Source organism: Arachis hypogaea, chromosome 11 (genome assembly GCF_003086295.3).
Source record: "Arachis hypogaea cultivar Tifrunner chromosome 11, arahy.Tifrunner.gnm2.J5K5, whole genome shotgun sequence".
NCBI classification, from domain to species: Eukaryota; Viridiplantae; Streptophyta; class Magnoliopsida; order Fabales; family Fabaceae; genus Arachis; species Arachis hypogaea.
In genome coordinates this window covers 1,171,200-1,243,030 of record NC_092046.1, presented here as the reverse complement: position 1 = coordinate 1,243,030, position 71,831 = coordinate 1,171,200, and the positions used below count along the sequence as shown (strand labels likewise).

At 29.3% G+C, this 71,831-nt stretch overlaps 6 protein-coding genes and 1 long non-coding RNA gene across 13 annotated transcripts; 4 read left to right on the top strand and 3 right to left on the bottom strand.

Moving 5' to 3' along the window:
- Positions 1–783: 783 nt before the first annotated feature.
- LOC112723715 (uncharacterized) lies at positions 784–2,401 on the bottom strand. The gene is made up of 3 exons (XR_003163139.3): positions 2,292–2,401; positions 1,431–1,531; positions 784–1,087 (listed from the first exon to the last, which is right to left on the bottom strand). It is a non-coding gene; the product is annotated as an uncharacterized lncRNA (long non-coding RNA).
- A 10,616-nt stretch (positions 2,402–13,017) lies between these two features.
- Positions 13,018–13,998, top strand: LOC112723714 (probable carboxylesterase 18). Its single transcript, XM_025775165.2, has one exon. It carries the CDS (start codon positions 13,018–13,020, stop codon positions 13,996–13,998), a length of 981 nt encoding a protein of 326 aa, XP_025630950.1.
- A 1,168-nt stretch (positions 13,999–15,166) lies between these two features.
- Positions 15,167–29,158, bottom strand: LOC112719735 (protein PHYLLO, chloroplastic). Of its 7 annotated transcripts, none has more exons than XR_011868012.1 (28): positions 28,727–29,158; positions 27,747–27,955; positions 27,403–27,520; positions 27,144–27,260; positions 26,947–27,048; positions 26,224–26,283; positions 26,022–26,090; positions 25,731–25,835; positions 25,459–25,653; positions 24,849–24,947; positions 23,228–23,788; positions 22,880–23,104; positions 22,414–22,716; positions 22,150–22,217; positions 21,410–21,568; positions 20,848–20,973; positions 20,651–20,773; positions 20,372–20,489; positions 19,976–20,131; positions 18,743–18,982; positions 18,458–18,625; positions 18,192–18,335; positions 17,306–17,767; positions 16,663–16,965; positions 16,424–16,581; positions 16,203–16,310; positions 15,637–15,889; positions 15,167–15,340 (listed from the first exon to the last, which is right to left on the bottom strand). XR_011868012.1 is itself a non-coding variant. In XM_025770402.3 (28 exons), exons 1-27 carry the CDS (start codon positions 29,063–29,065, stop codon positions 15,640–15,642), a joined length of 5,076 nt encoding a protein of 1,691 aa, XP_025626187.1. In that variant the 5' UTR covers positions 29,066–29,158; the 3' UTR covers positions 15,167–15,340; positions 15,637–15,639. The 7 variants fall into 7 exon arrangements, 6 of the variants coding, with proteins under 6 accessions (XP_025626187.1, XP_025626191.1, XP_025626188.1 ...); XM_025770402.3 differs by having other exon boundaries at positions 16,663–16,956; XM_025770406.3 differs by having other exon boundaries at positions 16,663–16,956; positions 26,921–27,048; positions 28,727–29,124.
- Positions 29,159–44,548: 15,390 nt separating this feature from the next.
- LOC112723713 (uncharacterized) lies at positions 44,549–45,343 on the top strand. Its single transcript, XM_025775164.2, has one exon. The coding sequence runs from the start codon at positions 44,665–44,667 to the stop codon at positions 45,247–45,249; it is 585 nt and encodes a 194-aa protein (XP_025630949.1). The 5' UTR covers positions 44,549–44,664; the 3' UTR covers positions 45,250–45,343.
- A 7,110-nt stretch (positions 45,344–52,453) lies between these two features.
- LOC112719732 (ASC1-like protein) lies at positions 52,454–57,473 on the top strand. Its single transcript, XM_025770401.3, has 7 exons — positions 52,454–52,897; positions 54,191–54,420; positions 54,563–54,718; positions 55,188–55,373; positions 55,961–56,145; positions 56,568–56,637; positions 57,003–57,473. The coding sequence occupies exons 1-6, from the start codon at positions 52,751–52,753 to the stop codon at positions 56,597–56,599; spliced, it is 936 nt and encodes a 311-aa protein (XP_025626186.1). The 5' UTR covers positions 52,454–52,750; the 3' UTR covers positions 56,600–56,637; positions 57,003–57,473.
- Positions 57,474–58,217: 744 nt separating this feature from the next.
- On the top strand, positions 58,218–65,590 carry LOC112719730 (inorganic pyrophosphatase TTM2-like). The gene is made up of 12 exons (XM_025770398.3): positions 58,218–58,356; positions 59,381–59,766; positions 59,859–59,973; positions 60,159–60,354; positions 60,443–60,556; positions 60,647–60,820; positions 60,894–61,088; positions 61,856–61,978; positions 62,044–62,150; positions 62,742–62,868; positions 63,450–63,698; positions 64,662–65,590. The coding sequence occupies exons 2-12, from the start codon at positions 59,430–59,432 to the stop codon at positions 64,893–64,895; spliced, it is 1,971 nt and encodes a 656-aa protein (XP_025626183.1). The 5' UTR covers positions 58,218–58,356; positions 59,381–59,429; the 3' UTR covers positions 64,896–65,590.
- Positions 65,086–66,929, bottom strand: LOC112719731 (S-adenosylmethionine decarboxylase proenzyme). Its single transcript, XM_025770399.3, has 2 exons — positions 66,781–66,929; positions 65,086–66,661 (listed from the first exon to the last, which is right to left on the bottom strand). The coding sequence occupies exon 2, from the start codon at positions 66,467–66,469 to the stop codon at positions 65,402–65,404; it is 1,068 nt and encodes a 355-aa protein (XP_025626184.1). The 5' UTR covers positions 66,470–66,661; positions 66,781–66,929; the 3' UTR covers positions 65,086–65,401.
- Positions 66,930–71,831: the final 4,902 nt, after the last annotated feature.

Here is a 71,831-nt window from a genome sequence, read left to right as displayed (position 1 = left end):
ACAGATGAAGAAGAAAGGAATAAGCAAGGCTCCAGGTTCTAGTATTATAAGAGTGGATGGAAAGAGCCATAAATTTTTAGTTGCAGATAGTAAACATTCTCAAAGTGAGGGTATTAGTGGTTAAAACCAATTTTTTAAATGCTAAACTAGTTTTTTTTTTTTTTTTTTTTTTTTCTATATAAACTAATTTAAATTAGTCCACCATATTATAAACCAGTTTAAAACCAATTTACTATACAAAAAAGTCATTTGATGTAGTTTCTAAACTATTTATAGTGATTTGGTGCTTTAGTTTGTGATTATAGCATGATCACTCTTAATCTTAATAATACAAATATTGATTGTAATATTTAGTAGTGAAGTTGGAGAGATTTTGGTATTTTGGAAATGTGGAAAATCAGTATTTGACAGATACACACAACTATTTTCACAAGTACATATTTGCTTTTTATTTTTGGTGTTGGCTTTTCAATGGTGTTTTCAAACATGTGGAGACTTGATGTTATTTTTTTTCATGTGAAGATCAGATTTGTGCTTAAAGGTGCAAATCGGACCTAGGTTTTGTATCCCAAACAAAACTGAGTCTCCGATTTGTTCATCACCTTCACCACGCCATAAATCGGACCCTAGGTTTTATATTGCAGACAAAACTAAGCCTCCGATTTAAAAATTTTAATTTAAAAAAAAAATAATTTATCTCTATATCCATAAAAACAGATTATAGCTCCATAACTGTGCATAACACAACACATACTAGGTCTCCGTTGCTAAAAAAATTAGCCGTAAATATTATTTATTTATTTATTAAAAGATATCAAAGAGCATACAATACTAATGCTGTTAACCAGCTAGTAGATGATCATCATTTAAGAGAACAAGAACAAAAACAAGGCCTAATTTAACTGAGAATTGGGTTTAGTAGTGTCCTGTAGAGGTTGATAATCATCTTCAGTTTTCTGAGAAGGGCATTTCTGACAAATGCATTTTCCATTTATGCAGCAACTGGGAAATCCTTGACACACACTGTCACAATGTATCATCCTTGGACATTCAAAGGGTCCCCTTGCTTCAATTCTTGCTACTTCCACTGTCCAATTACAATAATAACAATCACATAAGACACTTCTTTTTTTTTTTTTTATTATTATTATTATTATTATTATTATTATTATTATTATTATATCAAAAAGTAGAAAATTTATTTAAACATATTTTTCTTGTTATCCACTCTCCAACCATTAATTTTTCTCTTTAATTTCACTCTCTCCCCTCTTCTACTTTAACTTTTATTTTTTTTTCCTTGTCTAAAAATATTAAACATAATAAAGATTTGACAAATAAAGGGAAGGAAATTCATTCTATTATTTAAACTCAAAAAGTAAAATAATAGGAACCATATTTAGGAAGAAGAAAAGATTAGAGAGACTAACCAGATATGCAAACTAACAAGAGGATCCAAAAAGCTAGCTTCATTGAACTCTTTGCCATTGTTGCTAATTTGCTAATTCAATTCAATTCCCTTTGATTCAAACTACGAAATTATACAAACAAATATGCTGTTTATATATAAATATAAGAAAGTAGGTTATGATATTGATTTTCTTGATCATAACGGGATACTAAAAAAAAAACTTGTCACTTTTTATTTTCTCCTTTTAATTAACATGATTTGATCTGGCTTCTAAAACAAACAGAATTGTAAAAACTAAATTGACTCGATCAGTTAGACCGAAAAACCGGTAATCCGACCTCAAAATCGGTTCAGGTTAGTTACAAGACCGGATAAGGCGTAAAACCAGTAAAACCCGGTTTGATTTGGGAGATTTTTTAAAAAAAACCGATGAACTGGCGGGTTTCAAAGAACCAGTTCATTTTTTATTTTTATTTTTTCCAAAAAAAAAAAATACATTATATTTGATATGAAATTAAGACAAAGAGCTTACCGGAAACATAAAATCAGCATCCTAGAAGGAACATCTATGTATGTAAATGGTTGTTGAAATTCCCTTCCAAAAAAAAAAATTTCCAAAGCCATCTTTATATATTTTTTTTTATGGGTGGCATGGCTGCAAATGCTTTGGTGGGTATCTTTAAAACGTGGTAAAGTTTCAAACTTTAAGTAGTGTCTATGATGAGTATTTCATTTCTTCTAAGACTTTTGCACAAAAATTCCAAAAGCTAGACCATGAGAAAATGTTAGAGTTACTGTGGAAGAAGAAGATACAAAGAGAGTGGTGTGGTTGACAAGAATGAAGAAAAAAGAGGAAGAGAGAGTGTTTAGAAAAGCTAACCCAAACTTTGGACTTTATTTCTTTCTCTTTTCCCAAGGTTCCTTGCTTGCCTTCAAAATCGGTGAAAGTTGAAACCCACGGATTTTACTACAAACCAAAAAAATAAAATGAAATTTTGGGGTTAACCCCAAATGTAGCTCGTTTAAGATATAGAGTGGAGAAATCGGTTTTTTTTTTTTTTTTTTTTTAATATGAAAAAATATGTGAATTTTTATTAGAAATACGCTTTTTTTAGTGTATATACAAATGGGTAGACGTTGTAAGTATAATAAATCTAACACATAGGTTATTTGCTGACTCAGCACACATAAAACATAATGGACACGTGTCGTGATTAGGCGCAATATGCATCCAGCGTGTTGGATACGTGGCGAGCATCGAAAACAATACATGTTGTGTGTTGGATACGTATAAACTGCTAATTCGATGTGATACTAGTACGTATCAGACTTATTTTTAAATTGGAAGTAAATTCTTTAATTTTTATTTTTAAAAAAATAAAAAAATTTAAATTAGAGTCTCTAATTTCTATTTTAAAAAAATTAAAATATTTTAAAAATTGAAGTCAAACTTTTGGATTTTTGTGGTTTAAAAAATTTAAAAATTTGAAACTTAAAACTAAACCTTCTAAGTTTTGTTTTTGGCCAAACACAGTCATATTTTAGATAAAATAACAAAAAATAATACATTTAAAAATATTATATTTTAGTTCTATATTAAATCTTTAAATAAAATGATAAATAAATTTCTAAAAATTTATATTTTAGATAAATTATACCCTAGAAAAAAAATACATACATAAACAAATTATGTTTAAATTAGGACTTTTTATCTTAATCATAAAGACTAATCTAAAAATAATATATTCACATTTATTATTATAAAAAATTTTATTGATATTTTTAAAAAATTAATTTATCTGAAATATAAATTTTTTAAAATTTATTTGTTATTTTACTGTAAATTTTTTTCTAGACTTGGTATTTTGGTAAGCAACATATACATTCCTATTAAACTAGGGTATGTACCGTCCAATAATACACGGAAAATGATTAATTTTTTATCTATATCTGAAGTATTTTAATAAAAAAATATGCTGTAATATATTTAACTTTAAATTAAATTAAATTTATTATTTTTTATTCATATAAATATTAAGAAAAAACTATATAGCAAAAAAGGCATAGTATGCAATAAATTAACGTCTTCATTTTTATGAAAAAATATGCGTATACATTTTTTGTAAACAATCAAAATTTTAGTTTATATCTCTAACATCGATCATTGCACATTTATAGATTCTTATATTGAAATATCCTAACTTTAAGTTTCTAAATTTCATGTCCAGATATTGCTTTAAAATTCTTAATAAAATTATATTTGTAAAGAAATTAAGATAAAATAAAAAGACAAAAGAACATAAGTTAAAAATTTAAAAAAATTATATTTAATAATATATTAAATTCAATATTAAAATATAATCTAATAGTCATAATAATTGTTAAACAAATATAAGTCTCAAATAAAAAAATTTACAATCACATAATGCTAAATTAATTTGATTATCTATTTTTAGAATTAATTATTCTAATTATACGTGATTGATTTGTAAAATTAAAAACCTACAATAATTTTTTAGTTAATAATTTTTTATTTTTGTATACGTATATTAATTGTCTAATTAATAATTTTTATATTTTCAAAATATATTTATTTTATTTAATTAATTTTAAATATTTTTTTATTTATATATATGTATATATTAATTGTATGTAAATATATTTAAATGATATATATTAACTATTTTCTTATTATGATGATTTTCTTTTATATATATTAATTAATTAATTAATTAATTAACTAATTAATAGTTTCCATATACGTATATGTTTGTATGTATATGATTAATTTTTAGCCTACAATTATTTAATATTTCTTTTTATTATTAATATTATTGTACGTGTAATTTCTATAAATTATGGTAATCTTCATAAAATTACTAATAAAGACATGAACTTGTATGCTAATTAATTATCTTTAATAAAAAATTAATTAATTAATTAATTATTTTAAAAGTGTATAATTAAAACAAATAATTTTATTTATGCATATTAATGAATAATTTAATTAATATATAATAATTTATTTTTAATAATATATTCATGAAAATAGTGGTATAATAGAAATAACAATAATTATGGACAGTATTATGATTACTTAAAATAATGTTAATTATCATTGTATATTTATTTAATAATAATAATAATAATAATGATAGAATTAAATTGTTTTAAAATAAAAAATACTATTTTAATTAATACTAAATTAATTCGATATATATTGATTATAGTTATCAATTCTAGCTATTAACTTATTTTTTATATATATCTAAATATATATTATTGGACAACTAAAATTTACTTCGACAATCCTATTCATTATAGCTTAATAATTTTTTTAGCGTACGTAAAACAGATTATCTAGATATATTTACTTTGTTTAAATAATTATTAATAATTTTTTATTATATATATGATTATTTTTAAGACTACAATCATTCAATAATATTTTTATTCTTTATTATCAATATTATTGTATGTATAAAATTATAATCTTCATAAATTATGGCAATCTTTATTAATAGCAGTAATTTTCATAAATCACTATTAAAGACATGACTTGTATGCTAATTGATTTTGTCTAATAACAAATTAGATTAATTAATTATTACTTTGTATAATAAAATATATAATTTTAATTATGTATAATTAGTAAATAATTTAATTAATATATGATAATTTTCTTTTAATAATGCATTCATGCAAATAGTAGCATAATAGAAATAATAATTATTATTATGAAAAATATTATAATTATGTAGAATATTGCCAATTATAATTGTGTATTCATTTAATATTAATAATGAATTAATGATAGGATTGATATCTTTAAAATAGAAAAAATAAAATTTTAATTAATGCTAAATTAATTATATATATATTAATTATAGTTTTTAATTGTAGTTATTAACTTAGTTTTTTTATACTTATGATTATGTTCTTATATATCTAAATACATATTATTTGATAACTAAATTTTAATCCAATGATCCTATTAATTATACGTTAATAAAAGGGTTAAGTATGATTTTGGTCCCTAAGGTAGAGGCTAAAAATTTATTTCGTTTTTAGCCTTTTTTTTACTACAAAATGGTTCTAAAGGTTTCAGTTTATTTTAAAATCGTCCTTCAGATGAAAATACCTTTCCCCTCTCTTCCCCCAAATCAACCAAATGCAGGAACAGAAGCAAAATGCAGAAACAGAAGCATACAGAAGTAGAGTACAAAAACATAAAGCAGAAGCAATGAAATAATAACAACTAGAAAAACAACACCAACAACAATAATGAATAATGAAGCAACAACAAAAATAAAACCAGAAGAAGCAAAACAAAAACAAAAACAGAGATAAAAACGGCGAGCAACGACACTAAACACGATTTATCCTTCTCCATCACAGGCGTCAGGCGGTGGCGTGGGGCACAGGACGCAGGGCGCGGAAAGCGGCAGCGCTACCTTCCCTTCCATATTCCCTTTCTTCCTTCCGCCCTTTCTCTTTCTTCCCTCAACCCCCCTTCTCTTTATCCGTGTTCCCTTTCTTTCTTTTATTTTATTTTATTTTATAATTTTTTTAGGAAAGAATCACTTGCTAATAAAAAAAATTTAGTAAAAAAAGACGATTTTAAAATAAACTGAAATCTTTGAGATCATTTTATAACAAAAAATAGATTGAAGACGAAATAAATTTTTGATCTCTACGTTAGAGACCAAAATAATACTTAGTGCATGTTTGGGCACCATTATTTTGTTAAAAAAAGATCTTGTTTCAATGAAAAAAGATCTTTTTTATTTTTTAATGTGTTTGGCAAATTTCTAATAGTAAAAGTAAAAGCACTAGTAAAATAAAAAAAAAGATCTTTTTTGAGAAGTTGTAATTTACATCTATTTTTAAAAGATCCTTTTTCCTTAAAAAAAAAGATGTTTTTCATGTAATAAATAAACAAAAAAAGTACTTTTATATTGTTATACCCAAACATAATTGATAGATAAAAAGACCTTTTTACATGAGATATCTAAATATAAAATTACTTTTACTTCTCTATAAAATCTTTTAAAAAAAGATAACTCAAAAAAAGATATTTTTTTAAAAGTTCACCCAAACAAGCCCTTAATCCTTAATAAAATTTTAACCCAACTAAATATATCACACTGGACAACAAAAATTCTTAACTTTACAGTTGTTAATAAATTTTAACCCTAACTATTAACTATTTTATACAACGTCAATAAAATTCTTTAATACAACTAATAGTATTATATAAGTTTTAGTTTTAGTTTGAATAATAATCTAAAAGTATTATTTTAGCCATTTTTTAACTTAACTATTTTATTTTTTTAGTTATATTGGGTGTCAATAAAAATAAAAATAAATTTATAAACAAAAAAAAAACATTTATATTAAAATTTTTAAAAATAACATAACAAAAAATGATAATCGTATAAATTGAGGTAACAATTCAAATTTTTCTAAAACTAATATAATCAAATGCTAATATTAGAATCAAAGTATTTAAATATTTAAGCTATTTTAGGCTTTAGACAATATAGATTAGAGTTAAACAACCCACTTAAATAATTTCATCAGTTTGAACATTTAGAATCCGTACAAATTCAAACCATCATTTTATTAAATAAGTTTTATCATCCGCTATCCATATAATATGGTAAGGTATAGATTAGTCGCAACAAAAAACTAAATTGACTTTTATTCCCATCAATAACATTGCATTGACGTACAAAATGGTTGGTAGTTTCCGAAAAAAAAGTACAATTTATTATAAAATTATTTTTAATTATGAAAAATTTACAAGAAAAAAATGAACACAATATCAATATTTGAAATTGCATCTCCAAATCTAACATAAATTTTTAAAAATTGAACCTAAATTGAAGAACCTCAATCTCATTATATGCTCCACTTCAAAAATTTTCTACTAGACGTAGAAAGAATTTGAGGAGATAGAATTTGAACTTGGTCTGTGAAACTCCTTAGAAATAATTGCTCGATAAAAAATCGAGCTCCTCTTAAAAAAACTTTTACCCACATTCCATTATGTTAGTAATAATATATGAGTAGATCCAATCATCCTTCAGTAAAATAGAGTTCATTGCATGTTCATTAAACTTTTATATCTATGTAATTAGAACATGAATTAGTGAATACAAGTATACAACTTGAGGTGGTATTTGATTGATGTGGTGCATTGTAAACAATTGCGGCAAAGAAAAATTGCGCCGTAACATTAGATGAAAAGAATACGTTTGAGTAAAAACAATCATCAAATTATTAAAAGAATAATAGAATTGCTACATCAAAAAAATATCATAAAAATTATAACTTGTATATTGAAAAGATCAATTTCGATAAAAAAATAAATAATACATTCTTATTCTATGAAATAATTAAGGAAGAAAAACAAATTAAAAATGGTTAAGTACGATTTTGATCCCTTATGATTAGACCGAAAATTTTATTCATCTCCAATCCTTTTTTGCATTCGAATTCGTCTCTAAGGTATAACTTAATTTTAATATCGTCTTATGGACTAAAATACCATTTTCAAATAACTCTTCTCCAACAACTTTTTTCACCAAAATACTCGATTTCTCTTCTTTTTCTTATTTTTTCATCCAACAAGCAAGGCAACAACTAACAATAAAAATTTTAAAAGCAACAACAACAAAAAATAGCAACAAGACAACAAGAAAAAACAATGTAATAAACAAAAAACAGAAGAAGAAACCAATACCGAAAATCTGTATTTCAGATATCAAAGAATCAACAAAATAAAATAAAAAGCAGACTTCAAACCCCATGGAACAGCAACGAGAACGCGAGGTGTAGCGGCGAGGAGCAACGCAGCAAAGCTCTCTGGGAAACAAAAACGGCGACGCGACTTTAACTCCGTCGTCTCCACCACATCCGCTCATGTAGGGGATGTTCATGGATCGGATCGTATTCACAGATCCGCGGTAAATATCCGCATCCTATCCGCGGATCCGCACAATAATAAATATATATATATATATATATATATATGTTTGGTATTATATTTACTTGTTTATATGTTTTAGTTATTAATTATTATTCATATATTGTATTATTTTATTTTTGTTATTTAGGAAAAGTTTGATTAGAAAAAAATATTTTTATTGAATTTTTTACATAGAAATATAATTAAAAAGAGAAGGTTCAATTATGCGGATATATCTGATATCCGATCCGATACTAAAAAACGCAGATATCATATCCGATCCGATCCGCGTACACCCATACGCTTATGGACGTGCTGGCGCAGGAGCAGAAACGGCGACAGCGCACGACATCTCTTGTTAACATAATTTTTGTTAGAAATAACGACCTCTTAGATGAGTATGGAGAAATTTTACCATTTGAGCTATACCTTGTTGACATTTTAGTACTCTTGTTAAGTATTCTCAATAATAAGATTATTACGTATGAATTATTGATCTTTTTGAATAAAATAAATAAAAAATTGATCATATATAATAATAATAATAATAATAATAATAATAATAATAATAATAATAATAATAATAATATTTTTTTTTAGAGTATTTGAAAAGAGTAGTGAAAGAATATGTTGAGTGACTAAATCTTTAACAAGATGGATATAATATATTTTTATTTCTTTCTCTTATAGAAATATTTCTTCAAATTATTAGTTTGTTCTTATTAAAATTAAAAGATTTAATATAACTTTATATATTAATAAATATATAAATTTATTTAATTTTTATATATTTATATTTATTATAATATTTTTAAAATTATAAAATATTTATTAAATATAATTATTATTAATTGTGTTTATTAAAAATTATTTTTAGTGTAATTTATAAAAAATAAATAATAAAAATTTATTTAAAAATTATTTTTTTAAAAATTAATTTAATAAATTATTTTTCAAACAAAAACTTTATCAAACTAATCTATATATTGCTTTGACTTGTATATATAGTTGCATTGCAACTAAATCGAAGCCATTGAGTTCGATTGAGCGTAAAACCACGTGCATGTAAATCGAATCTATGGAATTTGATTTATAAAAATCATTATGACTTCGATTTACTATGGGCACAATTAGCTGGTATCAAAGCATGTCTATTTCAATTAAATTTACCATGTAATTTGAATCTATTGGATTCGATTTAGTACGTAATAGCCTAAATCAAATTTAGGGTAAAAAACCTTAATAAGCCAAGTCAAGAATCATGTAACGTAATTACGCCAAAGCGAAAATCGTTTCAACAATAAGCCAAATCATATTTTTATATAATTCGAACCATGCTGGTTCGAATTCCATTTCTACGTAATTCGAACCAGCTTGGTTCGAATTATACACAAACACATGCATACACGTAATTCGAACCAGCTTGGTTCGAATTACACACAAACACACGCACACACTAATTCGAACCAGCTTGGTTCGAATTACACACAGTAATTCATTGTATAATTCGAATTATGATGTTAAAAAATTAATAATTTATTTAAAAAAATTTATTAAAAAAATTAATAATTTAAAAATTAAAAAAAAAAATATTTTTATTTCATACGTTAAAAAAAGCTAACAAAATATTTAATTACGAGACTTCTTTAAAATATTAATGAGCTATCAATTCGAATTCCATACAATATTTTTCTGTCCATTTTTAATAGTTTATGAATATTTTTTAATAAATTTTTTTAATAAATTTTTTTAAATTATAGTACAAAAAATATTTTATCCTATGCAAAAAAATTTAAAAAAAATGTTAGGAGTACTATAAAAATTTGTAATGTTATAATAACTTAGGTAAATACATGCATGTACTCAAATTTTAAATAAAATACTCTACATAGTCGATAATAATTTAGAAATGAAAGAAAATATTTTATTCCATACAAAATAATTAAAAAATATATTTTATTCTATACAAAATAATTTTAAAAAATGGCTTAAAAGAAGTTATGAGTACTATAAAAGTTTATAATATTTTAGTGATTTAGGTAAATACATGATAAAAATATTTTTTCTTTAATTTCTAAATTATTAGTGACTATGTGGAGTATTTCTTTAATGTCCTAAGTCATTAGGACATTACAAATTTTTATAGTACTTCTAACATCTTTTAAGCCATTTTTTAAATTATTTTACATAGAATAAAATATTTTTTTGTGGTATAATTTAAATAAATTTATTAAAAAATATTCATGAGCTATCAAGAATGGGCAGAAGAGTATTGTATAGAATTCAAATTGCTCACCATATCATTTGAATCAGAGTAATTCGAACTTCCCTATGCGTAATTCGAATCATGTAATTTCTCACCATATAATTTAAATAATTTTATTAAAAAATTATCATGAATATTTTTTAATAAATTTATTTAAATTATACCACAAAAAAATATTTTATTCTATGCAAAATAATTTAAAAAATGGCTTAAAAGATGTTAGAAGTACTATAAAAATTTGTAATGTCCTAATGACTTAGGACATTAAAGAAATACTCCACATAGTCACTAATAATTTAGAAATTAAAGAAAAAATATTTTTATCATGTATTTACCTAAATCACTAGAATATTATAAACTTTTATAGTACTCATAACTTCTTTTAAGCCATTTTTTAAAATTATTTTGTATAGAATAAAATATATTTTTTAATTATTTTGTATGGAATAAAATATTTTCTTTCATTTCTAAATTATTATCGACTATGTAGAGTATTTTATTTAAAATTTGAGTACATGCATGTATTTACCTAAGTTATTATAACATTACAAATTTTTATAGTACTCCTAACATTTTTTAAGCCATTTTTTTTAAATTGTTTTGCATAGGATAAAATATTTTTTGTACTATAATTTAAAAAAATTTATTAAAAAAATTTATTAAAAAATATTCATGAACTATTAAAAATGGACAGAAAAGTATTGTATGGAATTCGAATTGATAGCTCATTAATATTTTAAAGAAGTCTCGTAATTAAATATTTTGTTAGCTTTTTTTAACGTATGAAATAAAAATATATTTTTTTTAATTTTTAAATTATTAATTTTTTTAATAAATTTTTTTAAATAAATTATTAATTTTTTAACATCATAATTCGAATTATACAATGAATTACTGTGTATAATTCGAACCAAGCTGGTTCGAATTAGTGTGTGCGTGTGTTTGTGTGTAATTCCAACCAAGCTGGTTCGAATTATGTGTGTGCGTATGTTTGTGTGTAATTCGAACCAAGCTGGTTCGAATTACGTGTATGCATGTGTTTCTGTATAATTCGAACCAAGCTGGTTCGAATTACGTAGAAATGGAATTCGAACCAACATGGTTCGAATTATATAAAAATATGATTTGGCTTATTGCTGAAACGATTTTCGCTTTGGCGTATTTACGTTACATGATTCTTGACTTGCTTATTAAGATTTTTTACCCTCAAATTTATTCAATTCAATTTACATAGAAATACGACTTGAGACATTGATGTAGCCTTTTATACTTTGAGGGACACACTTAATTTTCTTTCTTCTGGTTATATAATTAAGTAACTTACCCTAAAACTAAGTTGAATCTTAGGAACAAATTTAAATGTAAAAAAAAAGTTAAAGACAAATAAAATTTTCGACCTAAACTATAGGAAACAAAATTGTACTTAACTTTTAAAAAATTAAACAAAATACTTTAATTTTTAAATTTAAACTCAAAAAAATCACAAAAAAAAAATACTTTATATAATCTTTAGTAGCATAAAATTAATGATAGAAATTAATTATTGATATATCAATGTCAAATTTGATACTAATAAAGTACACACATACGTAATAAAAAATATTAACAAAATTATTAATGTTAATATCATATTTATAGTTAATTATATTTGATTAAAAATTATATTACAGTGACTGATAATTAGAATGATTGAATATTAATATAATTAAATAATTTAAAATATTAATGATTGTAATTGGTATATATAATTATATATTAAATATTAAATTTTATATAAATTATAAAAAATATATTTTTTAAAAAATAAGTTGATCAGAAATATATATACTTACGGACACACCAGAAGATGTTACGTTAATATTTTTTTAATTTTAATACTAAAATACTACTCATTATAAAATAATACGATGAAAATGATTAATGGAGCCTATATATATATATATATGCAACCAGACATATTGCTATCAAAAACTTCAATTATATAATTTAAATTCAGAAGTACTACATAGTTAATAAATATTTAATTAGTAATAATTTATACATATGAGTTAACAAAATTTATATTTATATTATAATTTATATACATAAATTAATAAATTTATTTAATATTTATAATAAAAATTGCTAAAAACGGCTGACTTTAAGATTTTTCTAATATAAAATTTACCCTGACAAATTAACTCCACGTGGCCTTTTTGTTAAATGTCAACCAATTACCAACTTATTAATACAAGTTTCCACTAAAAAAAGAAAGAAAAACAGTAATAACTAATAACTAACCTAACCATAACAGAAACCAAAAGCGTTTGTTACTTTCGGCACTTGTCGTTAACGGACTCACTCATTCATTCTTAGTTTCTTACAACAATGTCGCTTCCATGGAAGATCAAGCTTATGATCTCAGCCTACTCGCGCATCCGCAAAGCCTGCTTCCGCCCTAACTTCACCATCAACCGCCGCCTCCTCCGCCTCTTCGACCCCAAAACACCGCCCACCCCACCCTCCTCAGTCGATGTCACCGTCGACCCCTCCCGCGACCTCTGGTTCCGACAATACACTCCCTCCCACTCTATCGCCGCCGCCACTGCCACTGGTGACACTCTCCCCGTCGTAGTATATTTCCACGGCGGCGGATTTGCAACTAACTCTGCCAACACCGTCTTCATGGACTCGTTTGCCAGGCGCGTGTCCAATCACATCCGCTCCATTGTGATCTCAGTTAATTACCGTCTTGCCCCTGAGCACCGCTGCCCCGCCCAATACGACGACGGGTTTGACGTCGTCAAGTTTCTTGACTCCGTGGACCCCACGCGCCTCCCTCCTGGCGCAGATCTTGGCCGGTGTTTTATCATGGGCGATAGCGCTGGTGGGAATTTGGGACACCACGTAGTGGCACGTGCTGGCGCGTGTAAATTTGAGCGCGTGAGATTGCGTGGGCTGATTGCAGTTCAGCCGTTTTTTGGCGGGGAGGAAAGGACTGAGTCAGAGATCCGAATTGGAAACGGGGCTCCGGGTTTGTCGGTGGACCGGGCTGATTGGTTCTGGAAAGCATTCTTGCCGAAAGGGTCGAACCGGAACCATCCTGCCGCGAACGTGTTCGGACCAAATTCGGCAAGATTTTCGGGCTCGAAATTCCCGAACACGCTCGTGGTGATTGGTGGATCCGACCCGTTGCAAGATTGGCAAAGAAAATATTGCAAGGGTTTAGAGAGTGCAGGAGTAGGAGTGAGGTTGGTGGAGTATCCAAATGCATTTCATGGGTCTTATGTGTTTGAGGATTTGCCTGAATCATCTTTGATGTTAGATGAAATTAGGGACTTCATGTCACAACAATTGAAGGTGACATGATTAACATTGTTACAGGCAGTCTGGCACCTTCACTTCTTAATATAATGGATTTTATATCAGATTATAAAATGATTCTTCACAAATATTAGTTAAAACTGTCAGTCATGAATTTCCATGTATAATAATTCATGATATTTCAACACTTATTAGTAGGATTGTTATAACGACGTGTTATTGAGGCACATTTTTTTATTTGGAAATCATCAGTAGTTCTCTTTCACCAATGTTTCTATTAAAGTATGATCCAGAAAAGAATATGAATGTCTACATGACTACATGAAGAGCATTAGCACATCTCGGATTGAAGATTATTTCGGAACATGAATTTCAATCTCTAGTTTATAATTTTAATTCCAGAGTAAATGACTAAAATAATCCATCAAATTTTACTCGTTAATCAAATAGATCTCTCAAAATTTTATTCGATCACATTAGTCTTTTTTCCCAAGTCATTGTGTGTGAGGAGAACAAATTTAGCTGAAACCACATTGTTTGGCTTTGTTGAAATTAAGCTCAACCATATTTCTTTTTGAGCAACAATACAAAACTCAAAACCATATTCTTCCCATATTATTTCTACTGTCAACCAAACACAAACCTTATTCAAATAAGGATGGCACACACTTGTCTTTTTACTTTTCAGTCCCATTTCCTCTCTTTAATAAGCTCACCTTTTCTCCTTCCACACTTCAATGAGAAGGGAAGATAGAGATCTATAGACTATAGGGGTTTCGAAATTGTGCTAGGTAAAGCATTAAATGTTTTAAGGCAATTTCCCAACTTTCTTTATTTGTACTTAAGTCATCTCTCTCTATCATTGAATTGAGTAGAGTAACACTTATCTTCCATTGAGAATTTTATTTATAGGAAGAATCAGGAATCTTACTGATTATACTTCCTTATCTGTGACTAAATAAAATTTGAAAATAGGTACTTATTTAGAACCAGAGAAAGTATCCTTAAGTTACTTAAATTCCTACTAACAGGACATGAAGCTAGCACCCAGGTTACCTAAGACTGCGCTAGAATTGAGATTGAGGGATTGGGACAGAGTATAACTAAAATTTCAGTTCACATAACATTTGCAGTTGTCCTTCTTGCTTTAATAGCTACTAATGGTAAATTTTATTTTTTAACTTTGCTTTATTTTTTAGAACATATTAGAAAGTTTATATAAAACTAATTATATCAAAATTGTGCATATGATATCTTTTACAGGGTTTGGTATCCCAAGGGTACCAACAAACATGAGTATTAAATGTGAAGTCCAAGATGATTGCAAGATTTTAAAAATCCTTTGTGCACCATGGAGAACTTTGTGTAAATAAGGCAAATGGGGTTGCTGTCCACCAAAGAAAACAAGCAAAAAAATATCATCATAACAAAATCAACTGGGAAAAACAAGGATAAAGTAAATGTGTCATTGAGAATGTAATTGAATTATAAGCCGCAAGCTATTGAAGTATTTAGCTTGTGGTCTATAGTACAAAATTATTAAATTCAGTCAGAGCTAATACTGAATATCAATTATATGAGCTTGCATAAAGCAGTACTATAATTAACATGTTAACATCTTTAACAATATACCATACTATGTTCTAATCATCATCAAACTTGTTGGACATCAACAACACTTACCTTTCAGAGTGTAGTTAGGAATCGTCTCAAGGCGGAAACTACAGGAAGCGGGTTCTCCAAATGGACAGCATGGCCACAGTTGGGAATCTCAACCACCTCATGGATGTCTATATTCACTTTTTCTTGATTGCTCCCCACTCCGGAACGGACTCTGTTCATAATTTCTTGAGCAATTTTCTTAAATTTTGCATCCTTTTCTCCGTGTATGATAAGAAGAGGTGTTCTGCAATTTGGCAGATCTTTCCACAACGATCTGCAATGCATAGAGAGAAACCACAACAGAGACAATAAAGTTCATGAATCTTCATAATGCCAAATTAAATTTTGAATATATCATATATACATGTATACCAAAGGGTATTTTAATACTTTTGCCTATAAATTTATTCATTCCTAATCTATCTTGTCATGTGTTCATTCATCCAATATATCATTCCAATCTTTCTTGATAGTTAGCACTATATTACTTTTTAAGTTTTAATATACCAAAGACGAAGCTACTTGGCACACCCATGAATGACAAAGCCAAGAGGAATGAACAATTAGTTAAACTTGAATTAGCTTACGGCTGCCTTCCTATGCTTAATCCAGACAACATCTTGGCAAGACTCTGCAGGTCTTCATGTTGCAAGCGATTAGCAGTGATTCGTGTGAAGTGAGGATGGCTTCTTAAGCTGTATGATGTAAAAGGGAAAGAAGGAAAATGGAATGAAAAGTATGCCATATAAGTCTAATAAGATCAGCCAAAATCACTGCACATTCTAAAGGTTTAGAACAAACAAGTCACCTTTTCCACAGATCTGCTGCATACCAGGAATTGAGAAAAGATTCTAAACCATGAGAAATGATAGAACTTGCTCTGGAGTCATCTTTAGCTGAGCGGATTTTTTGTGATAATTTATCTTTTAATCCAGGGCTTCCAGATATTAACACAGCTCCTTTTATCTGACATGAATGTTCAAATTGCTGATCCATAGTGAAGAAAAGTTGGAAACAAAGATATTACATTGAATGCCACCGCCATACCTTACTACTGAATCTGAGTGCAAGATACAATGCAATCCTAGCACCCATCGAATACCCAACTAGTGTAACTTTTCCTGGTGTTATATGATGTAATAGTTGATGGAATATATTAGCTATTATTTCCATTGACAACAATGGTTCCTCACAAGCATCATTCACACCATGTATTATTGATTTTCCATGACCAGGAAGATCCACTGAGATGCATCTTGCTGATCCAGAAAAGCTCTTCATGATAGGACTCCAATCTTCACCAGCTCCAAGGAAACCATGAAGAAATACTAGTACATTGTCCTACATTTGCTAAATCAGACATAATCAGATCTGTATGCAGGAATCAGATTTACTTTCTAAACACAAAAAATGAATTATATTTTATGACAATAGATTTCCCCTTCAAAGAAGAAAATGGTCAAGGTGGATTTTAAAACTAGTCATACTAGTCCAATTATTACAGTGTCATAGCATCAGTAAACTAGAATGTGTTGCAATAATTATGAATATTTATGTTAGCATGTTACAATTCAAAATTGTGCATCTAAGGTAATAAGAAAATGTTGGCACAAGTGAAATGTTTAATAAAGATTTCTTTTCTTGTTTTAAAAAAGATAAAATGAATATGTATGGAGGCTTCTGTACTTACATTTGTTTTTTGGCCAGTTTCTTGAACCTCAAAAGAACAAGATAAACTACTAAGCTCTAATTTCAGTTGGTATTTAAGAACTTGCTCCTCATCAATAATATCACATATGACATTTTGGTTGATTTGGAAATTATGTAGCAGCCTACTAGCATTTGGTACAGATGCTTCAACAATACCACTATGTGGATTACGGCCAATTAAAACTGGATTAATTGTTGCATCTTCCTTTAGCCAACGGTAGGTTCCAAGACCATGGGCTACAGAAGGAACTTTCTTACCATGTAACTTGTTCACTGTATCAAAACTTAGCATATCAAGATAACTAGAAAACTGTGCATATGCAGATAGACTTAGACTGCTTTCAAATGCAGCACTGACAACAGCCATCTTCCCCAGCTGGTGTGCCCATCGTCCAATTAATGCAGCATTCTCAAAACCCCCAACAACACTTGGTTTGATAACCTGAAAAATAAAATATAAAATCATAAGACAGAGAATTGGAATTCTAGATAGAAGTCATCAGTTCATCATTAGTAAGTTGGAGTATTGTGCACTTCTTTAAAGGAATCATAAAATAAATTCTGTTTGAATCAATAATACTCTCCAGCTTAGCCAGTATCATATTCAACATCTATACACACCAACTTAAGCTGAATAATAAATTTTTTCTTTTCCAAGTTTGTATTACTGCTGAGCATGAATAACATAGGACCAAAAATGGATTGGTTGAGCTATTAGTTAATTTATTCTAAAGAAATGTAGCATTGCAGCTTGATACTGTAACTTTGTGAATCCTACTAAAAGAGTCCACATAATGCCTCTACCTCATACCGAAAAAAATTAAGAATACCCAGCTCCTAAAGTATCCATTGTAAATTCAACTTACAACAGCAACTATTCCCGGATGAGTAAATTTTACTAGCGTTCCCAGGGGATTTTCTTGAATTTTATCTATGGTCTCATCTAGTGCAACAGGTAAGCCACTTTCTTCACAGAACTTGACTATATCGTCTTCATCCTGAACAGGCTCCTGCAAAGGTGATATTCAAAAAAAAAGTTATTAATACATTGCAAATATGCAACAAGAAATATAGTCAATAGTAAAAATTAAAAATGAGTGCAGAAGTTATGAAGTATGTGAACTTAGTCTACCTCAATAAACTGTAAGTTGCAATCCTTAACCAAAGAGCTGAACTCCATAGCTTCTTCATAAGTCCACTTCCGATTTGCATCAGCTCGTATGATTATCTGGCATCCGACTTTCTTTCGCACCTCTTTTATTACCATGGCATCTTGCGTTGGGTTATACCGACGTGCTACCTGTATAGCATTATAACCTGTTAGCTTTATACTTCTCTAACCATTGATCTACATATAAAATGAAGCAGAGCTGAGAGATTTCCAGAAAGAAGTCAAAACAATAGAAAACTAGCTTACCTTGAGTTTGATTGCAGAAAATCCTTCCTCGACTAATGTGGCAGCAACATTAGCAACATCTGTTGGAGATCCATTTGAATCAAGTAGTGCACAAACCTGAACTGATGATGTTTCACATTCATCTTTTTCACTTATAGGAGGATGAAGTAGGTTCAACAAGTTGGAGCCTTTTGCAGCAGCTATGGCATTGAGGATAGCCATTTCCAAACCACATCTAACACTAGGAAAAATAGAAGATGGCTGCATCATAGAAAATTAGAACATGAAGTATATATCAATTCTGTATGTCATAATTTGATAACCTTGGTAATAAATAAACCATTAGTGTCGTCAACGGTTCACCCAACATATTAAGCTTCTAGGATAATTGAATCTTGATATGGTAGCCAATCTTCTTTGACCAAGGGTGCTATTATTTATGCTGCTGCTTTTTTTTTTTTTTTCTAATTTTAATTTTCCCTTCCCAAAAAGAAAAGTCTCTCTTTTGATAGAGGCAGTACTTTTGAGGTTTGCATAATCTATTTGAATAAGCTTCTTGAGAAAGTTAGCATCAATTCCTATTGCTATTAAAAAATAAACAACAATAAATAAATAAATAAAAATAGAGCTTCTTCTGATTCTATTGATATTTTAGAATGTACTTTTTTGTTTTTTGGAAGCTTACCCAAACACACCAATATATATCTAGTGTTCAGTCCTCACAACTCCCACAATTCTAAATTCATGAACAATAAGTAAGTCTTTTCCTCAGAGGCAAGTGGACCAACAATTCAAGTGCAAAGGACTCTGCTCTAGTGGGATGGGACATAATAGAGATGCAATAAAAACGTTTTATAAGAAAAAAAAATTACATAGTAGCTTAAGCTTTTTGGGAAAGCTGTTTCTTGATGACCTCATTGCCAATGAAGTAGTTGTTCTTAAATTTATATTTGATAACTCATAGGTAATAGGTACATTTTAAGGAGCGGTTTCGATTCATTGGATTTGGATAAGACTAACTCAAACCCAAACTAGCTTAAGGGGTTTTCAAAACACCTATACAACTTATCTCTAGTTGATGCAGAAATCTAATACTATTCATGTCAATACTATTTAAACATACCCTCAAACAAAATCCATTTACAAATAACCTTAATACCATGTCAAGGAAACTGTCACCCAAAAATTCAAGTTGGTTTTTGTTCACATAAAATGCCTAACCCTACGCTAAATAATGTAGGTGAGACAGCTTACCACAATTCCCAACTCATTCCAAATCCAATATGAAAATGTGCCCTTCAATAGAGAGAGGAAGCAACTAATATTAACTTGTCGCATGATATGAACAAGGAACCTAAGTTGATATTCTGCATCTACCAAATTTTCTCTGTGGATCTCAATCGGAGCAACCTGCTTGATGCCAACAACAAAACATCAAGTACATATTAGAGTAGATTTACAGGAGAATGGAAAAGAAATTTTATGTTCCTCTTCTTGTCTACAGTATGCTTCACAACTGGTATGCATAACACCCAAGGGATGGGCTGTAATATGTATCAGCCCCTCACCAATCTATTTCTCTATGTGCTTAAGATTGGAAACATTTTAAACTAGATATGAAAGATGATATAATATCAGAGTGATACCAACCTCACCAAAACCAACACTTCCATCTTCAAGAATTAAAGATATGATAAATCCTTCTCTATAGAATTCATCATGATTATCACCAACAGATGCTGATGTTGGTGGTGCACTTAGTGCAAATCTGCAACCAAATCATTATACAAAATCCAAAGAAAGTAATCAAATGAAGGAAAGGTTAACAGTTCAATAGAAGTCGTCCCCCTCCCCGCAACCAAAAAAAAATAAATAAAAAATAGCAGTGTCATTGGAGACTTGAATTTTTTGCATAATGTGAAAACTTACCTATATCTCAAACACTCCATTGTACGAATTTTGTACAAATAATGCTGATCTTTAATAGCACCGGGATTTGGGATGTACCTCATAGCATCTTTCACAGCACCCAGAGAGTGTTTTCTCAAAATACTGAGTCAAGATACAAATTCATGAGCAATGAAGTGATATCCATTAACTGAATCTTAAATCAGCAGCAGTGTAACCTGTGAAAATTAGCATTGGCATCGATTGAACTATCAATTTCAACCATACAATCCACTTGCTCATGTTGAGCTAAACGTAAAGCATCTTCAAATTCTGCCTTGGTCTTCACGTGCAAATGTTTGATTCTGCACGCATATTGATTTTTTCCCCTCATGAATAGTAGGATTGATTAAGCATGGACTATGTATGTAAAGTCAATGGGAAAATTATCCAATTTCTAACAAAATATATAATTTTATGGTTATTGTCTTGCCATTATATATATCACAGCATTTCTGTTTGATGTTATGCTGACACCGGTTGCATAAACAAAAACAATATTAGTTACCTCCCCAGTTAATTTCAGCACACAGATGATAGTTTAAACCTCATAAAACTACCTCGCGTTGGACTACCATCCAATGATAAATATTTTACAAGATTTCCAGAGACAAATTAGATGACATTTCATTCAAGCAAAGAGTAGAACAAAGAAATGCAAACATATCTCAGACAAAATAGAATGATCAATGGAAAAAAAAAGATCAAATAATTCCTACCAAAGTATATCTAGATTCTTACCCATGTGCCATGCATAGCCCTTGGATAAATATGTTATGAGAGGTATAGAAGTATTGATGAAGGATACTAGGCTCAACTTTATCTGCCAATGGAAGAAGACTGAAAATTGCTCCTCCGTGATTATTTACCACAAAAATGGTCATTGGTTTCCGTAATTTCCTAAATGTAGAGTTATTTTCAGAACATTAGCTACAAGTGATAAGTATAAACGGTAATCTTGTAACAAAGAAATATGAAAGTTTTCCAAGTTTATCGTAGAAATGACTTAGAATATCTACAGAAAATATCTCATATCTTTAGGTAAGGGGTGGCCCTGTGGACAAGTCTCCCACAAGGTGAAGTCTAGGGAGGGTCGATGCAAGCAGCCTTACCCCTTACCCCCGACCCCCTACCACAAGGCTATTCCCAGTATTTACATCCAGATCACCATATCACAAAACATCAACCTTACCTTTACCCCAAAGTTCTCTTAGTCTAGTAATATCCTTATGGTATCCTATAATATTTTGAGATGAGTTATTATGAGCAGTTTTTAGTCAATATAACGGCTCCATCTTCTTGTAACATCTATAGGTCATATACTAAGGGAAGATTCTACTACTTTGTCCAAAAAAGGTTCTACTTTCTCTTCAATGAAGAAACACCCAAATCTTATTTTATCTAGAGTCTGTGTGTCCACTCGTCCAACACAACATCGGGCAAAAGGAGAGACAAAAATGGTCAGAAGGATAAAGAAATACCTTTGATACAAAATTGCCAAACTGTTTGTATCATGCAATAAAGAAATGTCTCCAACTAAACAGAACACCTGATTGAAATTGTGAAATAAAAAGTGAAGAGAAAAAAGATACTAAACCAACTAATGGATGAAAAAAACAGTCATTTAGAATACAAATCAAAGAAAGATGAATTTAATACAACTGCAAAATTATAAAATCGTGCAGTGACACATTTCCACCAGCTAATATAAGTAAATTGATAATTCTGATAACATAAATAGCTACCCTTTTATTGCTTCCCACGGCAAACCCAATGGCCGTGCTAAGTAATCCATCAATACCACTAGCCCCCCTGTTACCAGCCACCCTCATCAAGTTAACTGGTAGGTCTGAGTTTAACATGATAGATGCAACACTTGGGTTGCTTGTAGACCAACCAAGTCCATACATATCTACATCACGAATGGGCATACTGTTACCAAGGAAAAGAGCAGACTCAGAAGAAAGAGCATCTGACATCATATGTGCCACATAAGGTTCAGTCAGGGAGCACTCAGCATTGATTTGAAACAGTATCTCCCATTCAACCTGCAGATCAATAAGTTTTAGAGAATGTTGCTAAAAATTGCCAATAGCTGAATCTAACAAGATTATTACCAAATACAATAACTCCATCAAAGGGGAAAAAAAAGAAGAAAAACGCTAATATCATCATACCAATAAGTTAGTCTTATTTTCTTAGAATCAGTACCATTTTACTCAACAGTTGTAATGAAGTGCTCCATATGCGCTCTGTATGGGGGAATTCAGCCTTAACTAAAAAACCCACAAAATCAACAATGGTAGTTTGTATCCGGTGGGTTACAATATGTGATGGATCATGACGAAGTGGATGCTTGTCAACCACAATATATGGAAAAGGAGCACGCTCCTCTAGAATTTGACAAACTCGTTTGCTAGTTATCCTACTTCCCAACTGCTCCGAATAAACAACCAAAAAGAAACACACACAAGTAAATGGACATTACTAGTACGTTCAAAAATGCATTCAGCAGAAATTATAGAAGGAAGTGGGAAAAGATTCATGAGTATTTGGTACCTGAATAACCACATCAATCTCCAACAAGCCCTTGACAGAATCTGAGAGTAGAGCATGATCAAGATTATCAATAAATAAAAAGTTTCTTTCAATATCAGGAAAAGAAGTTAAGATCTTTTTCAAGCGCAACCCTGACAAAATATCAGCAAAAACAGGCCAACAGAGGTGTTTAGCCAAAAGCAGCGCAGCCCACATCTCATCCTCTGTATGGATTGCACCAAATAATATAAGACCATGTTTGCCTTTTTGCATCAGGCCTATAACTTCCATCATTTCTCCTACAGCATCTATACAAGATGGTCGCATATGAATGTACTTGGTAAATGGTTCAGCATTACTGATCCAGAGGTCCAGCCCGTTTAAACAGCTTAACCTCCATTTACGTGGAGTGCTCTCCAAAGGCTCTCTGAAAGGGCAGTTAATATGCACAGGACCACACGGTGAAGTTATTGCCCGATGTATAGCAGAATCAAGAGTGGTAAGTACCATATTCGTAAGAATTTGGTCTGTTGGTGCAGGAAGATTGAAGAAATATCTCACATAAACACCAAAATGGTTCACCTGATTCCAAAGTTCAATGTGTACCATGAGTAACCAAGAAAAACAAGACACAGACATTCTTGAATTACAGCAATTAATCTTCAGACCAGTGTAACTAGTTACATTCTCGTTAAGAGACCAGAGCATCTAATTTTTGTAGACTTTCCAGATTTAGTTAGTGAAATATATAATCCCCATCACAATAACAAATAAGAATATTTAACAACAATTAGTTGGTTCAAGTTAGTTGACTCCCTTAGATAGGATCACAGGTTTGAGTCTTACGGGTGAAAAAGCTAGTGCTGAGCTCTACTCCCATAGTTGGAGTCCAATGGGTTCTGGATACCAGTATTTAGACCAAGAAATTCGGTGGCTGTGGGGTGAACCAAAGAAGATAGAGCACATCTTGGTGCAATGGTAAGTTGCTACCTTTAACTTGGTGGTGCAGGTTCAAGTCACATAAGCAGTCCCTTTACCTACATACAGGGAAGGGCTTCATGCATTTGACTCTAACCAAACCACAAAATCAGAAGCAACTTCTGCAAAATGCACACGACAATTTCTGGACCAAGGTGAGCAAGGTAAAAACAAAGGAATCAAGATAAAGACTATTATAGAGAAGGTCTACAATAGAAAAAGTTTGACAGACAGCAGGAATCAGATTCTGCATAACAAATTATGAGAATTGGCAAAGATTTCTTGCCATAGAAAATGAGAAGGGGCCAATTAGATAAGATTCGGAGTCACTAGGAAGATTGTGAGAGAGGTCTAACAAATACCCTAAGATTAAGTCTGTATCAGTATATTGTATCATTATCTACCAATTATATGGGGATTTTCATTTTCTGTTTACCTTTGTTGTTCTTTTGGTGCAAACTTATCCACTAGTAGTTTTAGCTTCCTATATAATCCTATTTCTACTCTTTTATCACATAAATAAATAAACAACTATATATTTATCTTTGCCTCCCGGGCAGCCCTCCACACCTTGCCTCTTGATTTGGCATTTTTTGACCGCAAATTAATTAAATAACAAACAATGTATACCATGAGACTTTGAGAAACATCTGAAGTTTTTAACCTGATCAATTGCCTGGTTAGCTCCACAATCTAGCAGCTCTGGAGGTCGATCTGCTGTAAGTAAAAGAAGTGGTACAAAATCTTGACTAGCCTCCACAACCTACATTTTTTTCCAATAAAAGAATTTATTATGATTAAGAGAAGAATACTAGACATAGGAAGATGAGATATCGATAAGGCAAAGTTTTCCAAGATCTCAACATATATCAGAAATCCCCTAGGAAAATCATGACCTTTCCATCAGGGCTAAAGTAAAACTTTACTGATCCAAAACCTTACGTGCATAACAAACTCAGGTTGCAAATCCCTCAGGAAAATGGTAACTACAACTTAAGTTGATGGAGCCTAACGTAACAACTACATGCATGAATACAATTAATTAATAAACAGCAAAGTAATGTCTGGCTGTACCAATCCTAGACCCCTAAACCAAAAAAAAACGGCACACAAACCCCAAAAGCGGTTCAATATATTTCTAGAACTCATGCATTAGTAGAAGCCCAAAGAATGACAACAAATGAATCACTAAGGTTAGGTCATCATTTATGCATTCAGGATACCAAATAAATCCAGGTTAGTTAAGAAGGGAGAAAAATGTTGGTTGATCTCACCGCAGGAAGAAGGTTTGAAACTGCAGTTCCAGATGATGTGATGACTACTGCCGGCACGTGAGACCCTCTTGCATATCCAACAGCATGAAAAGCAAGTGAACGCTCATCAAAGCATGAAATACATGTGATTAACTTGTGACTTGAAGCAGCAACAGCAAGAGGGGAAGACCGAGATCCCGGTGCTACACAAAAATACTAGAAAAAGAAAAAATTCACAAGCTTGAATCTATTAATGGAGAGAAGAATTATAATAATTTATTAGATCACCTCACCGTCAAACCCAGCCTTGAGCATTCTTCAACAATTAATGATGCCCATACAGCATTGATATTGGCGCACTCAATTAGTGAGGATGATAATTTATTGGATTGATCCAACTGATAGTTAGAGACAGTAGACATAACATGAAAAGGCTTCAGCAATTTTTCCAGCATTATAATAAAGTTAGAATCAATAAGATATATCTATGCACATATTATAGTTCTTGTTTTATGTTTTGCAAAGGGATTGGATGAATACTTAATGTATGCTTTTTCTGTATATACAGACAAAACAATGCATACCATGTTATGTGAAACGGCATGGGTTGCTGAAAGCCTGACACAGAATTGACTGGAAGATGGAGACTCTTTCTACAATAGAATCGAGGAAGACATTGAAAAATGATCATATGCAACAGAATGCAGAAGCATAAAAGGATAGAAATACACACAAAATGGTGAACTTAATGCTAGTAAAGGCAGGAACAAGGAAAATACAGGATACCAGTTCCAAGATGTCAACCACGCTTTCTCTTCTTCCAGGTGTGATAGTGTTCATGTAGACCTAGCAGCTCATGCAGAAAAGCATACAACAACAGTCAATGCTCAGAACACACACCAATCAGAGACTTGAAGCAAGCTTTAGATGGCCCAGAAAGCTCGTAACATATATATTTGGAACAAAAGCATTATGCTAATATATACTAATATTAAAAAATACATAGGAAAGCAATAAATAAAGGAAAAACACTGGAATAATATACTTCAACCGCTTTCAACTTATTTCAAAATACATGAAAGAGAGAGGAAAATAAATTTTTTTATACTAAGCATCCCCCGAGATAGTGAATGCAAATGCCTTATGCAAGGAACAAATACTGTCGGAATAAAAAGAATATCCTATGATATCTACTATTATTTCCTTATTTGTTTGGATTAGGGTTTCCCTATGATGATAACTAGAGGTGAGGATTCCTCTCCTGTAAAGCATCACACCATATTCAGTAATATATCCATATATTTCAGTCCCTATTTTCTCCTCTTTTCTAGTTCCCTATCTAAACCTGACATTCTCATGAGATACTATATGTGTACATAAAACAAATAGGAAAAGTATAGGTAAATAATTCCTAACCAGCCAACTTTAAACAACTACAATTAAGGGAGAAACAACTATGTTATTTGCTACAAGTAAGACTTACATATTAGGAAGGAAATGAACTTATACCCTTGCAATAGCTCTATCTTCTACCAAATTCAGTTTTCTGAGGCCAGATCTTACGCTTTTTAGTTTCAATGTGTCACTACCGGACCAGGTATAACACATAATCTGCACAAAACGAAACATGACATCAAGGATAAATACAGAAGGAAGTAGACCAAAAAAAAAGGGTCCCAAAAATACATTTAAGGCATGCTTGGGACCTGGTTTAGAGAAATTTCAAGTGAATGAAGGGCTTCCTCAAAAGTGGAGAGGGAAAAGTCATTCCATGCTAGTGTCACCGTCAAAATGGAAATGCACTCCAACTCATCTAACTCAATCTGTTATGATGGTATTACAGTTTAAGCAATATCACATTAGTGAGACAATAAGAATACATGCTAAACAATTATTCTAAAAAATACAGGAGGAAGAACTGAAGAAGACAGTGAGATTGTTTTCAAATTCCAATAATAACTTTACCTCAGGAATGAAAAAATAAAAAGAACCATCCTCAATATTCATGGAAATCGAGTCACTATCAAAATTAATATCCACAAAACCGTAGGCCACTATATGTGTTGAATCAGAAGAGATGTACCTGCAAACAAATTATAAAAACAACTCAATTCTTTCTCAGATTTAAATCTGCAAGCATCTTTAGTGGCAAGTTAATATAGCCTCTCAAACATGACTGCATCACCCAAGAGCCTGTCCTTTGAAAGGCCAGCTTTTAACCAAAGATTGGATCGGTCCTATATGATGTTTTCATGCAACTAATAAGAATTTTATAGAACCAGAAGGAATGAAGACCAGGTTGAACCAACCTTTTGATCATACTAGGCTTTCCACTGGATGAACGTGAAAAAGAAACAGCAGAGCCAATGCCAAAGAGACCACGGCTTCCATTCACATACAGCGATTTCAAGGTTGGATTATCAACATTCTTTGACAGGTATATAAGAGGATACACTCCGGACAACTCCGGTTGACTGCAAAACCAATTCAATGCCTTAGGACTTGGAGGCACAGCCACCTGGAAAAGAAAATGACATCCACATAGCAATAATTCAGGAGTGCATCGTTTCAGCATTTCACCATAGACAACATTTTCCAAACTTTCAGCTGGTTTAGATGTCCTTACATTAAACTAAGAACTTCAATTTCATAATTAGGCTTTTAGGCTTTTGAAATGCAGGAGTGTAAATTAACATACATGAACAATAATTTGAGACAGGCTTTTAACTAATTCCACAACCTTTGCATGACACTAATTTCATCAAAAACCAAAAATAAAATAAAACTAAGATAAAGATACCAACTCACACTGCCAGTCTGCCAATGCTCATTGTTTTCTGAAAAACAAACAATTTTGCAAAAAAAAAAAAAAAAAAAACAAACAAACAAACATACCTGAATGATCCCTTCAAAACACAAATTATCCTTGCAAAACAACACATATTCCATAAATATATATATCTAAATCTAAAACTGAAACAAAAATAAGAAAACCAATCACTCCACCACTGCTGGTTGTAATTCAGTGTCAGAGCTTCCTTCGAAGCTACATTAGTTAGCACAGCTTCATAGTTAGTTACTGTCATCACGTGCTGTTACTTAGTTAGTAAGTTAGTTTCAGTTACTGTCACGTGATGTTAGTTAGTTAGTTAGATAGTTACAGGTGCAGTTTGTTAGATTCAGTTAGTTTCAATAACCGTTAAATTCTCTGTGACTGTCTCTTTACTCACGCTTTCTCGCATTTTCTCGTATTTTATCGTTCTAACACTGAAACGAACAAATTTGATACCTGAAACCTAAGGAATCCGGTGGAGCTACGAGGCGGCGAAAGCTTCAGCGTCTCAATGGAATCCTTGATTTTCCGAAGGCCTTCCTCCAAAGTCACCGCAGGGGGAAGAGTCCGCGTAACGCAGTGCTCAAAAACGACGTCGTTCTCCTCAATGTCGCCAGATACTGGAACCGGACCGTCGAACCTCGCTCCTCCTCCCATTCTGGCGCCGGCGGCTACTGTTCTCTTCGGCGGCGATGGTCTCCGGCGTGCTCCGACGAAGATGAAGGGAGAAGAGGACGGAGAGAGAATGAAGAATGTAGGTACACTGGAAAATCTCGCGGCGGTTAACGAAATCATTTGGCGGATAAGTGAGAGAGATAATGAAGGAAAGTTGTAATAAGAACTGAGCAGTGAATACTGATAGTGATGATAGAAAATCTCTTATTATGCAATTGGATTTTGCTGACGTGTTAGAAAATATAGTTGATTAAATTATTATTTAATCTTTTTTAATTATTAATTTTATATAAAAATAAATATATGTGATTTTTTACTAAAAATTAAATAGTATGTTAAAATTTTTAATATATTTATGGATTAGATAGGGAATTAAAATAATTAATTTTTAAATTTTACTATTAAAAAATTTAAAATATGTAAATAAAGATAAAAACTAAAAAATAAAAAAGAATAAAATTTTTTATTTAATCTTATATTTGTTTAGAGAATGACATAAAGTAGTATTAATATTATGACGTTTCTATAAAATTACTCTAATAATATTGTAGGTATTATCAATATAGTAAATTCATAGTTTTTATTTCGACTCGAAAGACTAGTCTAGAATCGTAATTTGTAGAATCGTAAGACGATACGTAAATATAATTCATAAATTTAAAATATTTATAAAAAAATTAACAATTATATATGTATGATCAGCAATTCAATTTATCACAAATTAAAAGTAGAAAGAGAGTAAAACACTGAAAACAGTTTCAGCATATATAAATTATGCACATAAACTTAACATTATATACTTTATTAAATCGTAAGTAAAAATAAATATAAATATATCAACAAAATAAAAGTTCATTATAATAGGTTTTTGTAACATAAGAATAGTAACCCAAGAAAAATCCAGAGGCACGTAGTTGAGAAAAGCAAAAATATAAATAGAAGTTCATGTATGAGATTTCATTCAAATGAAGTTCATAAGTTAATATGGGTTTAGATAGAGAGTTTTTAATTTCTCTCTATTAGAGTATAATAGAAAGTATACATGTATATTATTGTTGTAGTGTTGTTCTTCATTCTAATATGTTATTATCTTATTATTGAAAGAAAATTATATTGAGATTATATCGAGTTGTTATTGAAGTGTTTAACTGTTTATGTGAATAAACAATATTAGGACTAATTAATTATGAAGTTTATATTGATAAAGTAAAAAATAATCCAAATAATCTAGTCAGGAGGGTGGATGAAATGAAAGATGAAAAATGAATAAAAGATAGAGGAAGATTTAAGAAGACCATTCATGAGTTGGTCAAATGAAATCTACATATAAATGATTTTTCTATAAACATAATATATGACAGAATTCAATGGCGTCATTTGATTCATGTAACCGATCTCACTTACTAGAACAAAGTTTTATTGTTGTTGTTGTATCATTTTTAGAAAATCTATGTTTGGCATATGCCTTCCTTCCTCTTATTAGGTTAGGCATGTTAATAATGAGTTAAGACTTAACGAACCTGACTATATATTTGGCTGCCAAACACGTTGATAGTGATAATTATTAATTAGAGTACTACCTTTTTTAGATATTAGAGTTTTTTTTTTTTTTTTTTTCATATACAAAACTTTTTAGTTTTGTAATCAATTGCGTGACTTATTTTTAAAAAAAAAAATAAATAAACAATTTTAGTGGTTTTTCTAGAATTTAAATAATTTTTTTTTTAGTAAAATTTCATCTTTTATAGATATAAAATTAATTTTAATTTTTTGTGAAAAGATTTGTCAGCATTCTAAATTTTTGTGATTAAAAATGGTATTTTACTCACTCAAATTAAGCATTAATTCATCACAAATCTAAACTCTATTTAAAATTTATTGTTAATATATAAAGTGGAATACAAACCTCTAATTACTTAAAAAAAATTAATAAACTAATTACTCAGCCAAATCAAGGTAATTTATAAAAATATTAGTAGTTTTTGAAGTTTATACATTTGCCACTAGCATTAAAATCTTTGGGGTGGGAAGGCAGAAATTTAGATTTTTTAAAATAAGAAAGTTGGTAAAATAAAAGATTAATCATTATTAATTTTATAACTTTTATAAAATATGTATTTTATTATCTTAATTTAAAAGTAATTAATTCATTATTTTATTATTTTATTAACTTTTTCATTTTAAAAAATCTTGTTATGGAAAGCAGGTGGAGGAGGCTACATTAATAGTTTGGATAATCAATTTGGGCCGATAACATTCGAATTAAGCCCACAAAATATTTCTGTGGGCTGTTCATTATTGAAGTCTTAGTCATACTTTTTGTTGGTTTTGTGTACTCCTTTTAACAGAAACAATAATGGAAAAGCCTCCAGACCAAAAATAAAATTAACTTGTGTATATTTAAAAAAAAAAAAAAAAAAAAAAAAAGAAAGTTGTGTACACTATGTCACTATCAGCGGTTAGCGCTATGAAATTGTGAAAGTCATACTCAAAAGTCTTTTTGTTTTTATGGGATAGTATCATTTCTTTTTTTTAATAATAAAATACATATATATTTATCGATATAGACACATTTAAAAAAAATTAAAATTAACTCTATTACTTATTTCATATAATGTATCTCATTTGGGTTATGCTACGTGTACACTAAAATCAGTCACTAAAGTCAGTCACCAGTATAAAATACATGCTAGAATATAAATACACATTAAAAATAAATTAAATCATACATATATTTATACACAAATACATTGGTGGCTGATTTTAGTGACTGATTTTAGCGTACAAATAGTATTTCTCATCTCCATTTGTACCGTTAATGATACAAGTAACAAAATTTTAAGTATATATCTAGTTTGCTCACGAGATAAATAAAAAAACTTTTTTTAAAATGTATCTCGACAGCAGTGTAAATATTATTATTTTTTAAAACAGTAATTTTTTTTAGCTATATAGAAGTTTTTATTTTGTCATATATATATATATCTTTGATTTTTTTTTATCTCTTTCTATTTTTTTGCATCTAAATTGGAAGCTTTTTAAGATTAGTGACTACACAATATATACATCACACAAAAAGTTGTTCACCAAAAGAAATACACATCACAAAAAGATTAAATGCAAAACATTTATGGTAAGATTGCAAGGAAGCCTCATAATGTGAATCTACTTTGTGCATGGATTTTGGAAAAGAGAATAAAGTAGGGTTTGTCCCATTTGTAAATAAGAAACTTTTTATACACTACAAATTAATAATAGTTATTTTTTCTTTGATTAACATAAATTAAAGATTTTTATAAAGAGAAAATATAATTGAAAAAAATTATATATACTCCATGGAAAAAAAAAGAGAGAGAGAGAGTTTCTCTTCCTAAATAATGGGAATAATATAATGAAGAAAATTAATATGACTCAGGTGTTTTCATTCAGTCAAAAAGCACATTCATTGCCTCTCAAGACTTTTCAAATAATCTCTTTGGTGCTCATGAATGATGAGTGGCTTTCTTTGCTCTATAAATATTAAATAATGAAAAGCACTTTTAACTTAATTTCTTTTGGATGATATTTTCTCTGAGATCATGTTAGACTCAAGAGAGACTATTTTTTAATTTGAGCCACACATCCATATTTAGAAAATAATTAGAAAATAATTTGATTTGTTGCGATTCTGTCAGCGATTTTTTAAAACTATCGCAAAATTAAATATCTGTCTAAAAAAACCACTGGAATTTCGTTTTGCGGCGGTTAACCGCTGCTATTCAGCGTGTATCTCGCAGTGATACCCTTATTACATAATTCTAAAAAAGAATAGTGTAAAGAAATTATTAAAGAGAGTTATTATACTCTTGCTAATAGTTATAACATTTTTTTTTTAATTTTAAGTGTTTGTTCCAAAAGTTGATCACAGAAAATAATAAAGTATTGATACAGAGAGAAATTATTGTTAATTTTAATTTATTTAATCACCGGCATATTTTTCCACTATAATTGAAATGGGCAATTGACTAAAATATCCAAACTCATGCATGTCACAAATATATAGGTGATAATTGTGAAGGATAACAAAGATAAAGTTCACAATAATGGATCTAAAAATTTTTAAAGTGGTATCACATTAGTTAAAATTAACCATATATAATTTAATAATACACAAATTATATATGTCATTATTAGTAAATTAACAATGAAATAATTATATTTAGATAATATGCATAATGTTTTAAATCTAAATCTCCTTATTGGTAGTGTTAGTATATATACCTCTTAATTAAAAGAATATATCAAACTAATTTAATGGAAATATTTTTTCCAGTAGATTATTCCATATGATAATACATAGGGGTAAAAAATTCTCAACAGGTGGGATCTCCGCGGGGATTGTTTCGAATAGGGTCCCAGTGGTGGAGAATTTTTTTCGTGGGAATAGGGATGGAGAGCAAAATTTTCTCGAGACAGGCGCGAGGACCTGAGCGGGGATCCCCGCCCCATCTCTGATAATTCTCCGAATTTTTGAACTTACTTAATAACCCCTTACTTTATTTCTAATATAGGGGTTCTTTTAGTAATTTTACTTATTGAAAAACTATAATCCTATTGTTCAAGATTTTATTTTATGGACTATGATTTGCTATGTTATATTTATGGACTTATAATCTTGGATAATATATGTTTGTGTGTTTGTAATAATATTTTGTAGTTTATTTTTTGTTTTTTTTTATGTTTTTTATTATAATTTCCATATGAATGTTAAACATAGGGAGATAGAACATGGGGTCCCGCGAGAAATGCGAGAAACACGGGAAACGGGGATGGGACAATTATTCTCCCATGGCGGGAAATAGGGTGGAAACGGGGATTAATTCTGGGGGCAGAGACGGGGAGCAGGGAGGTATTCCTGCCCCCACCCTTGCCCCGCCCCATTGACATCCCTAATAATACATGCTAATTTAAACCTTAGGTTATTCTGTTAGGTTAGAGGATAAAGGATGATGTTAAAGAGTAATTTAATATTATTTTATTTTATTTTATTTTATATTTATAATTTTATGTACATAATATTTATAGTTATATAATTATATTTAATATTATTTGTTTATTTTAACAATAATTAATAAATAAATAATAATATAAATTTAAGTGTTTTATATTGATTTCTATTGTCCCGAAACATTTTTTATTTGAAGACAAATATGGTTGATAAAACAAAAAGCAAATTAAAACATAGATGCATATATATGGCGCATTATTAATTTTACACATAATGATGACGTGCCCTTTATGCTATAGAATTAATTACTATCACTAATTCACTATTGATGTCACTAATGAAAATGGCTAAATTCTATGTGTGTGGATCACTTCTTTGTTATTGATATTCTTGGCGAATCCTCTTAATCATTTTTGCGGAAAATTTAAATAAAATATGAATTTAATTTTCATGTAATATTTTTTTTTTTGCAAACTTATTAATTCATTTATTTTTTTAGATAATTTTTTGTAATACTAGAATTTTTATATTTTGATAATATATTAAAATTAAATTCATAAAATATATATCATGAGAATGAAAGTTATTAAAGTCATAAATAATTTAACTATAGTATTATGCATTATTTTTAAGTTTAAAACTGTAAATGAAAAAAATGTTTTTTTTTTATATATAATTATTGATTATGGTAAAAGCTCAAAACTACTTTAGGGGAATAGCTAAATTAAAGCATCAATAAAGTGAAGAGATCATTTTATGAATATTTAAATAACTTGTAATATTATCTTCACTAAGATAGTAGTTAAATCTTATTAGCATCCACATTATATTATTGGTGGATTATGACCTTAATATATACTTTTCATTGCGTGCAGGGTTCTCTTATTCTAAAGGTACCACGCAATATGCAGCTACTTTTCATTAATTAATAATAATTATTTACAATAGATATCAACAATGAGATTGCCATAATGAAAAAACCAAACGTGAAAAGATTTGGAGAATATCATATTAACTATTTAAACTAGATTAAATTATTTAAAATGAGTTTCTTATGAGTATGCATGCTTAATTAGGGCTATCTTGTAGATAATGCCAACATACATATATATAAATATATTAATTTTATATTAATATTTAATTTGTTATATTAAGTTTTATAAAATTAAATATTCGAGTTTAAGTTTAATTACTCTGCTGGTCACTATAGTTTCGCAAAATTTTCAATTATCCCTATACTTTTTTTCTTTTAATTGAGGTCCCTGTACTAATTCTTTTTTTTTTTAGTTGAGTCCCTATAAAATTAAGCCAATTACTATTAAAAGGGACTTAATTGAAAAAAAAATTGGTGTAAAGACCCAATTAAAAAAGTATAGAAACCTAATTAAAAATTTTATGAAACTATAGGGACCAATATAATAGAGTAATTAAACCTCGAGTTTATGTAAAAACAATCTAATAAGAAAAATTTGATTTTATAAAACTTTATTATAATTAAGTATCTTTATATATTTAAAATTTGATTTCGTAATAAAAATATAATGTATACAAATACATTATCATTAAAATTAAAATAATTAAACTCTAAAATAATATATAAATGTACAAAGCAATATGGAGCTTATCCTAATAATATAATCCAACCAATCACAATAAAATGTGGTCATCTCAGCTGAGAATATGAAAACCAAAGAGAAAAGAAGCACAAAAAATTGGGTTGCTATAGTGGGGAGTAATGTAGAGACATGATATGGTACCAAAGAATAGGTAATCCAAATTAAAATGAGACAGACTTTGAAAGTTTATTTAATTTGCACCTTTACTATTATATAGACCAGTAGAAATTTCAAGAAATTCATCATGATTCATGCACATGATCAATTTAATGAAAATTAGGTATAGAAAAATGATAGAGAATAAACAAAATTTATTATTTTTAATCAGTAATAAATTAATAATATTTAAAAATATTAATTAAAAATATGATGTTGGATTGCTGAACTAAAAATAATAATTGAATTATTAATTAAAAATATAAATCAATATAAATTAAAATTATATATATATATATTAATTTTAAAAATTCTAAATCCTAACCCTACGATAGAAAAATAAAGGACTAAAATTTAGAATTCTCAAAATTAATATATATAATAGAAGTACTTTAGTCATTTTCTATAATAGAGTATTGTAGTCATTTTCTATAAAAAAAATAATATTAATTTAGACCAGATCAAGATTTGATTCACCATTTTTCGGTTAAATTAATTTGTCTAGTCTAATTTTGACAAAAACAACACAATTTAATTGATTATATGTGTTAAATTTTAATTATTAAAAAATATCTTTATAAAAAGACGTTTTCAGCGTTTATCTAAGTGCTTTCTTCTGTTATATATATAACGTAAAGTTTTTCCTTTCCTTTTATATAGAATATGACAAATTTGTTGATGACATAAATAGCACTCTTTCTACCTATTCTAAAGATACATAAATAAAACTATTTTCTGAAATAACAAGAACCAATATATTTATTAAAAGCTTAATAAAAATTTATAAATGTATCTTAAATGGTAATAATAATAATAATAATATATTTGATTATACTGTTAAACCCATTTGTTGAGGTCATTTTGACCCTTTAATTGGTAATGATTCGAGGAGAATTTTTTTTTCTTCATGTTAGTGTTCTGGAATGCATGCACGTGTATAATAAGGAAGAGAAGGGAAAGAAATGGAAAAAAAAAAATAGAGAAGCATTATATATATATATGGAAAATAATGGTGACATTATTATTGTTTTGGAGTTTTGAGTTGAAGTTGACGTGCTATGCAATTACAAGGGAGGGTGGTGGCACCAAAATTAGCTACCACTCATGCACTAAGCTTGCTTTGTGAAAATTAGGACTCATAATGGAAAATATATAGAAAAATTAAAATTGTATTTAAAAACCGCCGCTAAATGAAAAGATAAAAAAAAAACCACCACTAAGTAAAAACAGAAAAAAGGTCGTCAATTGCTAGATATGTTGTAGTATTGACTTCACCTTATTTTATATTACAAATCCAAACAACATTTAATTATAGTATTTTGATGTTCGGATAATAGAATAGATTTTTTGTTGGAAGTTCGAATACCACTTTATACATATAATAATTCATTAACTAGTAATAAATTTTTAAATAGAACTACTCCAATTTATAATAGATCAATCATTGGCCTGCCAGATTAAAAATACCGTAAAAAATCCAAAAAAATTCTTTATTTGTGAAAATGTAACATTCATGTATGTTCTGTAAATAAATAAATAAATAAATAAAACATTAGTGTATGTATGTGTGTTTGCCCATGAAGTTGGCAAGATTAATTTGTGATATATAATAATCCATTGGCTAGTGATAAATTCTTAAATAGAGCTGCTCTGATTTGCGACAAATTAATCATTGGCCTGTCGACTCGGAGAATACCGTAAAAAACCCAAAAAACAAAAATCCTTTGTTTGTAAAAATATAACATTATTAGTGTATATATGTTCTGTAAATAAATAAATAAAATATTAGCGTATGTATGTGTGTTTGCCCATGAAGTTGGCAAGACTAATTTTATATACATCTTTAGAAAAAATAATAAAAATGTTGATTATCCGACATTTATATTTTGTATAACATAATAAACATACATCTTTAGAAAAAAAAAAAACACATGCTCTTTTTATTTTATTTAATTTTTATTATTTTAAATTACTTTATCAACTGTGACATGATTATTGTCCAAATCAATAGGTGGAATAACAGTTTTTTCTAAAAAATTATGACATGAGTCGTTTACCTAATTTTGTCAAAGAGATTAGCATGGTGCTGCATTTGATTAGGGCATTATTATTGGAAATGATGGAAGCTTGCTTGGTACATAAATGGGTAAAGGTTATATTACCACTTTAATTTGTGGTGTCTCTTCTTGCTTTTCTTTTATATCATTATTAGAGTGGAACTTGAACACTACTATCAAAAAGCCAAAAACACTTTTTTTTTTTTTTGGTTTCTTGGTCAACTATATATACTTTTTATGATTGGAAATTACTCGCATAATAATTTGAATTCTGTAGAGAATTCTTGTTAAGTAACAAGTTTCAGAAATTAAACTTTGATAGGATTAGAGAGGTTTATTCTCAAACAAAAATACGACGTAGAGAAAAAAAATTAGTCATCAAATAAGTTATTATATATATATATATTGTTTAACTCATTTGTAATATGTATTTTATTCGGTAGTTTGGTTGTCGAACGGATTGGGTTGGTAAAGCAAGTGAGATGGGAAAATCTGAATCTGGCTGTTGGTGAATGGGTGGATCTACTGGGTCAATGTCGGAGGGAATAGAGCTGGGATCTCGCGATCTCCCGAGCTGTTGTGGTGTAAAGGAGGAGCCACCTGCAAAAAGGACTCCGACGCCCAAATCAAGATCCGTATAGATGACAATAAAGGTGAGTGGATAGTGACGTACCATAGAGAAAGGGTAGGACCCTTCCCTTTTATACTCTGTGTCCTAGGGCGGGTCCCATAGAATAACCATACCTTCCAAAAAAATTTCCCCTCTCAACTGTCAGGAGCCCTGCTCGAGGAGAGGGAATGTTCGGGCGCTCCCCTCGGGTCAGTTGTCAGCAATTTGTCGGATCGGCCACTCGGACCGGGACGCTGCATTAGGCGGGTCGAGTCGGGCTGGAACATATTTGATGCAAATAGCTAATTTAGTAGTTAATTTTTTGTGTATGCATCATTTAATATTGTTGATTCTCAATTTTTTTTGTTTTATCAATTTAAATTAAACTTTTGAGGTAAGTGATTTATTTATAAAAAAAAAAAAAAGCAAGGTTCGACTAATTCATAGGGTTTAATCCTGGGGGAATCTTTTGCACTATATAAACATGCATGCATCTTTATGGTGGACACTAATGGGTCATCAGAATATCAACCTCTTTTTTTTTAAATTTTTTAGGAGGAACAAAGTTATTTTAACCAAAATATCTAGCTAGGCATCACTAAAGTGAAAGTAATTAATTTTTTTATTTAATTTCTTGGTTTTTTCTTTTTTTTTTTTTTAATGAAATATTAGCTAGCTAGAGAGTGATACAACTTTATAAATATTAGTGTGGTATCATTTCCATTATTATTGATAGGTTCTTCCTCTTACTTTAATATATACATATTGGTCCAGCATTATGCAATGTCTTTACTAGGAATTTTATATAAAGTATAATAATGGACATAAAGAAGGATCTTAGCTTCCATATATATTCAGACACATTTGAAGTCTTGAATTGACCTTTTTGCATTTAATTTTGGTTTGTGGGGAATGTTCTTTAATTGTACTTGTGATATTTTTATATATTTTTTATCTATTATTTATTTTTTTTTCTTTTACCAAGTATTTGTACTTCATCCTATCAGATAAATTTTTAGAATGTAATAATTAAAAGCTCCTCTATAGTAAGGGTAAGGGTGTTCATGGATCGAATTCGATCTGCATATCCGCTGTATTTATCCGAATCTTATCCAAAAATTGCGGATATGGATCCGATCCGCAAGGCTTTCGGATCGGATCAGATCTGCACACTAGTCGAATCGGATTGCAGATTTTGTGTTAGTATCCGCATATCCGATCTGCGTATCCACAAAAATAAAGAAATAAATAAGTTAATATTTTTTATGTTTTATTTCAACTAATAATTACTATATATGTTGTATTATTTTAATTTATTATTCAAAAAAAGTATGTTTAATATTATTTTAAGAGTAAACATATTTAAAAGAATAGAAAAAATGAATTTTATTGATATTTTTTTAATAAAAATAAGATTTTAAAAATATTTTTGTGTTTTGTGGATATATCCGATATCCGATCCGCAAATGTGTGGATCGGATCCAACCTTAAAAACTGTGGATATTGGATCCGATCCGATGATTTTAGTGCGGATCAAATCGAAATTTTGGCCATATCCGATCCGATTCGATCCGCGTTCACCCCTACTCTATAGTGGGGAATCACCAACATTTATATATATTATATTATATTAGCAAATTACAAAGAATACTTAAATATATATCTTAGATTTGCTAGGACTTTTTGCATCTAATCTTTAATGGTATATAATTATTCCATTATCATGTCATGCAAGTGGAAAGATGAATTAAATTAGTAGATAAATTATCAAGAACAATTTTAATTTTTTGTGGATATAAAAAGGTGATGATGATACTTTTACTAAGTACTAGACAAATGTCTTTAACTAATTAAGATACTTAGATAAAATTGGTACAGCCAAATAGAATTAGTACGTGACTCGAAATATATCTTAAAAAATTTGTGATTAGTTTAAATTCTTTAATTATTATACATACAAGCACTTTTTTGATAGACGATTTATAAATATTTTTATAAGTACTTTTAAATTGCATGCTCTTATATATTTTATTGGTGATCAATATCCAATTCACCTAATTTTCTTTCAAAAAACAAGAAAAAGATATAGATGGTGCATCATGTATAGGATGTCATTTCTATAATACACTAAGTATGTATAGATAATTTTATAGGTAACCAATTACTTTTTTTGAACAATATGAATAACAAGTCTTAAAATTGGTCCAATTCAAGTAAAATATACTATATTCTAAATTATTCACCTAAATCTTAATATTAGAATAACCATTCGCATACTTAAGGTAGCGTTTGGTGGAGAGACAGAGACGGAAAGATTGAGACTGAGAGACAAAGACTAAGAGATAGAGATTGAAATAAATCTTAGTATTCTGTTTGGTGCAAAATGAGTGACAGAAATTGAAACAAGAATGAAATTCTAATTTAATTTGTACAAAGGGTAAAATTGGAATTAATTAATTAAAATGAAGGTATTTTATGTATAAAATGTTATTAAAGTTTCAGTCTCCATCTCTAAAAATTTTAGTCCCCTGTATCTCCACTTTTTGGAGGTACTGAAATATTAAAATTTTGGGGACAGAGACAGAAATTTTAGTACCAGTCTCTGAACCAACAAACATGATATTGAGTCTCAGTCTTCCAGTCTCTGTCTCAGTACCTTAAAACAAACGCTACCTTAATGAATTGAACATCCGATATATCTATTGTTCACATTGTTTAATATTTTCATTATCTACTTATACTATTCCTTTTATATTTTCAATTAATACAAAATTTAAATGTTATCGAATCATCTTAAATATAACAACAATAACAATAATACAGCTTTATCCCACTAAGTAAAATTAATTATACAGATTAAACGATGTTATTGCGCCTTATCATCTGCAGCGGGAGTATAAATTAAAATATTTTATATTTTTAGCTTAACTTGTATATATTCTGATAATCTATTTTATAGAATATATTAATTAATTTATATTAATTTTTACATCATTAAATTTCTTAGTGTTAAACATCAAATTAAAAATAGTTGCAATAATATAGCTTTCTCTATCAAGTACATACTAGCTCTTTTTGTTAACCTAAACTAGAAAGAGTTCTGATAAGTTATTTTAGGTCATTATTATTAAAAGGGGTTGCATGTATTAATTAATATTTTTTTATAATTGAAAACATATATAGTGAATTAGTGATGAAGACATAAAGGAATAGTAGTGATGGTTACTACAGTGTTCTTGAAACACATGGAAAACCATAAACTTGTCCTAATAAAGTGACACTGCCTTTAATTAAAATGAATATATATTCAGTGCTGTTTTCGGTTCTCATCCAATCGGCATAAGGTGTTAATAAACACTGAAAAAAAAAAAGAAAAAAATTTAAAAATTAAAACAAAGCATTATATTTAGATGAATCGTTTAAAATATACAAAATCTTACATAAATACGATTTAAATTACATCTTTTATGAGTCCGTATATATTCTATAAAAATTGTTCATAAATTTGATCATAGATAAGGTTATGGTCACGGTGAAAAAATGTGACATAAAGTGTCAGAATTTAAAAATTGTAATTGCGACCATAGAAACCGTGACTATAAATAAAAAAATTGTGACCATAAATATATGGCTACAAAAGAATAGGCCACGATAAAAAATCATGACCATAAATCCAAAATCGTAACCATAGATCTATAATCACTTTTTTTATTAGTTATGGTCACAATTTTTTTTACTGTGACTATAGACTTTTTTTTGTAGTGTAAGGATGAATTTAAAGTTGGACTATAACGTTATCATAATCCAAATATGGTTATTGTTTCAATTTTAATTGGAATTTTGCCCTAAAGTAATTTTTGAGGACCCTAATCACTGCTTTAATTGGCTTCTCTTAGCATAAAAAGATTATATCAGAAGGACCTAACAAATTCAACTAAGAGAAAAACAGAATGGTCACATAGGATATGATGTGTTACCACTCAATTCTCTGTTTAGTTAATGGGTTAGCTTGTTTCTATTCCATGGAAGATTTATATAATGATGATATGGGTAGAATTTAGGTACATGTAAGATCATGTTTAATTTAACTACTCACCACTATTATTAGCTAGCTGGTTCAAGTGGTTTAAATAATATTTTGTTGGTTTTTTATGTAACTAATGTAATAACTTTAGAGAATTTGATGTTTAACATAAAATATATATAGGTTCTAAAAGAATTATATAAAAAATAGTATTTTTTATTTTTAATTTCAAGCAAAATAGAAAAGAGACAGGGTTAGAATTAGGCTTAAGAACAATAAAAAATATAATATTTTATTTATTAAAATATAAATAAATTTTTTATCAGTAATTATTTTTCACAAAAAAAACTAATTTTTTTGACAGAATTATTAATAGATTTTTTTCATCTATAATTCATTTTTTTTTGTTTTCGACTAAAATTTTTTTACAAAATCTGTTTGTATTTTTATGGAATAAAATCTGTCAAAAATATTCATCTGTAATGAGTAGCTTTTTAGTAGTGTTCTGTCGATAATTATGCAATATGTAGTAGCGATAGAATCTTAAAAAAAAAAAAACGACAACTACCAAAATGATAAAGATGAAAATTTAGTCAAATCAGTCAAATCATCTAACGGCTCTCAGATATGGACTTCATATGAAGTCGAGTGCACCTGAGTTTCCACCTATTTTTAATTTTTTCAACAGTTTAATATAATTGAAGGCTCAACCATTGAAAAATCTAAAGTGTAGGTTAAAATCTAATAAATTTCAAATACTAGTAATTAACTAATTAATTATTGATAAAAACAATTTATATATAAAAATAAAACTCATTCCAATCCAACCATCTTGCATGGGTCCCTCCAATTCGTACATACATGTTAGTGGCTTATGAGTCATCACAATTATAATATTAATATAATAAAATTAAATGATCATCAAATCTCAATTCCAATTAAGATAGATTATTACCTTTTAAACTGGCCTTCATTGCGTCATCTATTAATTAAAAGGAGTTATTGGCTACACAAGAGTTTTAAATTAATTTTCAGAATTATGCCTCTGAAGAAGTTGGGAATAGGATCCTTATAATAAGAACAAAAACATTATATTCTTATATATATGGGATTGACCTCGGCACCTTTCTTAGGTTAACTATATTCATTTCTTTAGTTAATTAAATAATTAAATTATGGTGAAAATTCAGGTGCAGTCAATTTCACATAAAATTGATAGTTGAGAGTTGTTAGATAAAAAATTAGTCAAATTAATTAAATTATCTAACAACTCTCAATTATCAACTTCACGTAAAATCAACTGCATCGGAGTTTTCACCTTAAATTATTCATGGAATTTAAGCACTATATTCCTCCCAACCCACTACATTATCCACTTCTCTTTATCATAGTTGGCTAGCTTTTTATTATAATCTTGTGCCAAAATGCATTAGTAAATTATTTCTTTTTAAATTATAAGTGAAAGTATATAGACAATAACATGCATCTATCTTGTTAATTAGATTAGGTAATATTACATGTACTATTTTTTTTTTAATTTATTATGTTTATACTTATCTCTCTAAAGGGAAGATCACTATATCACTATCTCATATCTCATATATATGTAAAAGAGGGTAATATTTTACAAAATATTGAGTGTTATATAATTAATAAATCTTCAAAAAATTATTATCTACTTTTGATAAATGATTTTCTTTTTGTGTACTATTAATGAATAATTTACCTTTAAGCATAACTAAAAACAAAAATATTTAATAATAAAAAAATTAATCAAAAACAACTAAAATTTATCTGATTTAATATTCATTAATTCTAACAATAATTAATGAATATTAAATAAAATAAATTATAAATTTTTTTTATCTATTTTAACATTATCAAACTAAAAAATATCAAGATCTTAAATAAGATGAGTACAAATCATTCATCCATGATGCTCTAAGAGCATGCACCACCACATGATTACACTACTAGAGAATTCAGAAGCAAAATCCAAAATAATAATTATTGAAATTAAAGTAGCACTATACATGCCTCTTTTCTTTCTTTTAATTTCTTTTGCTTTTTTTATTTTTCCTCAAAAAAAAAAAATGCTGGCCCACTTTTCTCTAATCCTAAACCTCCTATAAATCCCACACAATTCTCATCACACTACCATTGCATTCTCCTCTCATCTCAACCCTCTAACCAAAACCATAATATTCATACACAAAAATCACCATATTTTATATCACTTTTTGGAATAAAATTCATTCATATTGAAGGCATGGTTCCTAGTGAGGTGAATAATCTTCATAACTTCTATCTATCACAAGAAAACCAATTCTTATTTCCACCAAACTTTACCTTATTACAAAATGATATATCAAACATTAACCTAAACACCCTCTTAACCCAATTTCCAAGCTATTACCTACAACATTCATTAGGGTATAATAGTAATAATAGTGAACTTCTTGTTCCTCCTTCATACCTTAGTAGTAATTCAACAACTTCGGATGAAGCTGAAGAGAATCAACTCAACATCATTGATGAGAGGAGGCAGAGGAGGATGATATCAAACCGCGAATCGGCACGAAGATCGAGGATGAGAAAACAAAAGCACTTGGATGAATTATGGTCGCAGGTTGTGAGACTCAGAAACGAGAATCACAACCTGATTGACCAACTCAATCGTGTCTCTGAGTCTTATGAAAAATTGCTACAAGAGAATGCGTGTCTTAAGGAAGAAGTTTCCGATCTTCGTCGAATGTTCACGAAACTCCAAATTGCAACCACCACCACCATTTTTTCCGGTGGTAGAGATGAATTCTCAAACAATAACTCAATTAACTCTAGGGAATTGCTATGAAAATGAGGCTATTTTGAACATTATAAAGATATATACTATATACTATTATACTAGATATATACCTACTTGTGTGATGAGTTCCTTCTCTGTTTTATATGATTTTTATCAACAAGAAATTGTATGATGAGTTTAATTAGAAACATATATCTACTAAGGATTAAAAAAAAAAAAAAAGCTTTGATCAACTTCTATTCTATTTTGAATAATTTCTTTCAAAAAGTTATGTTATTAAGTATGAATAATCCTCAAAAAAAAAAAAAAAAAAACAAGTGGACGTATTTTCAGAAAAATACATATATATAAAAAATTCAAATATTATTTAATTTATATGAGAATTTAATGAAATTTAAAAAAGAAACTATATACATATATATATAAAAGTCTACTGTTTCTCCATCTAATAATAATTCTTGAATAATGATTTTATCTTAATTAGCTTGCTTGCATTGGAGTATAATTATTAATTAAATAAAAATGAAAATATCAGTGGGAGTTAGTTAGTTGGTTATACAGTTAGCAGTGGCAGTTATGTTGGTTTTGGTTATTGTTGTTGGGTGAACGTTAAGGTGAGACTCAAAATTTTTGGTAATGCTAGAAAACAAAATAAAAAAAGGGTCAGAATTTGTTTTATTTAATATTTATTAATTACGGTAATAATTAATAAATGTTAAATAAAATAAATTTTTGTTGATTTTAGCTATTTTTTTTGTTATCATTCGCAAAATTTTGGAATCCTTGATGAACCTTTAGCCTGTTTATACAAAAATTAATTATTGACACTCATCTTTTATATATTTCTATTATGACCCCTATAAATCATGAAATAACCAAAACACCTCTGATGAAGCTCTTCATTCTTGGCTGTGAAGGCCGATTTCGCTGCTGCCGCTGATGGTGAAGAGTTTGCCGTGGTGTGGAAGAGTGTGGGTGGCAGAGAAGGTGGCAATAATGGAAGCTTCTGGTAGGGCTGGAAATGGATTGGGTATGGGAGAATTTGGACTCAATTCTAATCTTATTCGCAGATTAAAAATTTTTCATATTCGTAGGTTGATGATTTTTTAATTCTAACTCTATCCATCACATCTTAAAATTTGTAGTCCTATTATTTTACTTTTTTTTTTTAATTAGGAATGAAACTTGAACCCATGACTTCTATGTGAGTATAAAAAGACTATGTCATTTGAGTTATAGCTCATTGCTCCTATTATCTTACTTTATCCGCAATAAAATCAATTTGTTTCTATAAATTAATTTATTTCAGATAGAATTTACGAAAAATAAATATATTACAATATCAATTAAGGTGATTGCCTCCGTGATTTTACAAAGTTTTAAAAAAAGGAGACTATGTGGGTTTAATTCACATCTATTTTATTATACATATATAATAAATCTTAATTATATATTATAATATATTAGAAATGTGAGTAAGGTTTATCCTAAATCCTCATCCAAATATACACAAAAAGAATAACATACTCTTTAATATTTATCCCAAAAAAAAAAAAACACTAAAATACTTTTTTGTTTTCGATGTCCTAACAATATAAAAATTAAATTCATGCATTTTAAATAATTTTATAAGTAGTAAATTTAAAAATTAATTAGTTTGCTGATATGATAATATATATACCATTAATTATTTATATAAAACCTTTTTATATTTACCATACATATATAAAAATAAATTCATGATGTGAATGTGAAAGAAAACACAAATAAGGTAGCATGTCAATAATTGGTGCAAATCAAAGAGTAACAGTTTCCAAAGAAGAGACAAATGGTGGTGGGGGTGGTGGTGATATATAGTGGGATCATCATTTAGAGGAGTAATAAGTAATAACCAATAAGGGAAAAATTTTAAGTGCACCGAAAACACCAATGTTTTAGTTGTTTTAATGGTTGATTTCAATTAATATATATTATATATTTTTTATAATTCAGATCAACGATTAAAATAATTAGAACACCGGTATTTTCGGTACACTTAAAACTCTTCCAACCATAACAAGCACTGTATGTAATGAGAGAAGAAACTAAAAATGGAGGTATCCAATGAAATCCCAAGAACTGTTGTGTAATACTTTTTATATATCTTACACTGTTATGGTGCCACCAAATGCCTTGTATTTGCTTCATTTGGTGTTACCTCAGCATTCATTCTTGTCACCAATAATATATATATTAGATTATTATTAGGTTTAATTATTTTGTTGATCTCTATAGATTTATTAAATTTTTAATTAAGTTTTTATAATTTTTTTAAATTAGATCTCTATATTATTTTTAATTTTGTAATTAGATAATTTTCATATCAAAAAGTTAAAATTAATAGAATATTTCTCTCAAAATATATACGGATAAAGATCTGATTAATTTTTTAATTATGAATATCTTCAATTTGTAAAGAAATATTTAATTAATTCTAATATTTTTTATACTAAAAAAATCTAATTACAAAATTAAAAAATAGTCTAAAAATCTAATTGAAAAAAATATAGAAATTTAATTAAAAATTTGATAAAATTATAAAAACTAACAGAATAATTAAACTTTATTATTATTATTATTATGTTAAAATTCAAAAGTGGAGCCTACCCCTTAATTCTTCAGGTGTTGCTTGCATTGGAACAGTGTTTTTATCTTTTAGCAATGGCATCAGCATTAACCTAATTAAGGTCCTCTTTCATGTGTTTCCACCTATATTCTCCAAAGTGTCAAATTCTGTCTCTTATTCAGCATGTTACCATGTAATTATTCCAGTGAAGTTGGTACAATTGGAAATTAAGTATTATTATTATTATTATTATTTTTTTTTTTTTTCAAATGTTTAAAAGAGTCTAAAAGTATATATTTCAAATTCTAGTATATATGATGATTGATCGATGTTGGATTTATCTAAATTTTAATATTAAAAAAAGAGAAATGATATATTAAAGTCTTAATTTATTTTTTTTTAATTATAATCTTAATACTTAAAAGAGTAAAAAGTTTAAATATACATGTTATCTTTTAAAAATATCAAAAATAATAAAAAAAATCAATTTTTTTATTTAAAAATTAAGAGAATAATTAAAATAATGAGTTAAGATTCTCAATTATTATATTTTTCATGAAAAAAACCCTAAAATTTATGCTTATTAGCTAGTTAGTAAATAGCAATAAGTTAAACTTTATTGTAATCACCTAAAAGAACAAGATAGAGGTGGTGGTGGTAGTAGTGACAATGGTAATGATAGCAGTTTGATAAGTATACGAAGAAGTACGGAAAGTTAAGAGAAAATTAAAAGACGAAAGAATAAACAAAAAAGATGAGTAATTTTATACATTAGTTTTATTCTTGTGGTCAATTTTTTAAATATAATATATAGAATAGTAAATAGTAAAATATTTGTTTTTTTTAATATTTAAAATTATAAATAAATGTCTAAATTAATTTTTAACAAATTTTAAATTTTATAATTTTTTTAACAAATATTCTTTAAAAATTCTCAAGAATAACTCCCCTTAAATAGACTGATCCTCATACATCCTTTTAAAGAAATGAATTTATTTTACAATTTTATTGTTGCGATTTATTTATCTAATATACATATTCAAAAATTTAATAAAAACAATAAATAAACCAATTAATATGTTTATTCTCTTATATACACATATATAAGAGGGGACAGCCAAAAAAAATTGCATATATATGAGGACATACCAAATAAATAGTCAAATTAGCTTTTGAAAGATTATTTATTTTTTAAATTAGTTCCTAAAAGATATTTTTAATTAATTTGTCCTTCAAAGATTTTAAGTTAGTGATTTTAGTTCTTCAGTCACTTTTGTTATTAATTGCGTCAAATTTTGTTGATATGACATGTTAAGTGATACCACAATACACATTTAATAGTTCTAATTAGCAGCTAACACAGTAGCGTTTGGTGGAGAGACAGAGACAAAAAGATTGCGACTGAGAGACTGAGACTAAGAAACAGAGATTGAAATAAATCTTAGTATTCTGTTTGATGCAAAGTGAGAGACAGAAATTGAAATAAGAATGAAATTCTAATTTAATGTGTACAAAGGGTAAAATTAGAATTAATTAATTGAAATGAAGGTATTTTAGGTATAAAATGTTATTAAAGTTTCACTCTCCACTCTAAAAATTTTAGTCCTCTGTGTCCCTGCTTTTTTTAGATACTGAAATACTGAAATTTTGGAGACAAAGATAAAATTTTTAGTACCAATCTCTAAACTAACAAATATAATACTGAGTCTTAGTCTCTCAATCTCTATTTCAGTATCTCAAAACAAATGCTACCGATAAGTTTATGAAATTAGATCAAATCAATCTCAAATTGAGAAATTTTAATGTGTCAAATTTTTTCCTCGATTAGAATTTGATTTGATATAATTTTATAAACTTATCATATTAATAATCAAATTTTAACACCGTCAACAAAAAAAAAATGACAAATTAAATAACACAGCTAATTTAAAATTCTTGAATGATAAATTTAATTAAAAAAATTATTTAAAAACTAATTTAAAAAATAAATAATTTTTCAAGACGAATTTGACTATTTATTCTGTTACAATCTGTATATTACGGCAGGTTCATTTAATGTAAATAGATTGAATCATCCACCATCATCACCATGAGACACCATCATGAGCTACATCAATGTAACCATCCACCTCCATATATTTTAACCTAATTTAATCAAACTTTGATATTAAAAAAAAAGGGTAATTTCCTACGTACATATAGTAGTGTACGTAAATGGTTCAACGGAAATGTTTAATAATAAAAAAAATTAATTAAAATCAGTTAAAATTTATCTTTTTATTATTTATTTATTATTATAATAATTAATAAATATTAAATAAAACAAATTTTAATTTTTTTTACTTTCTTAACATTATCGATTGTTTAATTATGACATAATATTAAATATAGAAAAATTTTCAAGTGTACCATTATATCGGTGTTTCAGTTATTTTTAACTGTTGATCTTAATTATAAAAAATATATATAATATATATAATTAAGATCAATAGTTAAAAATTACTGATACACCAATATAACAGTATCCTTAAAAATCTTCCTTAAGTATATAGTATTTAAGAGCCTCCATTTTTGTTGTCAGAATTTATTGAATGAAGAACTAGAAAATGAAATAAATGAGTAAGTAGTTAGTAGTTGGTAGCAGCGTACTTATATATGTACTAGGTAAATAAATAATAAATAAACCTAAGTCTGTTAATGGTAAAATCTATGTGGATCCTATAGTAATGTACATGTATTGTTATACTTATACACCATACGCTTTCATTTGTCCCTATCTCACTCTCTCTCTCTTATAATTCATCAACTTGCACCAATAACTGAAACCAAAGGCCAATTTCGTCAACATCAAAGACCCAAAATGTTAACATTATTTTTGTATAACTATAGGAAAATTTTCAAGTGTGCCGTTATACTGGTGTTTCAGTAATTTTTAACTGTTGATTTTAATTATAAAAAAATATATATAATATATATAATTAAGATCAACGGTTAAAAATCACTGATACACTGATATGACGATACATTTAAAAATCTTCCCTAACTATATATTATTATAAACAATAATACAACCCATTTTGACAATGAAATTTCTGTTGTCTATTATTTTTTTTTTTTAATTCATTTTTGTGTTTTATACTAAGGGGACATTTAGTTTTTTCTTGGGGGAAAAATATTATGCATGGACCATTTATTTTTAATTTATAATGCTTAAAAAATATTATATATGTGTATGAAAACTAAAAATAAACAATTGTACCTATTGTGAATCATATATTAAATATATTTTAATATTATACGAAGGTTTTTTCAACTTTTGTGGAGAAATTTTTTTCATACATTTGAACCATATTTAGCATGTATTTCAGAAAGAGAATCAGAAATTTTTTTATCGTTGCTTTCATTTACAATATTTTAAGATTGACTCATCCTTAAATTAAACGTTTTTTTTATTAAAGAAAGAGTATTATATTCTTTATTAATTAAATAAATTTTAATTTTCTATTTATTATATTTTATATCAATACTTACGATTTAAAATTTAAAATTTAAGATTTAGGATCTAGATTTTAAAAATTTTAAAATTTGAAATATAGTGTTTAAGATTTAGGATTAAAAAATTATTTTTCCCTCAAAATTATAGTAAAAAAAGTAAATAATAAATAATTATAAATGTTTTTAAATATATACTTTATTATTAGAGAGCCAACTAAATTAGATGAAAAAAATGATCATCCCTCCAAAATAACTTGAACTCATAAAGCCAAAATATTAAAAATGAGATAAACTTGCAATAAGTATCCAAAAATTAAAGTTGTTATCACGTCATTAATATTTTCAAAAATATTTAAATTTAATTACTAAAAAAAATAATTTTAAATAAATTTATGTTGATAAAAATATTTAACGCCTTTTCGAATGGAAAAATCATATTATTTTTATTAAATTATTAAAATAATATTTAAAACTTTATATTACTAACAAAATACGAAGTATAAATGATAAATAAATTTTTAAAATATTTAAAAATACGACAAAACTTAAATATATATTCTCAAAAAAATTTTAGATATTTGATTTTATACGTTTTTTTCAATTATAATTAGAAAATAAGATCGTTTATAGTATAAAAAAAATCTTTTTATCTTTAAATTTGGGCTTTTGTTGATTTATGTTTTCTTTTGTGAATAACTAAACATTTTTTAAAAATAAAAAATCTAATGATTTTTTTTTTTGGTGACTAAAAAAAAAAAAATCTAATGATTAAATTATGTATTTTGTATATATATTCTAAATAATTATTTAAATATTTAAAAAAATTGAATTAAAATGTAAAATTATCTGTCAAATACAGAATTTATTTATTACTTATTCAAGAACAAAAATACTTTTCGTCATCGTTTCATCGATTATTACTCAAATAGTATAAGAAACATTTTAAGTGCACTAGAGAGTATCGGTATTTCAATTATTTTAACAGTTGATTTTAATTAATATATATTATATATATTTTTTATAATTCATATAAATGATTAAAATAACTGAAATACCAATATTCCTGATGTATTTAAAATGCTTCCAATAGTATAATCTTTTGATACTCACCTAAAAATCGCGGAATATTGTTGTCAATTTGAATAGTGAATATGGTGGCATAGGAGAATAAGAGAAGAAATAAGTAAAACAAATTAGAGAGAGAGAGAGAGAGAGAACACATAACAGTAGCGAAAAAGGGGGAATCTGAAAACTTTTTACGATCAAACACTTTGTGAGCTTTGTTCCGATGAAGAGAAGAACAATCGATGCGTTTTTACTTATTATTACTAACATTATTACTCTAAAACCTTCTTCCAGATTCTGATTCTGATTTTCCCTTACTTTCCCGAGAAAATTAATTACTTACCAGATTGCGAGGAACAGAGAGAAAAAGATTCGTTCGTAATAATGGATTTGATTCAGCAGCTCAAGTCCTTGTACTCCTGCGACTGGCACCAAGAATCTTTCCCTGACTACCATGATTTCTCAATCCTTCCGTTCTTCTTATTCTTCTTCCCTTGCATTCGCTTCTTCCTCGATAGATTCGTCTTTGAGGTACACTTTCTCCTTCGATTCGCATTTCGTTTTTGTGTGTTAATCATTGAAAGCGCAATTAGATGTGAACACTAGGTTTGATTGAGGTAAGTACAATTGCGATTGCAAGGGCTTCCACATTGAAGTTCGTAATTCTTTTTTGTTAGTGTTTTGATGGTGCCGTTGACTTGAATGTATTGTTATTTACGTTTGTTACTTGTTACTGAGTTTTCATGAGAATTTGTTGAGGAACGGAGTTTTTGAATATAATATGTGTGAGCTGTTGTATCAGTTTAAGGAGTGTTGTTTTGTGCGGCATTCTTGTTATTATAGTTTCAGAGGTGTGAGATGGTTCCTACACTGTTTAGCTTGGGGGTGATTACAGTAGCTTCAATGTGTTTTTGAATCCCTAAATTCAATCCAATTCTGTTATCTGGAGCTCTGTTGAGGTTGAGGGTTTTAGGTAGGAGAGGAAGAGATAGAAACTAGAATTATATCAAAATTATTACGTTGAATAGGTTGGATTAGAAGTTTGTGCATTGTAGATCAAATCTATAAAATTTCATATCAATCTAAAATCATTAGACATACTCTTTTATAGATCAAAATTGATAGTAATATATAACAGTTTCAAATATGCATGAATATGAGTTGTCAGTCTTATTGATGTTCAATTTTCACAAAATTCAGTGCAAATAAATGGTGTAATTTTGCTTAAAATAACACTGGTGTGATTTGATTATATATAAAGTAAATAACAAAATTGATTCTATGCTATCTTCACAGATATGCCTTGATATTTTATGATATCTTCTTTACTTCTAATGGGGGCTTCAGCATCAACATTTTGATCCGTTTTTGCTTTTCTTTATTGGTTTAGTGTGTTTATCAGTGAGGGTTTCGTTAGCTTTCTTCACAAGCTAATTAATTTTATAATGTTAACATACTTTTTTGTTAAAAGAGCGAAAATGCTGACCCTTCATCATTGGAACTTCCAAAGACAATGAATATCTGCATGCTTCATCCCCCCTCCCTCGTTCAGGATAGATGGTAAAACTGATTTTAAATATGTGTTGTTTTAGGTGATTACATTCTTACTTTATATAATCTTGGTAAAATGTAAGCTTCTTTTCTCGTCTTATTTTTTCATGTTATTTTTCTTTATGCTTTTCATCACTTGTTTTTTCTATCAAACTGTGATGATGCTAGGAGTCATCATTTGGTGGCCTTGCACTGTGGTCGTTCTCTACTTTTAGAATTTTCTATTTCTGGTTCTAGTTTGTTCAAATAAACTGAAGTAAACAACATTTACAGAAATTGGGTAGACGATTGATATTTGGAAAGGGGCATAAGCAGCTGGATTTCCAGAATGATGAGAGAAGAAAAAAGATTAGGAAGTTCAAGGAATCAGCCTGGAAATGTGTTTATTTTCTGTCAGCAGAAGTTTTTGCTCTGTCCGTAACTTATGATGAACCTTGGTTTACTAATACAAGAAATTTTTGGGTGGGGCCAGGGAGCCAGGTCTGGCCAGATCAAAAGATTAAGTAAGATTATTTGCTTACAAGTCCAGTTATTATAGTTATCCAGTTGCAATGTTTAATATCTTTCTGCAATCATTTTCCCTTGCTATAAATTTTGTGTTCAAATTAAGTCTGGTGATAGAGTTGTAAGCTCTTAACATTTCAGGTTGAAACTGAAGGCACTCTACATGTATGCTGCCGGATTTTATTCTTACTCCATCTTTGCTTTAATATTTTGGGAAACACGGCGCTCTGACTTTGGGGTGTCCATGGGTCACCATGTGGCTACTGTCATTCTCATTGTGCTGTCTTACATTTTTAGGTGTGTTAATTTCTTATTGTCTTGTCATGCAAGTTTTTTTTTTAATTGTAATTTCTTTGGAGATACAAGTCTATAATTTTCTTAATTTGTTTGTGTTCATTTATATTTCTCAAACTTCAAACTGAAAGGGTTATATCTGTGAGGATTCTTGATTAAATCATGCTAATTCCTTTCATTTTAAAATAATGTCCTCTTTTCACAATGAACTTGTTCATAATGAGTTGAGTTATATGGTGAATTTTAACTTACTAATGGAAATCTAAAGGATAAATACTGTATTAAAATCTTAAGCATCAATGGTAAATACAGTCATAGACACCATATTAACCATAGGTTCATAGTAAAACACATGAGAGAGATTGTGGTCCTATTGCACACGCTAGTTCTAATGCTAATTGATATAAATACACTTCATTTTGATATTTTTATATAATGGTATCATTTTTCTCTTCTATGTTAACACCTTCAGGTTTGCTCGTGTTGGATCTGTTGTTTTAGCTCTTCATGATGCTAGTGATGTGTTTCTGGAGATAGGGAAAATGTCCAAATACAGTGGTGCTGAAATAATTGCCAGCATTGCATTTATTCTATTTGTTTTATCTTGGGTCTTATTGCGCCTCATTTACTACCCATTCTGGATTCTCTGGAGTACAAGGTTTGTATTACTTGTTTCTCAATATACATTACCTTTCCTTCGTCTTTCCATTATAACTTTATGGGACAGACTAAAGTATGAAACACAGTCAGATATGCCTAGGGCCACTGTTTGCATTATTTTGATTCTTTGGCATAGAATTCACCCAAAAACACACGGAACTCCAATTCTGAGCAGAATTATAATTATTTTGTGAGGGTTATTTTGTATATAAATCTTGTGCAATCTTATTATATGAACAAGTAAAATAAGGATTTCTCTTCCATGGTTTTTTGGTTTATTATTTATTTATTTGTCTGAGTATTTGTGTGTTTTTTTTGGGGGAAGAAAAAAGAAGAGAAGGGGGGGGGGGGGTATCATTTGTTTTCCTTTAGCTTTGTGGTTTCTTTTTGGTAATCTTTTATCCTATGTTGTATTTTCCCCTTCCTATCAAATAATAGCTCATATAAAATATTCATTAAATTAGAAAGAAGATCTTTCCATGCATAAATTTCAACAATTGATTATGAAGTGTAATACTACAGTTGTTGGTTGTCTGTATATCGTTGCTTTTCGATGCTCAGTAGTTTTACATCTCTCTTTGCCAGCTATGAAGTTTTGCTCACATTGGATAAGGAAAAGCACAAAGTGGATGGTCCAATATATTATTATGTGTTCAACAGTCTTCTATATTGCTTGCTTGTTCTGCATATATACTGGTGGGTGCTGATATTTCGGATGCTTGTTAGACAAATTCAAGCAAGAGGAAAACTTAGTGATGATGTTCGATCTGGTAAGTTGAAAGATCCTGGCTTGCTAATGTAAACTCTTGATTCAAAGAACATTGTTCTCAATATGTTTTGCATGCTTAGTGTGTGTTCATGGAAGTAGACATGCTTTAGAAGTTCTGGCACGAGTTATTAATTTGTGTCATCTGAATCTGGTATCTGTATTGATATGGTAGCTAGGTTTTGGTTGACTTCTTCCCCTTAAATTGCTTCCTTCAATGTAATTGTATATGATTGTAGGACATCTTTGTGCCTAAACACATTGCTGTCTGAAGTTTACTTTTATTCAATAAATCTTGATGAATTTACCTCAACTATATTGCTTTATTTTCAGTAATAGCTTCAGCCTGTAAAAGTTTCAAAAGCTTAATATGAATTTCTTCCAACTGATTATTTGATTTCAAACTGCTGCATTTCCATTATGCAGATTCAGAAGATGAAGATAGCCATGAAGATTGAGATGGAAAGCAAGACCATAATGTAATTTTAAGGCAAAGGTGAATTTTGAATGGTGGCAACTGACAAGTTGTTTCACACTTTGGAGTTCTACAAATATAGTCACATTTTTATGTGGAATCATGTTTAATATAGTAGTTAATTATATAACATTTAAAAGCCTTAGAAGGGTATTCCACAAGTAAAATGGCTTGAGCAATTGACACTCATCAAGCCATTGCCTCTCTCGTGATGTATGTTTTGAGCATTGTGTTTCTCTTGAGACAAGATGGAATTCAAAATGTCCATCGTGTTAGGTTTCAATATAAATAGATATAGAAATTATAGGCATCTGCACTAGTTTTATTTAATCTTGTGTGTGTTTTCCTTAAACTGAGGTAGATGTTGCCTGGTTTCTTTCTTGCAGATGAATTGTCTTAGCTTCGAAATTCTTCGGCACTCTTGGCCATGGATGCTAAACTTTTTTCAAATGTTGATTCAACTTTTTGGAGTTTGTTGTTGTGGGGGGGTATTCATACTGATTTCAATTCAGGCAACAGATGCTAATTTCAACAGGCAGAAAGTTGGACAGAATTTTGAATGTTTTAAACTATTGGTCTATGCATTCCACCTCCTCGGATTGAGGTTTGGTGTCTGACATTTTGTTGTGATGATAATGTCTTTTTTTTACATGCTTTGGTATTTAATTTCCTCAATTTAATTAAGTGTAAAGCACTAGGAACAGGAATGTTTTCTGGTTATTTCTTGAACAAAATTGTTTTAAGACTTGGTTGTCATAGATATTAGTGGTGCTGAACTTTGCCAACATTATGTTGATTTGAATATTATAAATTCTAATTCTGATGAAAGAAAAATAAGTGAAAAATGTTTGGAGCAATGTTAGAGGATCAACACAATTTATTGTTTTTAACTTTTTATTCAACAATTAGTCAATAATATTTAAAAGTGTGCTTAAAGTATAACACTCGAATTTTCATTTTTTTTAATTGAATTCTTGTTGAGGAAATTTAGTTCAAAATGACTTTCTTCCTTTGACTTGGTACTATTAATTATCGCTTATTCAGTTATTCTTTCAAAACTTATTTTAATTCATTCGTCGCTAGTGTTTCATTAGTTTCCGCTATAAGTGCTAAGGTAACTTCTTCTATGGATGATAATATGGGTTGAATATAAAATATCTTCAAATTTGCTATAGTAAAATATCTTGACTAGTATAAATTTAAGTTATAACAAGAACACACAAAGGAAAAGGTTAATTGCATATGAACATAGAATACAAAATAACCAACGCTATATAAATTACTTGAAACACATTTTATACACATACATATCAAATATTAACAGAATCATAAATAAACATGTATATATTTTAATATTATCATACAAGAAATAGGTAAGTTTCAAATATTATTCTAGTTCATAATTAGATGCTCTATTAAATTTAAAAGTTTATATGATTGAGCACAGAATAGATTTAAAAGTTAACTAGTTTAAAGTATATTTTCAATGCATAAAAATTAAATCATAAAAATGTTATATAAATACGTTGATAATAATAATTCTTTCGTTAATAAATAAATAATTCAGAGCTAATTTCTCTCGTTATGCATAAGCTCTGTTCTTTTTTGTGTTGTTCCATGGAAAGGATCAAAGACGTATATATGAATAATATACGTAGGTTTGTGACACCTTGAAATTATGGCCATGCATCTTTGTTGTTATCGCTGAACTCACCACTCATTGAAGGATACCTTGCCACGGTGAGCAGTGTTCTTATGATCATCACATATAACAAACAATACACATTATTGGATCCCTTTTCTATGATTCACTTACCCTTTTGCATTCTCTATATTTTGCTTGCAAAATTCTTCATATCACACGTTGTTCTTGTTATTGTGCTGTGTTTTGTTCTCTTTGTTTTCCTTTGTTTTTACACGGATTCTCATTGTTTTGGTTTAAGGTTTTTCTCCTTTTTGTTTTGGTTTTTTTAGGGTAAACCACAAAAAATCACCTGAAATATCTTGGGACGGACAAAACTGCCTCCAAATTTTGTTATTGACAAAAGTGTCCTTAAATAATTTTGAATGTGCCAAAAATGTCCAACTGTGATCAGAAACCTGCTCTGTTAATGGAAAAACATGACATGGCTTACTTGTTAATGTTAGAGTCTCAATTGCCACATAAAAAGTTCCGTTTGCCATATCAATGTTTTCCGTTAACGTTGAATGTTTTAGTTCACGAGTGTGCATTTTTGTCACATTTTAAAATAATTTGAGGGTATTTCTGTCGACAACAAAATTTGGGATTATCAGCGACAAAATAATTTAGGTGCATTTTTGGTGGTTTATCCTTTTTTTGGATGATGTGTTTTGAATCAAAATGTTGTTTGTGTTGTCCTAGGTTGTTGTGCATAGAACATGCATATGGTCGTGTAAACTTTGCGTTCCAAATATTCAGCTCTAGAACCAACTTGGGTTGATTGAGTGGTTAGCTCACTTGTCCGCTTAAGAAAGTATCAAGATATGATGAGAAATCAAAATATTTGGCTCTAGCAACTAGAGGGATATATTAGAAGTCTTTAGAGAAATGACTTTTATAAGGAGCTATAAGATCTTCCTTTCAAAAACAATGAATGTTTCTGGTTTTCATCAATAAGTTTAATGTGTTCTATTACATATACTTGCACTAATGGTGGAAGAAGCTATGATATATTTTTGAATAATTATCTTTAACTAGCTACAATTTACAATAAGGCACTCAGACAATGTTTGATCCATGTAGTCGATTCTACCTAAGGGGGATCGCTTAGTCTCTTATCGGAATTCCTTCAATGGCTGAAGATACTTTGGATCTTGATTTGCCTCATAGAAGTTCCGGCCTTTTAAGAGATCGAGTTCATTTGGTTAAAAGGAAAGACTTGGATCGCTATGAGATCGCAGCAATCCAAGATCAGTTATCATTCGAGAAAGGATTCTTTATAGTAATCCGCGCGTGCAAGATGTTGGCGCAAAAGAATGATGGAATGATATTGGTAGGTGTGGCAGGTCCTTCAGGAGCAGGGAAGACTATGTTAACAGAAAAGATCCTAAACTTCATGCCAAGCATTGCAGTAATTTCCATGGACAATTACAATGATGCTAGTAGAATTGTTGATGGAAACTTTGATGGTAAGATTTCCATTTTCAACCTTTTTGTTTATTCTTTGATCCTTTTACAGTCCTAAACTTCTTTTCTTTTCACCATATGTCAACTTGAACAGATCCACGCTTAACGGATTATGAAACATTGCTCCCAAATTTACATGATTTAAAGGCAGGAAAGGCAGTCCAGGTTCCTATATATGATTTCAAATCGAGTTCACGAACAGGATACAGGTTAATTCTTTGATATTTGTTTCGTTCGCTTAAAAAATTTGTAATTGTTTTAAGTATTGCAATAAATTTAGACTTCAAATGCAGATATGGTTCATGATAAAAGCAATATGATATCGTCTGATCCATGTAGTTAGCGCGCCTATTGGGAAAAGGCTTTCTCATTGAAATGTATACTACTTTTTCAGAACTGTTGATGTTCCAAGCTCCCGAATTGTGATCATAGAGGGAATCTATGCCTTGAATGAGAAGTTACGGCCGCTATTAGACCTTCGAGTATCTGTCACCGGTGGAGTACACCTTGACCTTGTTAAAAGAGTTATACGCGACGTACAACGAGCCGGACAAGAACCTGAAGAAATCATTCATCAAATATCAGAAACTGTTGCATTCCATACCTTCTCTCCATTCCCTTTATATCTAAAAAAAGTGAAAAAAGTTTCAAGAATTTCTCAAAATTGTTCTTTTGCAGGTATATCCAATGTACAAAGCATTTATTGAGCCAGATCTTCAAACTGCACACATCAAAATCATTAACAAGTTCAATCCATTCACTGCATTCCAAAGTCCTACATACATATTAAAGGTTAGTGTCCTATTTATATATACTTGTTCATCAAAACTTCAAAGAAATTCTAGTTTGTTTTCATATGCTTGTGATTGTTTGATATTGTAGTCAGCAAGGAATGTAATAGTGGAACAAGTTAAAGATGTGATCTCCAAAGATTTTCGCGAAACAAAGGAGCAGACTTATGACATATATCTTCTACCTCCTGGTGAAGATCCAGAGAGTTGCCAATCCTATTTACGAATGCGAAATACAGATGGAAAATATGTTCTTATGTTCGAGGTTCGCCTTGTTCTGTTTCGTTACCCTGCATTTTAGACAGATTTCATAGTGAATAACCAATAACTTTTTTCAGGAATGGGTGACAGATGATCCATTTGTGATATCCCCGAGAATCACTTTTTCGGTCAGTGTTCGTCTCCTCGGAGGACTAATGGCGTTGGGATACACAATAGCAACCATCCTTAAAAGAAACAGCCATATCTTTTGTGATGATAGTGTTTGTGTTAAACTAGATTGGCTTGAGCAACTTAATAGACATTATGTTCAGGTAATGCTACAATTAGCCCATTTCATTCCATCTATTCAAAAATATTTTGGAAATTTAGTACATTCATAACTCGGTGTATCTTTGTTATAAACTGTATCCAAATACATAGAATTGTTAAAGTATTCTTATGTATCAAATTTCCAAAGAGACTGACATTTTAGAACAAAGAGGATAGATCATATTACTAGGATTATGCACTTTAGATGCATAATCTATGTATATATATTTCAAGTGTGTTGAACTGTTGATCAGAGTGGTGGAATACGTCTGATTTTATACGTGACAAAAATGTATTTTAAAAACTTAAAGATAAATTTTATTGCATTGCCATAAGTGTTGGGCAGCAAAAAATGAGCATAAACGTAAGCTAAGCATAGTAGAGATGAAGATGCTTAGATGGATGAGTAGTCAAATACGTATGGACAAAATAAGGAATGAGAATATAAGAGTGAAAGTTTGAGTACCGCCTATTGTTGAGAAGATGCTAGAATCTCGTCTTAAATATTTTGGCCATATGAGGAGAAGATCGACAGAGCGTCCGGTTAGGAGGGTGAATCAGATAGAAGATATACAAGAGGCAAAAGGTAAAAGAAGACATAAGAAGACCATACACGAGGTGGTCAAAGGAAATCTACGTGTAAACAATCTTACTGTAGACATAATAAGACTCAATTATATCGTTTGATTCATGTAGCCGATTCACCTAGTTGGATAAGACTTTGTTATTGATCTTTGGCTGATAGAACTTCTGGTGTATGAACAAACAGGTACTTGGAAGAGATCGTTTACTTGTAATTAACAAAGCGCAGCAGTTGGGTCTAGAAGGTTCCTACATTCCTCGAACCTACATTGAACAGATTCAACATGAAAAGCTTGGAAATGAAGTTATGGTATGATAACTTCTCTTCTGCTAATATAGTCCCCTATCAGCATTCTTTGTCTAATTCTTCTGCAGGCCCTGCCGGAAGATTTAAAGACGACGTTGAGCCTCGACGAGGACTTTGCGTCGAGCCCGAAAGAATTTGCTGACCAGGTTTCCATGACCATGAAACATAAGCAAATGTAAATATTTCATGGGATTTGCTTTGATACTCTTGTTCTTCATGAGCATATGATGTCTTTCTTGTACTTCATGGCTGTAATTTAATCATGAATTTTAGTACAATTTTAGTGGAACATGTGGCTAATTTTTAACTACAAAGATCTACTGAGGTTTTCAGTTAACATGTTTTGTTTGTAAGAATTGAGAATAGCATGATCATTAATTTCTTTGTTTTTGATTGATCTATAGAGGAATTGACATGATTTTCTTTTCTATGGGGGCTAAATGGTAAATTATAAAATGATTTGTATGTTTTCCCCTAAATAGTTAAAGGTGCGTTTGGTTTACATTTTTATTTCCTGTTTTCATTTTCAGAATATTCAGCTTTCAGAATTTTGCGAAGGAAAAAGGAAAAACAGGAAATAAAAAAAAAAAAAACAAGATTTTGTGGTTTTCACCATTTTCTTTCTTCTTCACAAAATCTTGAAAATAGAAAAAATATTGAAAATAAAAGCAGAAATGAGTCACATACCTTTCCATTGTATTAAGTACTTCATAATAAGTTGCTGTTAATTTAACTAATAATAAAACTTTCCATGTGTCTTCAACAGAGGTTTGTCTAGATCATTTACAAATCTAAGAGACAAGAATCAAGCCAAACTTGGAGGTTATGTCTCCAACAATAGAGATCTTCATGAAAGAAATGATTTGGATGAATCAAAAACAATGGCAAATGAGGTAAGTTTCATTTAATTTTGGTAATTAAATTCTTGCAAGTACTTTACCATTGATTTATGTATTTTAGAAGTAGAATACAAGATAAAGTAGACAAGAATTCCTCCTTAATGTTTGGCTTAACTTTTTAGTGTAAACAATCATTAAAATGGTGGAAACTCAGGTGCAGTCGACTTCACGTAAAGTTGATACTTGAAACCCGTTAGATGATTTGACTGATTTAACTAAATTTTCATCTAACGGCTCTCAAATATCAACTTCACGAGAAGTCGACTTCACCTGAATTTTCACCTAAAAAGATATCACAATCCTATTAGTTGTGAATATATTCACGCAATTTTCGACGAACATCCACGAATTTCTCTGTTTATTCTCTAATAGAGGTTACAAATTAAGTGAAAACTCAGGCACAGTTAAACTTCATATAAAATTGATAGTTGAGAACTGTCAGATGACAATTTAATCAAATCTGTCATACTCAAATCATTTAACGACTTTCAACTATCAACTTCACATGAAGTTAGAGTTTCCACCTACAAATTATTGTGCAAATTTTTTACTTGCAATATTTGTGCACTTGACAGGGAGCCATAACTAAACTTGTGGAAAGAATTTCTTGCTTATATGATAGAATGGATGATTTTACAAACTACATTGAAGAGATGAACTTCAAGTTATCTCTGAAGAAAATTTGTCATTGCCAACAAAATATGCACCTACAAGTTGGTTCATGCAATGGTTGTTCTTCCACCTCTTACTTCATCACTAGCTTGAGCAACGGTTCCTCCGTCGGGTCGCCACCACCAACTAAGGAGTTTATCTTAATGGATGAGGTAGTTTTCCTTAATGCTTACATCTCTCTTGTTTTCAGTATTATGATTTCTTGGTTTGTGAAAGTATATGCTTTTCGAGTAAACTATCAAAATAGTACCCAAAAGTTTACATTACTGACAAAAATAATCTCAAAAGATGTTAGCAACAAATAAATTCTCGAAAGATTTAAAAATACGAAAAAATGAATTGGATATTAAATATATATATTCTAAAAAAAATTTTAAAAATAAGATTTTGATACAATTTTTTTTGCAAGCATTACTAAAAAAATAAGATCTTTTTATTCTAAAATTTTGGTAATTTTATATCAAGTGAATTTTTTTAAAAAAGGTAGAAATCAAATTTTGCGCCGAATTTTTTGTGCATCTTCTAAATATTTATTCAAATATTGCCGCAAAAATTCGGATCAAATGGATAAGTTGTTTGCTATATAGGAAAGTGTTTTTTGTCACATAAAAAAATATAATATTTATTAATTATTTTTGTCATATTTTCAAATCATTTAAGATTATTTTGTCGATAATATATTTCAAAATCTTTTTGTTAATGCCTGATCTTATAGGTACCAAGTTGGTAATTAACTCTATGCTTTCCATTATTTGAATTATGTTCCAACTACTTTCATGTGACCTAAAATAGTTCAACGAGAATTAGTAATGAAATTTTCTTCTTGCATATGTGCTCCGCACGCACATAATAGAATAAGAGAAAAAATTTCATTGCCAACATGTTTGACCGAACGGTATTTTTTTTTTCGCCTACTCTGAATTCCCATTCTACCCCCAACAAAAAGTGAAAATCTATGATCCCAATTGCTAATCTCGACGAGTTGAAGAAATTAAAACTGGATTGAATGCTAGAAATAATTTGTTGTCAATGACAATGACATATCCAAATACATGATATTTTTTGCTTCCGAAAACTTACCATTTCTAATTGCTGTGAGTGCTCCATGGAATCAGATATCAGGTATTGTAAGGGGTCAGCATCAAATCATGCATCAATTGGACAATCTTAATAAACTACTTGTGGGGAAAATGGAAGAAAGGACTCACCAAACAAGCCCCATGAAGAAAGGTGCATTAATAAGTGCTACAACACATTCAGATTCAACTGGACCACAAGTTGTGATGGGTTTGGCTTTTGGTTGTTTGGGAATATTTTTTGTGATGGGTATTTTTTATAGATTGAGGTAGCAAGTAGCAACATTGACTTCATTCCTTATATTTTGTCCACTATACTTGTTTCAGTTGTACTTAATATAAGATTGGTAGTTGAAGCAGCTAAATTCATTCACCTAATATGCTACGACCTAGCTTATATAATTAAACTATTTATGCAAATACAATACAATAAAATTGAAAAAACAAAAAGAACAGGTCCAAATAATTGAAACTTGTATCACGATTCACTTAATAAGATTATTTCAATATTCGAATGGGAAATAACATCATAATAGTACATCAATATAAAAACCAGTTGTCCAAATAAGTGTTCAATCCATAACACCCCCATTATTCAAATTCAACACTCAAAAGATAAAAAAGATGCAAAGTAAACACAAACAGCTCCAAGCATAGAAGCATTAAGCACTGCCCCCAAATAAAGACCACAAACATGCACATGCAGCCTGAAAGGCAAGCATTTATTTATTTTTTACTTGAACTAAAACACACAACATTTAAGACACTAATTCGCAGAACTACACTTCTTCTTCTTCATCTTTCCAGAGTTTCAGAGGGGTTCTAGGTGAGCCACAGCCAGGAGTCTTAACAAATTTCTGGTAGAGAACAGAACCACCTCTTCCCAGCCCTTGGTAGCACCTCTCTTTGCGGCAGTATCCATCCACATCCAAAGAACAACTCTGCTTAAATGTATGGGTAGCAACATCCACATGAACAGCAATCAGAAACTCACTTGGATGGAAGCATGTCAGAACATTCTCGACCAACTGGTTGAGATTCAATGATTCCAAGTTATATCCGCATGCTTCAAAGCTGGCATAGCTGAAACCATCTTCCGGAGTAACATGAATTGTAGAAACAGCAGCTCCTTCTACAGAGTTCATTGAATAGCCACAAGGTTCAAAATCAAAATCGCATATCTGAGATTCCGGAAGGATACTCCTGATACCGGAATTGGCAGTCATCGTGGCTGCTGAATCAGATTGTTCTTTGTAGAAAACTGATGCTTTCTCTCTGTCCAAACCAGTCATGCACATCTCCAGAGTGTAAACAGAGTCAGACACTCGGACAGGCTCTGCTGAAGCAGAGTATACATGCCAATTGTGTGCTTTGTCTGAGCCACCCATAGTGTAAGCCATACTTCCTAAGCCAAGCTTCCCAAAGTAGGAATCCAAGACTGCTACTTCCTCGGAAAAGTTCCGATGGGGAAAGGGCTGAGCAGATGGAAAAATAAAACTTCCGCGGCTGTACCTTACAGACTGAACGTCAAGGGAAAGCATCTCAGCGAACTTCAAAATGGGTGGAATTGAAAGCAGCAATTTGGTAGTACCACAGGTTTTGATGATGATCTTGTATGGATAGACAAATAGGCTCGACTCAGAGAGAACGTATGAGTCAACTTCATCATTAGACAATGAGGAAACAATGGTGCACGCAGCCGGTGCTAAAATCTCATCCAACTGGGACTTCGTTAGAGACCTAAGGCCCTTTCCCTCAGGGTCAGAGAAGATTCCTGGGCAGAAAAAGGCTACCTCTAACCTCTTTTCAAAGCCTTCGAAACCAATTGCAGATGTTGCAATAGCCATAATTTTTCAGAGTCGAAATGAACACAATCAGAACCAAAAACTGAGTAGGAAAAGTAGGAAACAAGAACGATCGCAAAGAGGGGCTGGAAAGACGATATCCGGAGGAGAGCAGTGCGCAAAACCTAAAGAAAACAAAAGCAGCTAACAAACTACGGTTCCAATCGAGACGTATCAGGATGGCTTGCGAGCGCACTGCACAAAAAGCCATATAATTTAAAACGTATTAGCAATGGTCATCAACAAAATCCAAATAGTTTCCACAATACAACAAAGCAATATTATCTCATTACTTTTAATAAAATAAAACTTACGTTAGAGTAAGCAGCAGATCTGAACTTCTTGATTCCACCGTTTGGACGAACGTCTTCAATGCTGTAACCGAGGGGAGCTTCGTAGAATAATGATTTACTACTACTAGACTTCTTCTTGCCTCCTTTTGACTCCATTAGATCATTCAATCCTGCTTCGTAACAGCAAAAACTGAGAGGTTAACACAAACAGCTGACCAAATACAGAACAATGGCAGGATAAACAATTACATGATCAAGAAATATATCTAAATGATAATTGGTAACTCAAGAAGCCAAAACATGAGTACATAAAAAATTAAGATATGTATCTAACAAAACCAGACATGTAATACAATAAGACAAATAGACATGACGTGAAATCGTAAACTTGATCTTAAACTCCAAATTTGGGAACTGATTACTTAATCAAAATAATTACATATTCTAACGATTCCAAACAAAACAAAAAGGTTCACGACAGAAAGAAAATAACAACATAATAATTATAAGGGAGATAGCTAACTATGACATGAAGTATTATACTAGAAATTAATCCAAATAATATATTTTACGATGAACACCGAATACGTATGAATTTTAACGATTCTAAATATTGAACGCATATATATCAAAACCATCCGAACCATCAAACATACAACTTAAAGTAAAAAGAACATCACTTCCAATCCACAACAGAGATAATCAAACATGAGTCGCTAATCTAAATCATAAGATTGCAAGCTAAATAAACAAAACGTACCTGAATTGATAAAGTTTGTTACAAGAGAAGAAAAAACGAACGTTCTTCCTCAGATAAACTCTTCAAACACAAATCGAAAATTATACCTGAAAACTGCATGCGAAAATCGAAATCAAATTCAGTAAACGCCAGGACAAACGAAAAAGAAGAATCGGAGAATTGAAAAGTGCTTACGGATTACGAAATTGAGGGAACAACGAAGCAAGAAACGCAGTAAACGATTTGAGAAAACCCTAGAAGAAGTTGAAGATGAACAAAACGATGCGATTCGCCGCGTTTTGGAACGAGAAGGATGCGTGTGATGATTGCGTTGTGAATTGAGGGAGTTTATATAGCTCCTGGGGATGTGTTTTGACTATAATACCCTTTCCAATAATTTAGGTTCGTTTCATTATTTTATTTTATTTTTACCTTTTTTAAATACCAACCTTATCCCTAACAATAATCTATCTAATAATCTAATTCAAGTTGGGTTGGTTGTTAAAGATAAAATTTTTAAAATCTGCCTTGAAAATTCATTTATTAATAAAGTAAAGCATATATGGTAGTCTATCCATCTCAAAATAAATTAAAATGGTAGATAAATTTTTTTTTTTTTGTGATTTTTAATTTTAGTTTTAGTAGGGAAAAAAAACTCATGCCAAAGGGGATAACTTGTGAATGTTTGTCATGCAGTTTGAATTGATTAAAACAAAAAAAAAATCACAATTTAATTTAATTTAAACATTTTGAAGTTTTAACTTTAAATTAACTATATTATTTGTTTGGTTTTGAGAAAAGAATCTAAATTTTTAATTTTGAGTATTAAAAATAACAAGACATTAAATTAAGTATGAAAATGCATTAAAAAAAAAAGAAAGTATAGAGACAAAGTATATTTTAATAGATGAATAAAAAAGAAATTATAGAATGAATTAAATAGATTATTGTATAATTTTAATAGATGAAATTTATTTATCTTTCTCTGATATTATTTATTTGATTATTTACTATATATTTATCCCTATATGATTCTATCGATAATATTAGGACGACAAAAAAAATTATAATTTACTTTATTAACATTTATTATTATTATAATAATTAATAAATATTAAAATTTATTTTTGACTAATTTATTTTATTATCAAATATTTCCGTTATCATATCTGAAGCATAAAGTAAAGTTAAAATAATATTCACTTTATCTCTAATCAAACACAAAAGTTAAAAAAGTATATGAATCATAATCTACTTTCCATTATGTTTTTATTCAGCACCATATGGAGCACAATCATAAGCACCTTTTAACTTATAAAATTATTTTCCTTGCAATTATATGGGATCAAATCATCAAAAGTTGTTTTTTTTTCCTTTGGCATAATAAAAGGTGATATTTTTCCTTTGTGAATTTATTCTAATTTTTTATTAAATTATTAAATTCTAATAATAAGACCTAAATAAATGCATACTTCAACTTTAAAAAATAATAGAAGAAGTAAAAATTCCTATGTAGTAATTATTTTTCTTGTCATCTTAACTTATATTTTCATTTTTTAATAGTAACACTATTTATACACTAAAATTCTGATACTGGTATAAAAATATAATTATTATTAATTAGCTATATATTAATTTATAAAAATAAAAATAATGTGTGTTAATTATTAAAAATTTATAATATTAAAATGGTATCGATTTAATTAACATGTATCTAAAAATATAAATTAAAATTACTATTAGTAAAAATTTTAAATTTTTTGTTTTAATAAATACACAATAATTATATAAAAAATTAAATTTTTGCACATTTTTCCATAATAAATTTTTTATTTGATAACTTTAATATTAGATATATATTAGCTAAATTCAAATAATATTTATTATAAGAAAAAAAAAAGACAAATAGATATCTAACTTTTTAATTCAAAGATACATAAGTCTTTAAGATTTTAACTAATTAAAAATATAAAAACGTCCCTAACTTTCTAAAATATAAAACATTTAATTTTTTTTACCTAAAATATATAAGAACAAATCGGTCTTTCAAAAGAACTTAGATGTCTTACGTTTTAAAAAGTAAAAAATATTTTTATATTTTAAATTAGTCGATAATTTATTTACCTTCTAGATACAAAGTCAAAAACATATTTTTCATTTATTCTTATTATAATTAATATAGAAATAAATTATTTTTCCAAGAGTTGGAAAATTTTCTGAGGCCAAAAATTAACCAAGAAAGAGAAAGAGAATGAGATTCGTGTAGAAGAAAAATTTGGTGTTAACCAAGTTGGGTTGGTCTAGTGGTTAGCTCACTAGTCCGCTTAAGCAAGTGTCGGGGGTTCGAATCCCGCCTTGTGCATGCAGCAACCCATTGGCCAGCGGCAAACCCTTAAATGGAGCTCAGTACCGCGACGGATTAGTCCTTAACCTGCCGGGTTGGGGGATACCGTGGGAAACCAAAAAAAAAAAAAAAAAAAAAAAAAAAAATTTGGTGTTGACCATGTTAAAGATGTTGATAAGATTGAGGATGTGGCTTGAGATTGTGGTGGAAAATAGGTGTGGCAACTTTGAAGCTTTTAAATGCTCATATAAAGATTCCAAGGTCCCCACTTATTACTTTCTTTTTTTAGGGTTTCTTTGTCTCCCTTCTTGTGACGTGTTTTTTTCTCCTCCGTTATTTTTATTTTATTTTTTATGTAAAAAAAATAAAAGCAATAAAAAAGTTTTCCTTTTCTTTCGGTGATTCTTTGTTTCTTTCTCAAGTTAGTGGGTGTTCAAACTTAGGCTCTCAACGTTTGTTTGTTTTTTCTTCTTTGTGAAAGAATTATTCTAAGGGAATATTTAGAGAAAGAAATGAGAAGCAACCATGTGGAATTTTAGACATATGTATATATGTTGGTCCAATTAATTGTAATATTACTTGAGGTCTCACATTATAGTTTTAGTAAAAATAATACTAAAGAACTAACATTATAATAGTCAATTTTAATTAATATTATATCAGATTATTAAATAAATTTATTATAAAGTTCAGTAAAGACGAATTTTTATTGAGTTTGAATTTAGATGTTATTATTTTGATAATTTACTTTTAATAAAATAATTAAAATCCAAAATTATACTGATATCCGAATTAAAATTTGGTTACAATAAATTAATTTTGCTAGGTAAACAATGAGATATGCGAACAACGTGAATAACGGGTTGTATTTCAAGTTTACTAATCATTCAAAATAAAGATGATATTTTAATTAATTCAAAATTTAATTTTAAAATTAAAATTAATTATTAACCTGTTGTTTAGGTTGTTAAAAAAAAAAACGTTATTCTCCTATACTTTTTCTATATAAATTTAGAATAATTCTCCACATACAAGCATTTTTTTATACAAGTCTTTACAAGTCATTTATATTAACGCGCTTTGAACCGTTACTGCACGTTTTCACTGCACATTCTTATTCTTCTTGCTGCACGTTCTTCTTCCTCTTCCTCTTCTTCTTCTTCATTTCTTTCGTTTCTTGCCTTCTCTTTCTCCTTCTTCATTTACGTGCTTTTCTCTCTATTTTCTTTCTTCGTTATTCTCGATTTTCATTGTTTTTTGACATCAAGCTCTGAAATCGTTTTTGAAGAAGAAGAAGCAGCAGAAGATGAGGAGGAGAAAGAAAAAGAGTTCTGAATTATGCATAAGGTGTACTTCAACGAATTTTGGGTGTATTTCTTAAATCCTTTGGGTGTAGTTTTGTAATCCTTTGGGTGTATTTCTGTAATCCTTCGGGTGTATTTCTATAATCGTTTGGGTGAATTCCTGTAACCGTTTGGGTGTATTTCTGTAATCCTTTGGGTGTATACGCTATAAGAGAGAGCTAAAAAGAGGTGGACTGGACTTGCTTAAGCTTGAGTTCTTTCATAGGAAGGAATATAATAAGGCAATTGGTTTACATACCATAGAGCAGGCGCTTTCATATAACTAAGGAAAAGAGGACAAGAAATGAGAGTTTATGTCGCCTTCTTTCCTAGCTCTTTTCCTATACCCTGTTGTTTTGTTGCACCATAGGTTAGTTCCGAGCTAAACCTCTCCTTGTTGAAGGACAAAGCGGGTACTCATTCCCTAGTTGACCCCTTACCTATCAAGCCTCCGGGCAAAGGTGCCTTCACCCCAAGGAGACCAAGCGCAAACTCTTGGAAGAGATCGACCACCTCTGACAACTACTCTAGTTTCTTCCCAGCAGAAATGCAGAGGAAGGAAGTTTGTCTTGGGATTTATTTCACTCAGGATTGGATTTCTCTACCAGGTGTTCTTCCCGTTGCTTTGGGGGTATTCACGTTTGGC

Coding starts and splice junctions, on each gene's coding strand:
- LOC112723714 (XM_025775165.2), top strand. CDS start 13,018: ATGTCGCTTCCATGGAAGATCAAGCTTATGATCTCAGCCTACTCGCGC.
- LOC112719735 (XM_025770402.3), bottom strand. CDS start 29,065: ATGATTTCGTTAACCGCCGCGAGATTTTCCAGTGTACCTACATTCTTC. Junction 25,654..25,730: donor GCTCAAGGCTGGGTTTGACG/GTGAGGTGATCT, acceptor TTCTTTTTCTAG/TATTTTTGTGTAGCACCGGG. Junction 20,490..20,650: donor ATGGAGTGTTTGAGATATAG/GTAAGTTTTCAC, acceptor ATTTGGTTGCAG/ATTTGCACTAAGTGCACCAC.
- LOC112723713 (XM_025775164.2), top strand. CDS start 44,665: ATGGTTCCTAGTGAGGTGAATAATCTTCATAACTTCTATCTATCACAA.
- LOC112719732 (XM_025770401.3), top strand. CDS start 52,751: ATGGATTTGATTCAGCAGCTCAAGTCCTTGTACTCCTGCGACTGGCAC. Junction 52,898..54,190: donor TCGATAGATTCGTCTTTGAG/GTACACTTTCTC, acceptor CAACATTTACAG/AAATTGGGTAGACGATTGAT. Junction 55,374..55,960: donor TGGATTCTCTGGAGTACAAG/GTTTGTATTACT, acceptor TCTCTTTGCCAG/CTATGAAGTTTTGCTCACAT.
- LOC112719730 (XM_025770398.3), top strand. CDS start 59,430: ATGGCTGAAGATACTTTGGATCTTGATTTGCCTCATAGAAGTTCCGGC. Junction 60,821..60,893: donor AATATGTTCTTATGTTCGAG/GTTCGCCTTGTT, acceptor AACTTTTTTCAG/GAATGGGTGACAGATGATCC. Junction 61,089..61,855: donor TTAATAGACATTATGTTCAG/GTAATGCTACAA, acceptor ATGAACAAACAG/GTACTTGGAAGAGATCGTTT.
- LOC112719731 (XM_025770399.3), bottom strand. CDS start 66,469: ATGGCTATTGCAACATCTGCAATTGGTTTCGAAGGCTTTGAAAAGAGG.